At 33.1% G+C, this 72,089-nt stretch overlaps 2 protein-coding genes and 1 pseudogene across 2 annotated transcripts; all 3 read left to right on the top strand.

The window, feature by feature from the left end:
- Positions 1–17,988: 17,988 nt before the first annotated feature.
- Positions 17,989–21,886, top strand: LOC137805833 (uncharacterized; annotated as a pseudogene).
- Positions 21,887–36,721: 14,835 nt separating this feature from the next.
- On the top strand, positions 36,722–37,851 carry LOC137806894 (protein SRC2-like). Its single transcript, XM_068607260.1, has one exon. It carries the CDS (start codon positions 36,870–36,872, stop codon positions 37,668–37,670), a length of 801 nt encoding a protein of 266 aa, XP_068463361.1. The 5' UTR covers positions 36,722–36,869; the 3' UTR covers positions 37,671–37,851.
- A 13,564-nt stretch (positions 37,852–51,415) lies between these two features.
- LOC137806893 (uncharacterized) lies at positions 51,416–52,508 on the top strand. Its single transcript, XM_068607259.1, has one exon. It carries the CDS (start codon positions 51,512–51,514, stop codon positions 52,073–52,075), a length of 564 nt encoding a protein of 187 aa, XP_068463360.1. The 5' UTR covers positions 51,416–51,511; the 3' UTR covers positions 52,076–52,508.
- The last annotated feature ends 19,581 nt before the right edge of the window (positions 52,509–72,089 follow it).

Here is a 72,089-nt window from a genome sequence, read left to right as displayed (position 1 = left end):
CCATCTTTGCTCACCCATTTCCCATTTATTTTGGTGAATCCCATCTTGCTAAGAGAGCCATTGTTCATCTCTTGTGTTGTCTTGACCAACTCAAATGACTCATCTTCAAGATTCACTTCAAAATAGAGCAAAAATTTAGAGATTAAAACAGCATAGGGATAGTGATAATCACTTAACCTCATGGCTTTTTGCATGTGTTCTTTAATGATGTGGATCCAGTTGATTTTGATCTTCTTCATGATGCAGTAGATGTATACAAGGTCTTCTTTTGTTAGGACAGAATGGTTGCTCCCCCTTGGAGTAAGAATCCAAGTTACAATAAGAGCAAGCACCCTTTCATCTAGCTTTAAGCCTCCAACCAAACAAGTTCTCACTTGGGCATTTTGATTCTTCAAACAACTCTGGTAGTATTGGACTTTGTTAAAATCCTCCACTACTCCAAGATTTCCCTTGTTGATTCTTAGACCAGCATATTTCAGACCAGCAACAGCAGTCCACACATCATGAGTGATCTCCATGTCAACTCCCTTCACATGAGAAACAAGATTGTTTCCCTCAAACTTGAGATTGGTGTAGAATACCCGGATCAAATCAGGGTATATGTTTCCCTTCATCTCCAAGAACCTTCTTAGCGATTGGTCCTTGAGCAGCTTCCTCATATTGTCTAGCTTTTGGCTTTTCAGCCAATCAAAGGAAACAACTTTGGGGTTGTTGATCACCTTTGTGCTAGTTTCAAATCGATATCTTTCAATGAGCATTGTCTCCAGAAAACCAGCCCTCTAGTCTCCCTCCAGACCTCACAACTCTGGTTTTGACCCTATTTGATGTAGGAGGAGTTGATTCCATGACAGCAGAAAAAGAGGCAAAGAAGACTCACACAAGGAGAGCAAGAGATGGCTCAATTGATTGTTCTTGTGAGAGAGAACAACTGCAACAGAATTTAAAGAAACATAGAACCAAACTGCATTCAATGATGTGAGTGGGTTTCAGTCTTCAGAGAGAAAAGACTTGACCAAGACCTGCACAAAAAACGTCAGAAAAAGCAGAAAATCACATGGTCATCACATGTGATATTTGACTAGTCATAAAGGCTCTTAATTTTTCAAGATTTTGGAATATATTCCTTTATGACATGTTGTAACTTCCTCCAGAACATGATCAACTTTCAACACTGCTTTATTGACTAAGGATTCTTTCATAATTGAGATCTACAACAGACATAATTCAAAAAAGAATTAAATCCATTCTTTCACAGTGCTGTCAGAGAGGAAACAATCGGTTGTTTTTTTGCAGCAGCAAAACAAATTTTGAATTTTTAAGAATTAGCAGATAGGATTCAATGTAGATGAAATTGAGCATTTAACCAGAGATATTAAGCATGAATATGAATTTAAAAAGAATTAAAGATAGAGATAAGGAAGGTCTTATCCTTTATGATGTTCCTTCAATGAGTCATATGTCTTTGATCAAGAAGCCTCTTTTGACTATTGAGAACCTTGGACTGATACATAACATTGATTCAGCTTTAATGTTAAACTTTTCCTTCCAAGAACCTGATCAGATGACTCAGTTCCTCATGTTCTTCTAGATTCCCTGCATGAACATGAATTCAAGCAACAAGGTTTGGTGCCCTTACAAATGTGGGTCCATTTGGTTTATCTATAAATAATACAAATAGAAGGCACTTCCAGGGTAAGTTCTAAAAAAATTCAAAAAGAAAAAATTTGAAATTTTAACTAAAAATAGCAAGCTGAAACTCATTCTAGGAGTGACAAGTGGCACTTTGTATGACTTACACGTGTGCAAAACCTCATTTGTTTAAATACTCCCTTTCTTTATATACACTTTCAGCGTTTCTCTCTCCTATTACTCAACTTCCACCGATTTCTCTTTCTTTTCCGTTGCCTTTTGGTTTCTTCTTCTTTAGGTTTCCTGTATGGTTCTTCATTTCTGGCTTTTTCATTTCATTTCTGCCTTCTCCTTCTCGAGGTGATTATTGCTTCCGTTATGTGGATTTTGTTCATCTCATTTATGATTTCTTTGTTCCACAACATAAAAATGAAAACTTTTTTGGTTTTTCTCATCAAAGTTTCGTTCTTTTCATGTTTATACCATTTCTTTGCTTCTTTGTTGTTCACATGGTTGATTTTGTGTTTTTTTGTTACTTTTGACAGCATAAAAATGATATCCATCTACATTTCAGTTTCTGCAGCAACCGGTAGTGGAAGTGGAATGGATTTTCGTTCATATCCATCGTATGTTCAAGCACCAAGGTGAGATATTTTCCTTCTTTTGTTCGTCTGTCCTCATGTTTTTTTTTTCATTTTTCACTTTTTTGTTGATTTAATCTTTTCTGGAGTTTTTCCATCTACATTTCAGTTTCTGCAGCAACCGGTAGTCGAAGTGAAATGGATTTTCGTTCATATCCATCTTATGTTCAAGCACCAAGATGAGATCTTTTCCTTCTTCTGTTCGTCTGTCCTCATGTTTTTTTTTCATTTTTCACTTTTTTGCTGATTTAATCTTTTCTGGAGTTTTTCCATGTACATTTCAGTTTCTGCAGCAACCGGTAGTGGAAGTGGAATGGATTTTCGTTCATATCCATCTTATGTTCAAGCACCAAGGTGAGATCTTTTCCTTCTTCTGTTCGTCTGTCCTCATGGTTGTTTTCATTGTTCATTTTTTTGGTGATTAATCGTTAATGGATTTTTTTGGGCTACTTAGGGTTTGGACTTCTACTCAAAGAGATCTCTTTTTTGTTGTTAAACTTTCTTTGGCAAATTTTGAACACCTTTTTTCCATCTACATTTCAGTTTCTGCAGCAACCTGTAGTCCAAGTGGAATGGGATTTTCGTTCATATCCATCTTTTGTTTCAGCATCGAGGTGAAATCTTTTCCTTTCTTTGTTCTCATTGTTGTTTTCATTGTTCATTTTTTTTGTTGATAAAATCGTTAATGGAGTTTTTTTTTTGTGCTACTTAGGGTTTGGACTTCCTCTCAAGGAACCGGTAGTGGAATGGCTACTTATTATGTCCCTTATTTGATAACTCTTTTAAGTTTAGTTAGTTTATTTGATAACTCTCATACATGTGTTTATTTTCTTTTAGGATCTTCCTTTTGCTTTTGCAAATTATTTTCGTTAAATTATAGATAAAACAGGTTAAAGTATGTTGTCTTTCATCGACATAATAGTGAAGTAAATTGCAAAATTCTGATAAGGCCACCAAAGCTTTTGTTAAATTTGGTTGTGGATGTAGGGAATTTTGTCATATCCATGCACTCTGTGAAGACCACAAATTGATCTTTGATAGTGGAGTAACCCCAATTCATATGATGGTGTTGTTAGTGCTTTGAAAATTCAAGATTGTATTCTGAATTTAATTTTCCAAGGACAATGTTCTGATTATAGAGATTCAGTTACTATTATAAATAGATGTAATTTGCAAATTGTTGTAAAGTCTGTATAGAAAATTAATTGTTTACTTTATTTTAGTTATCAAATTTTGTTTAAATACATGGTCAAATTTTGTAATCTAATATTAAATATTCTTATGGAATGTTATTTTGTATAGTTTACTTTGAAAAGAGACATGAATGTGTGTTATTTTTTTTTTCCTCATTAATGTATTTAATTTTATTATTCGCATTAATGTATTCTTCAGACAAACTTTAACGTTAAGATTCGCATTATATTATTCTTCAAAATTCAAATTCAATTTCAAAATCTTCAAAATGCATATTAATTAATATTAATATTAATATTCAAAATTTAGAATTCCAAGATCATTAATTACCTTTCTGATTCATATCTTCTTTTTTTGACTTCTCTGTTGCTGCACACTTATTTCCAATTCCCACATTATTATTATTATTATTATTATTATTATTATTATTAATATTATTATTATTATTATTATTATTATTATTATTATTATTATTATTAATCTTCAAATATTTAATTTTTCATATTTTCAAATTTGACAATTCCAAGATCATTAATTACCTTTTTTATTCATATCTTCTTTTTCTGACTTCTTCTGCACACTTATAATTCCAAGATTATTATTATTATTATTACTAATAATCTTCAAATATTTATTTTTTCAGATTTTCAAATTTTAAAATTTTAAAATTTCAACAACATTAATAACATTAATTACCTTTTGTGATTCATATCTTTTTTTTCTGACTTCTTCTACTACACACTATTTCCAATTCCAAGATTATTATTATTATTATTACAAATGTTCAAATATTTAATCTTTCAGAATTTCAAATTTTAAAATTTTAACAACATTAATTACCTTTTTGATTCATATAAAATGTCCAAGATTACTATTATTTAGCATTTCATTCAAATTCTTAAATAAATACAAAAATTAAATGATTTGATGTTTTACACAAATAAAAGTTGTTTTAGTTTATAAAAGTTAATTGAAAATTTATAAATATCAAATACCATTAAATAAATGAAGTTTTCAGTCATTTAGATTTTTCAACTCATGATTGTGGTTTCCTTGTACTCCTTTGATTGTTTTTTTCAGCTCCATGTGAAGTTCATTAATTCTAATTTTTATTTCCTCAAAACAGTAAATCCTAAACCCTAAGAGTACATTGAATGGAAGTGATTCTTTTTGTTGGATAAAGAACCTATTTTGATGTTCATCCTCTACACCATAAGACCTTTATTTTTGTTTTGGTTTGTTTTCTTAATAGTCAAGGTAGGATCACTAGTGTGTGGTTAACAATGAGGCTGAAAGGGGATAAAGATTTCATCTTTTGTTTTTTTCCAGAGAAAGTGTTAAGAAAGTTTGTATTATAGATAGATTTAAGTCAAACATTCATTTGTTTCTTCATTTTCATGTTTGCACAAGATGTGTTGATAAAGTTTTCATTTTTACACACATATCCCATTTGGTTCAAAACACTTTTCTAAAATTTTAAGATCTGACATTCCCATTTTCTACTTTCAGTAAATTTACGCGTGCGTTGCATTAATGTTGTTTTGTGCTCTTTGTATCCAACTTTTTCTCTTCTTTGATTTCTTTTCCTTTTTCATGAATCTGTCAACCCCACAGCTACTTTCAGAGGTTTGTATCTTCATTTTCCTGTTTTGCAAAGTAAGTATTAAAAAGTTTTCATTTTTTCAAATATCATTTTGTAGAGATCTGATTTTATACTTCTGCCGACTTTCTTTCATTTGGTTCTTTTGTTTTTATTACCTGATTATGTTAAGTCATTATCTCACTTTTTCTCTTCTTTGATTTCTTTACAGTTTTAGTAATCTGTGAACGATACCATTACTTTTATAGCTTTGTTTCTTGATTTTCATGTTTTCAAACTGATTCCCCAGTATATCAAGCACCAAGGAAAGATTTTTTCCTTCTTTCGTCCGCATGCAAAAGCAAGAGTCTATGGTTATATGAAATTGGTAAGACTTCTCTGTTAGGGTTTCCACCTTTCTGTCTATGTTTTGCATCTGTGTATTCTGGCAATCTGTGTATTATTTCAGAAATTTCAAAGCAAGGGTTTTTTTGGTGCTAAACAAGAATCCTCTTTTTCAAATGTCCTAAGCAAACCTACCGAAAGTTCCATTTATTTGAATAGTAGGGTTTTCCGATCATGCTAGGAATTTCAAAAATGGTGTACTTTCTTTTCAAATGTTTTCTTTATTATGCAACCTGAATTTTAAAAGTCAAACCACAAGTTCATTAATCGCAATGTTGGAAGTAGAATTGTTTGCACATTTTACAGTTTCGATTTTTAATAGGCTTAATCTCTTATGTATGAAACCTGACATGCTTAACTTCGTTTTTGTCATTCATTGAACATTTTTAAACTTAAGTTTTTTGTCATTACCTGTATATTTATTTAATGTTATTTATGATTATTTTTGTCTTATGACATATTTGAACTAAATCCATCTTTATTCTTAGCTAAAAAACTATATCCCATTTGAAAATTGGAATGTTTGTTTTTGTCTCACAATACTATTATACTTTATTATGTTTTCTTACTATTTCCAGCTATTTCACTTTGAAATTTTAAATTTGTTTTTTGATATTTTTGAAAATAATTCTGTACCACCTCCTCAGTATATATATACGTATATGGGTATGTTTTGTGTTTCACATTGACCATTGCATTCTACATTTTCCTTTTACTCAAAGGTCACCCTTACAATGTCTGTGTTAAGACAAAATACAAATTGTGTGAAAGATGTTAATCCACAAAGTGAAAATTGGATCTTGATAGCAAGGGTTATACGTCTGTGGTTTGTTTCTGATTTCAAGAAAACAAAGTTTCCATTCTCCATTGAAATGGTGATACAAGACAAAGATGTAAAATACTTTATCATTTTCTTTCATATTTTTTTGTACTACAGTTTAATGTAATTTTTATTAATCATGCTTAATGTTTGTTGCTATCTTTCAGGGTGATAGAATTCATGTTTCCGTTAGAAGAACTCTAATTTATAAATTTCAAAATGATATTTTTTAGGATAAAGTTTATTTCTTCAATTTCTTTAGTGTGTCTACTAATTCAGGATCTTATCGAACTACCTGTCACCAATACAAAATAAATTTTCAGTTTGGAACCAAAGTAACCTCTGTTGGTAATGATCTGGTCTCATGTCCAAAACCTCATTACACACCAATTTATGTGTTAAAGGCGCCTGGTTTTGATACGGACTACTTAGTCTGTTAGTAATATTCTTTTACTTGAACAGATTTCTTTCGACATGTTTTTAAATGAATATGTTTTTATAGATGTTATTGGAATATTAACTGGTGTGGGAACTGAAAGAGAGTTGAATAGATCAGGGTCAACAACTAAGTTAAATGTGATTTCTATTGAAGCTGATGGGTAAGCTAATATTTTGTACCATAACGAATCCAAAATATTTTTTCTTACAATTGTAATTTTAACTTACAACAGCTACCGCATTGAGTGTACTTTATTTGGTAACTATGTTGATGAGCTCAATGCATTTCTGTCATCTGGAGAGGTGGAAAATATTGTCATCAGTGTGCACTTTGCTAAAGTAAAATTTTTCCATGGTATGTGAAGTGATGAATTTCTAATTTATTTAAATTTTTTTATTTGATTATTTTATTTACATGATATTTGTTATAAAACAAAGCATTATATTTTAATGTAGACAAGGTTTTTCTACAAAATTGTTTGGATTGTACGTTAATAATATGTAATGATAAGTCCAAAGATGCAACCGAACTCAAGAAAAGGTTAATTTAATATATTATTTTTCGATAATTAAAATGTATGAATCTTTCTAACCACAACTTTTACATGTGTAGGATGATTGAAAGTACAGATTCTCCTACACAGGGACTCAGTCAATTGTGTGATTCTGGAAAACAGAATGTTGAGGATGAATTCATCAGCTTCATTCATAGAAATACTATTCAAGGCCTGAAAGATTGCAAAGAGGTATTACTAATGTTTTTTAACAGTTTATTGAAATGGATTATTAATATTTTAAGATCAATTTTTTTCTTTTTACAGGAAAACACTTTTGTTATCTTAGCTACAATAAAACATATTGTAGCTGATGACAATTGGTGGTACACAGCTTGCTTATGCGGTAAAGTTGTTTACCCTGATTCCAAAATGTTTTTTTGTGAGAAATGTAACAAATATGTTATCAAAGTCCAACAGAGGTAGTGTTTGTACTTGCCTGAATTTATTTTTAATTACATATTACATATTTCTTAATACTTATTACTTATTATATTATTATATTAATTATTTTTTACTAATTTTAATTATTAATTTGTTAATAGTTAACTATTAATTGTATTCGTTAAATTATAGATAAAATTTGTAAACCTTTATGTATTTTATATTTCAGGTATAAGCTGAAGCTGCGAGTGATTGATGAAACGGATTCCACGACTTTCGTTCTATTTGACAGGGATGCCACTACACTGATCAATAAATCTTGCGTCGAATTATTTGAAAGTCATGATAAGGTAAATTATCGAACCATGCATATGTTTATTTATGCATATAAGAAAAGGTTATTATATTAATTGATATTTTTTTTTAATATTTAGAACGGTGATTCTGGTGTACTACCAAAAGACTTTGATATTTTGACTGACAAAGCTATGTTGTTTAAAGTTGGTTGTGTTAAAGATCAATCTTTTAGGTTTGATCAATCATTCCGTGTCAAAAAAAGTTTGTATTGATGATAGTACTATACAAAGGTTTTGTGAAGGTCGTGTTGAAAATGTGGTATGTTTCCTAATTTCAGTGTATTCTTACTTACATTTTACCCTTAAATTCGTTATTTATACTGTTTTTACTTAATTTAATTTAGTTATCATTTTGTGAAGGAACTTCATTCTCAGAAGAAAAGACTGTATACTATTAAAGATGTCCAACAGGATGAGTCTTCTGTACCACTTTCTCAGGTAATTATCATTTAGAGTATTAACTTAAAAAAGTGAATAATTTACTCTTACTAATATGTTTTGTTATCATCGCAGGATTTATTTAATAAATTTTCCACTGAAGCTGCTGATTTGCAATCTAAAACTATTGATTTAGGCAGTGATAGTGTCTTAGGTACTGCTACTGAATTAGTTGCTCCATGGGTTACAAGAGATTTTGCTTCACCTGCTCACACACCCGATGATGATATCCCACTAAGGATATTAAGGAAAAATATCAAGATCGAAAAGGGAGTAGTATAATTTCATACTGTTTCTCTAATGTTTTGTAACTTGAATGATCTATTTTCATGTATTGTAGACTTTCTTTAATTTATATGTAGAACATATTATGATGTATTAGTACAATTATATTTTTAAATTTCTTTATGTAATATTGCTGGTTTCATATGTTGACATTATGTTTGAGGTACGTACTGACTTTATAGTTCATTTTGAAGTTGTTATATTTTGTTTTTTTTTTCAATTTTATGTCTACATTTTAATTTATTTAATGAGTTTGTTTTTGTGTAATTCATATTATTGCATTCTTTTTGTAACTTTATTTTGTAACAATGGTTCTTTCATGAAATTTCAGAATCGTAATGGTAAGTGCCTCAACTTTTACTTTTTCTTTAATTCATAAATTTATATAGAATTATATAATATTTTATTAATTATAATTTGTGTTTTTTTTAAGGTTATTGAAATATTGTTTTCCTTTTCCAGGTATTGTTTTCCTTTAGTACAGGTATTGTTTTTTCGTCAATTCATTTTTTATAGATAATACCATAGTATGTGATAAAAAAAATATCTTTGTGTAATGATATGTTTGTCCTTACGAGAAATATTTTTTTTTTTAAAAAATTCCCCTTACACTCAATCTCTAAGGATTCAAACGGATATAGAGGATAAAATTAATTACATGTCAGAGCAATTAATGCATCAGTTCATTTTTTATTTTTTATTTTTGCATAAACTGTCTCTTTTGTATCCTTTACACTTTTTTCAAAGTATTCATTTCATCTTCCAAGCCTAATTAATTAAAAATTACGGATAAAAGTAATAATTATAGAAGTTAAATGTATTATATTTTAAATTCAATATGAAATTATATTTTGAATTTTAAATTTTAATTATAGGTAGGTTATTTAATGTTTGAGCTTAGGTTTAAGTATTTAATTTAAATATATGTATATATGTATATATAATATAATATTTAATATATTTAATGTTTAATATATTTTATATTATATATTTATTTTATACTTATGTATATATTTATTTATTTATTTATATATATATATATATTTATTGGACAAATTATAATACAGTTTTATGTATTAGATTAATTATACGTGTCATTAATATTCATTTTATTTATTTATGGAAATAGTTGTATTTTTTATTAATTATTATTTGTTAATTTGTTAATAACTTATTTAAACAGAAAAAACCATGTTGTATAAGGCAATGGAAAATGGAAACGTCAAAGAATAATTACAGGTAAAAACTCACCTACTATGCTTTTTATAGTTTTGTCTTTTTGTATTTATTTTTCTTTACTTTAATATTATTTATTTATTAATTATTATTATTTTTTCTTAATTTATTTTACTAACATTATTGGATTTTAATTATGTTTTTTATTATTTAATATAGGAACTGAAAAGACATGTTGCTTCAGAGAGAACTTAGCGTGGATTTGTGACTGAAAAGGTATGATTGCTATATATAACTAACGTAGGGCTTTTTATTACTCACAAACCTATTGCTATCTTCTCTGTAACTTCTTAAATTACTCTTCTCTACATCTTCCTTACTTCCATCATCTTCATCTTTCTTTTTCTCATTGTCATGGCTGTCATTCCTGAAGAGATCGTAAAACTTTCTGCTAGATGTTTGTTTACAACAGTTAACATTCATGGGGAGGTATTTTTTTTTTTTTTTTCTGAAATTCCTTACTTTTCATACTTTTTTCAGTTCTTTGAGTATTTTTATGGTTTTAAAATGGATAGAATGGACACGTGGATCGTGCATTCACCATCAAGTTTGAAAATGAACTGGATGAGGAATGGACCCTCAGCGACAGTCAAGGCAATATTCATATAGTATATTATAACAAAGATATACTTTGTCCCCAAATTTTGTATGGATGGTCCAACCTGAGTCATTTTTATAGGTTTAAAGGTCACCACAGTATATTGTTTCATTACGTGGGTAATAACTCCTTCAAAATAACTGTTTTTATGGGGGAGTTATGTGAAATGGTTATAAGAAATTTTCTGAAGGATGTTCAAGGGAGGGGGCCGCTCAACAATGGCCCCTTTATACATTTTGGCTTAAAGTTGAGTTCAAAACAGGTCTTTGGAGATATGTGGTCAGTTTAGCATCCTTTCTTTTTAAATGGTTATTCATATATTCTATTTCTTTTATTAACTAATAATTTTGTTATTGTTTAAGGATCTGCCTTCTCTTTTTGCTGAATATGTTCGTAGAGGGAAGTTCAAGAAGGTTACTCTACATGGATGGCTACAAGATGTGGAATGCAACGTTTTCAAGTCCAGGTTTCCTTCCAGAAGCGTTACACTCTGTAGCGGGTGGAAACAATTTTGTCGTCTTCATTCTATTCGTGAAGATGACAAAATTATATTTGAATGTTATAACAAGAAGCCCTCTTCTGATATCAGGGTTCTACTACTGATGACGAGTCACTACAAAAGACTTAGTGCTTAGGATAATCAATTATTATTTTGAACTATATTAGTTTGTTTAAGTTAATTTATTTTGCAAGTATTGCTTCGTTTTGTTGGGAAGCATCTAGTTTCCACTTTGAGGAAACAAGAACAATTTATTTTGTTTACTCTTTATTTTTATTTTATTGTGGTTATGTTTAATTAGCTCATTTTATTTCTTTGTATTTATTGTTTAGGGTTCCAATATTTTCAATATGTATACATACTGCTTTTAATTTTTCATTTCTTATCTGGCATATTAATAATGCGTTGGCATTTCTAAATATACTTAACGCTATAAGAATTGTCAGTATATTAAAATAATCATAAACTTGTTTTAGATTGTGGAATGCATGCATATTAATTTGATTTTCTATACATTGTTTATGTTTATGTTTATATTGGTTATTATTAATTAATTAGTTATTGATGTATTAACTATTTTATTTATCTCGAAACCTTTTGATGTACATGTGTTTGTTTTTCTGTATCATTTTTCTAATTTTTAGAAATTTTTATAAGTACTATTTCATTTTAAAAATATTTCTTATATATTTATGTAGGTGATTTCATAGTTCAATATGAATTTGCCTACAATCTGTTTCTACTGGAAGAAACACACATTTTTTTATTTACAAGGACTTGATTTGGTATAATGTAATGAATTATACTTTTACTTGCAGTAATTATTTTGGAGTATTTTTTGCAGGTTGAACTTAAAGAAGGAAGTTGGTCTTTAATACTTCATTTTTCATGTATATATCTTATGGGAACATAGTATAAGAAATCGTTTTATTTATTTTAAATTAGTTTAAATTATTGTAATGTATTGTAATTTACTAGTTATGAATAAAAATTATTCTTTCACTTTTACATATAATTTGTGCGTCGTTAACATTGTAAAATTGTGTAATTTTAATGTTACTTTTTTTTGTATTATATTTAATTTAATTTAATTAAATTTAAACTTCTGAATTTCACTATTTCTATATTCCTCACTTTCACAATTTTTATATTTAGCCAGACTTATTATAATGTTAAAGTGCAATAAAAAATAAGTTAAAATGTTGAATAGCATAAAAACATTGTTAAGAAAAGCTAAAATAGCCCAAGAAAGGAAATTTATACTATTTTCAAATAAAAAAAGTTGTATAAAATAATATTTAAGACTTCGAGAACTTTCAAGTAATCATTAGTTCCACACTGAGTACAAATTTCGAAGTTAAATTAAAAATTAAAAATAAAAACAAATTAAAAAAAACTAATATTAGTGCAGATTCAAAATAACTTAATAACACAATTTTCACTGTAAATCATTAACAAATGACCGAAGAAGTTTCTGGAAAAGCACATAAAGTTGGTTCTGCTAATATTAGTTCAAACTCATTTTCCCCTTATCATCTTCATCTTCTTCGACATTCATAAGCCAACTGATATCTATTTGTTACATTTTAGAAACAGCCTTTGTCTCAGCATCAGATAACAGACACCCGATCTGCTCTACATGGCCTACTATGTTTCTGCTTGATTCTGGGAGATACAACTGAAACGCTGTAGAACGGAAAAGGTAATTAAAACATGGATCTTTTTTCATTCCGACCATAAATATTAATTAAAGGCGCATGCATTTCTTAAAAAACAGGTTGTTATATATAATATTTCTCTATTCTTAAGCTTTAAGACATAAAAACTGTTTCTCTTCTACTTTGATTTCCCAATATAGAACTTGGTAACCATAGGCACTGTAGAGGTATCCATGGAATGGAAAAGGTAATTAAAGTTTAGATCTTTTTTCATCCTGAGCCTAAATATTGATTAAAGTTTCCATTTTTAAATGTTTTTAGTTCATAGATTTAAGGTATATACATTTCATAAAAAAAAATGGGCTTATAATAATAATTTTATTTACCATTTTTTTCATTTACATTTTTTTTCTTTGATTTCTGTTTTAGTGAAATTAGTAAATACAGAATGAGCATATTTGTTTTAGTCACTTTTTTTTTGCGGTATACATATATTACGTGTTCTTGCATGCTGTGTATTATTTCAGATATATCCAATGCAAGGATTCCTTTTTTTTGTTAAACAGAAAAGTTGTTCTACAATGGTGCAAAAGAAAGTTAGCCAAAGTTCCTTTTGTTTTGCTTATTAGGGTTGTCAGATCATGGTATATTTTTTTAAATTGACATACTTTATGTTTCTGTTTTTGGAGGTTGCTTCGTTCTTTTGTGGTTTAAGAGATGACTGTTCCTAGATAAATGTCGGTCTAAATATATTACTATATTTAATATTTACTATATATATTATTATATATACAATCTGATAAGTTTATTCCCTGCAGGTTTCCTCTTTTAAAAGTCAACCAACAATTCATTAATGAGAATGCTTAAAGTAGAATAGGAATTTGTTTTCATATCTTAAAAGTTAAGTTCCCCTTTTTCACAACAACTTCTAGACATGCATTGCATGAGCTTTCTTCATTGAACATTGATACTACCTAAATTTGTAAATGTTTTTATGGTTGTTAGTATTTGAATTTTTTAATTATGTTACATTTCTAAGTTTGATTGTTTATTATGCAACATAGAGAAAAATGGTGCAAGTGTTATCCCTTTTCAAAGGTAAATTTTTGGTTGAACATTTTTAAGTATTAAATATCATTATTATATAATTATATATAATTAGATATGATTATTATATAAAAATATTACACATTTTTATTTGTTCAATATTTTAATATTTAATTAATAATTGTATTATGTCAAAGTAATAGCATATAAGGAAGTCTCGTTCCTGACCATATACAGTCAAAATTGGCGCCAAAACAAACAGCCAAAACAAAGCTACCGGGAACAATATATTTTACACACTTACTCATGAAAACAGTACATACTTTTATGGCTGAAAATATTTGTTCTTACTACAATACTCCCTGAAGTTCAGTCATTCAGCTTTCAATAGTTATGGAGCAACTGAAGCAAAATATTAATAGAAGAAATAGGATTGTTAGCCTTTCTCAAACAAATTCTAATGTATCAGGTATAGCAACTACAATGTATATTTAGATTTTTAAGTGTCATATATACATACATATAGATATAGATATATATTTAAAAATTAGTTTCAGAAAACAATTTCATAGTCTATTATGATGTATATATAATGAACCCTCATGCCAATTTATGGTAAAAATATATTGAAAAAATAAATGGTATGTTATAGTTCTTAATAGATTTATTGTTTGTTTATGATTTGACCTATTTTTTTACATGGGTTTTATTTTCCAGAGAATCAAAATCCAAACACAACATGCATATCTGAATCCAGCAATGGTAAGCATAACTTTAAGTATATTGTTTACTTCAAAGTACTCTGTTATTTATTTATGATTTTCTTTGTGATTTCCTTTTTTTAGTTATCGCAGATGATAATGGAAAATATGGCAGAAGAAAAAGAAAAAATATATTGTATCAACTGCGAAGCGGAAAAGTCAAAACAACAGGTAGTGAACATAATTACCTTTTTTTATCATTAATAATACTACATGTCAAAATTTATCCATGTATTTTTATTTTGAAACAAGTTAATCCAAATGGAATACACTTAACTCATATAATTTTATGAACTTAATTTTAATGGTATGTAATTTTTTTATTATATATATTTAAAAATTAGGTTCATAAAAGAAGTTAATAATCAATTATGACGTAAGAGTGAATGAACTCTCAACACAATTTATGGTAAAAATATATAAAAAAATAGATGGTATGTTATAGTTTTTAACAACTTATTATTTGACATGGGTTTTATTTTCCAGAGAATCAAAATTCAAACACAACATGCATATCTAATTCCAGTAATGGTAAATATAACTTTAAGAATATTCTTTACTTCAAAAGTACTTTATCCTATTTATATATGATTTTCTTTGTAATTTTTTTTAGTTCTCGATGCTGATAATGGAAAATATGCCAGAACAAAAAGAAGAAATATATTATATGAACTGCGCAACAAAGAAGTTAAAACAACAGGTAGTGAAACCTAAATACCTTCTTTTTATATATATTTAGATTTAAATTTATATTTAAAATATAATTAACATTATTTTTCATTTCATATAGAATGTGTAAAACCAATTCAAATTAATTTTCAATTGATATCAAATGTGTAAAAGAAATACATAGTAATTTGTCATCCCTTTACCTTATTTATCACTCATTCTGACTTTTTGTTGTAGGTGGAAGTACTCCTAACTCATGTCAAGATCTTGGTTCTCCAGCATCACGAATTATGATAGCAAATATCCATGTTTATGAGAAGGTTACTCCCAACAATCAATTAATGCTTTCAACAACCAAAGTATTGTCATCAATTAGTACTGTTAGTAATGTAGAACTGCTTCAAGGTTAGTGAAAACGTATTATAAATTATATTCATTACAATTTAGACTAATACTACATTAAAAAACATTTTAATTTTTATATATACTGTTTTTGTGGAATCATTTTTTTTTATATTAATCAGATGTTGCCAAATCTGCAAGGGTAGAGGGGGAAAACTTCATTTATGATCAGCGAGAAAAGGTTGATCAAAGAAGAGGTAATAACAATGACATTTTATTTCATTTAACTCTCGCAATATGTCATTCAATGAAATTTGTAATTATAGTACTAAAGTCAACTCTTATGCCTCATTTATTTTTGTGTAGGTCAAACTATTGTGAACTCAAGTAAGCAATTTTTGTGTCAAACTTCTCAAAATACAAGCATAAATGATTCTGTCTGTGCAAACCTGACTCCTGACCATGAATTCAACACCATGCATTCAATTACAAAAGTATTGTCATTAATGAGTGCAGTTAGTAATGAAGAATTTGGGCTTACAGTGCAACTTCATGGTTAGTTCTTAATGGATCATTCGCCTGTTTTGATTACAATTATAGTATTATTACAAATATACAGATAGTTTAGATTTATTAAGTATAGTACTAATTTATGTTTTACTATATTTTTTCTAAATCAGCTTAAATCATTAAGTAGTAATAATTATCATATATATATATATGGTTCAAACACACTGAAATGTTAAAGTTCTTCAAATCATTGTTGAAAGATTAACTTTAATGTAAAAGAATTTATAAGTTCTTATATACTGATGTTAATGGATTTATCTTATTCTATCACTCATTGAAAGTTTTTGTTGTAGGTCAAAGTACTCTTAAATCAAGTCAGAATTTTGCTTCTCAGACATCTAGAATTACAGGCTCAAATTTCCTTTTTTTCTCACAACCTTACTCCTAAAAATGACTTAAACATGATGAATTCTACTACCAAAGCAATGTCATCAATGCAAACAATTACTCATGGAGACATTAGCCTCACTCAACATCCTCATGGTTAGTTTTCGATCCATTATTCGTTATATTTGATTACAATATATAGCAATAGCACATTAGAATTTTATTTCTTTATTTTTTTTAAACTATTTTTTTCTTTGTATTTGTGCACGTTTTGGTAAAGCTGCAAAAGGGTGATCAAGCTAGAGGTAGTAGAAATATAAACTAAATGAAAAATCATTTAATGAAAGACACACTTTTTTAACCTAAATCATTGTGTTTCTGAATCAGTGACCCCTAAGAATCATTTGAACGTGATGGATGCAACTTCTCAATCATTGTCATGTTTACAAACAATCTGTACTACCCCTAAATTTCAAGGTTAGTTCAGGAAACCAATGTAAATTATTTTTCGTTATTCTTTTTTGATAATTAAATTTCAAAATCATACTTATTTTTTAGTACTAATTAATTGTTGCTTTAGAACATATTTTGTCCAGGTAATTCAGTTGCAGGGAGTGTAAGGTATGTAGTTAGTAACACACTAAACTTACATAACAAGTCTGGTACACACAGTGTTCAAATCCTTGAATCAGTGACTCAGAGATTGAATTTTGACGAAAATGTCCAAAATGAAGAAAATAATGGTACTAAAAATTGTTAATTTATAATTTATTTATTTTTTAAATTTTGTAACAACCACTTTCTTTTATTATTTTTTGTTTCAGATGACACAAGACAAGTTTATAGTTCTGAATTATATTCAAAAGCTGAAAATGAAGGTGCATATCTTTAACTCTAACTTCTTCACTTCTTCATGCCAACTAAATCAATTTATCTCAGAAAAGTAATAGATCACCTTTCTTAATTTTCTGAAAATAGCTACTGTTGAATTTGGACAACCTACTATTCAATGTGAATACTGCTTGGGCGAGGTCTGGTATAAGAAAGATCTCAGAAATCAAAGACTTATGTTAACGTTGATTTTTCTATTTGTTGTCAAAAGGGAAAAGTACAACTCCCTTTCTTACAAGAACCTCCTAAATTGTTGTTAGAGTTATTAAATGGGCAAGATAGTCGAAGTCAACACTATTTACAAAATATTAGAAGTTACAATAGTATGTTTTCATTTACTTCAATTGGAGGGAATATTCAGTCTTCGATAAATGATGGATATGGACCTCCTCAATTTATTCTGCATGGACAAAACTATCATAGGATTGGAAGCTTGCTCCTCGATAGTGGATTATCTCCTAAGTTTGCACAACTTTACATATATGACACTCAAAATGAAATAGATTATCTCATTTTGGGTATGTGTTATATTCAGTTACTTTAATGATTTACTTTCTATTTACTGGATTAATTCAAAGATAATTTTTAATGATATATTTTTAAAAATTGCATGTCGAAAGTGAAAAAGGTGAAGTTTGACAAATCCTAGATTGAAGATCATACCAAGATGATTGATGACAACAATGTTTTGGCAAAAAGTTTTAGAAGAGTAAGAGATTTTGTGCATGATGATGTAAATTCAGATTTTGCATTGAGGTTATTTAGACACCGATGCAAAGATCCAAGAGTGTACAATACCCCTACAACAGATGAGATAGCTGCATTAATTGTGGGTGATATGAGCAACATGGATGTAGGGCGAGATATCATAGTGAAAAAAAAATCAGGACAAATGTTTAGACTCCATGAAACACATGCAACCTTTATTCCATTACAATATCCATTAATATTCCCCTTTGGAGAGGATGGGTATCAAGAACAGATTCCAATACGGAATTCTGGAAGTAATAGCAGAGAACGTAAGAGAAGTCGTATTTCATCAAGGGAATTTATTGCATTTAGAATTCAAGAAAGAAATGTGGAGTTTGGGAATATAGTCAATTCACGTCGATTGTTTCAACAATTTTTGGTTGATGCATATACAATGGTTGAAGCTCAAAGATTGTCGTTTATAAGGCTAAACCAAAAAACAATCCATTGTGATATTTTACAAGGTGTACAAGAAGCAATGAATCGAGGAGAAACAAATTCTTCTGCAATTGGAAAGCGTATAGTTTTACCTTCATCTTTTACAGGAGGAATGAGGTATATGTTCAACAATTGCCAAGATGCTATGGCCATTTGCAAAACATTTGGATATCCAGATTTATTTATCATTATTACCTGCAACGTAAATTGGTCAGAAATACGTGACTTTGTTACTTCAAAAGGATTAAATGATGTTGATAGGCCAGACATTGTTTGTAGAGTTTTCAAGATGAAATTAGATCAAATGATGATTGACTTCAAAAAACATGACTATTTTGGCAAAGTTAATGCAGGTAATCCACATTAACCCATATTTAACAATTTCTTTGCTATATTATTATGTATTACATTTTGAAGATTTTTTTTCATATTCTTATAGGTATGTACACTGTGGAATTTCAAAAAAGGGGTTTACCTCATGCCCACATATTACTGTGGTTGGATGGAGAGAAAAAGTTAAGAAATCCAACAGATATTGATGGAGTCATTTCTGCAGAATTACCCAATGCAATTTTATATCCTAAATTGTCAAAGGCAGTGGCAACCTACATGATACATGGCCCTTGCGGGGTAAGTCGAATAAGTTCACCTTGCATGATTAACGGTAGATGTTCGAAATTTTACCCCAAGAAATTTAAATTGTTGACTACTATTGATGAGGATGGTTATGCATGTTATAAACGTCAAGATAATGGAACATTCATTCTTAAAAATGGAATTAAGTTGGACAATAGAAATGTTGTGCCATATAGCCCTTTGCTACTACTGAGGTATCAAGCCTATGTTAACACATAATATTGCAACAAATCAAATTCAATCAAGTATTTGTTTAAATATGTGAACAAGGGTCCAGATAGAGCCAATTTGAAAATTACTACTGCTGATAAAGACTCTAAAGAGACCCCAATTATTGATGAAATTAAACAGTATTATTATTGTATATACATATCCCCATATGAAGCTGTGTGGAGAATATTTGCCTTTGATATTCATCATAGATGGCCTCTAGTTTAACGATTGACTTTTCATCTATTGTACGAGCAACCAATTATCTTTAAAGACAATTGAAGAAATATTGAACTTCAATGAACATAAAAGAACAATGTTTTTAGCTTGGTTTGAAGCTAATAAAATTTATCCACTGGGAAAAAATTTGACTTATTGTGAATACCCTAGATATTTTGTTTGGATGGCAGACAGAAGAGAGTGGAAGCCAAGGAAAATTGGTGTTAGTATTGGAAGGTTAACATATATTCCTGCAGGGTCAGGGGAATTATATTATCTGAGGTTATTGTTGAATTATCAAAAGGGTTGTTGTAAGTATGATAATATCAAAACTGTTAATGGTTTCATTCACAAAACATATAAAGAGGCATGCTATGCAATGGGGCTATTGGTAGATGATAAAGAGTTTATTGATGCCATTATAGAGTGCAATGACCTTGCTTCAGGAAATCAGTTGAGAAGACTCTTTGTTACCCTTTTACTGATGAATACTATCTCTAGACCAGATGAAGTGTGGAACAAAACATGGAAGTTGTTATCAGATGATATTTTATACCAAAAAAGAAAGGAGTTTGTCCTACCAAGTATAATTTTTTTTATTTGAAATTTATAATTTATAATTACTGTATGACATATAATTTCTTTCCTAGGTCTTAGAATTAAAGATGCTCAAATACAAAACCTTTGTCTTCTACAAGTAGAAGAGTTATTAATTTCAAATGGTAAGTGTTTGAAAGATTTTCCAAGTCTGCCAGAACCTATTCATTCAGATTCGTTTATTTATCAAAATAGATTCATTATTGATGAATTGAATTATGACAAAATAGAAATGTCTGAAATGCATTGTTCTCTTTTTCAAACTCTTACTCCAGAGCAAGTGGAAGTCTATGAGAATATAATGACAACAGTCCTGTTAGAACTTGGTGGTTTTTTTTTTCTTATATGGTTATGGGGGAACTAGAAAAACTTTCACGTGGAAAACTTTGTCCACTTCTATTAGATCAAAAGGGTTGATTTTGTTAAATGTAGCTTCTAGCGTTATAGATTCTTTGTTACTTCCAGGAGGAAAAACAACTCATTCTACCTTTTCCATTCCTTTGGTAATAAATGAAGAGTCAACCTCTAATATTCCTCAAGGAAGTCTTAGGGCCAAATTGTTGATCAAAACGAAATTAATTATATGGGATGAAGCCCCAATGATTAATAGGTTATGTTTTGAAGCCCTGGATAGAACTTTAAGGGATGTCATGAGAGCTGAAAGTGAAGAAAATGCTCTTAAACCTTTTGGTGGTAAAGTAATTGTATTGGGAGGAGACTTTCATCAGATATTACCTGTTGTAAAAAATGGATCAAAATATGACATTGTGAAGGCAACATTAAATTAATCGAACTTATGGAAACATTGCAAAATCTTAAAACTTACAGAGAATATGAGATTAAACAGTCATACATCAATGCAAAGTCAAACAGAAATAAAAGAGTTTGCTGATTGGATACTTCACATTGGAGATGTAGATATGGAGTTAAATGAGTTGGGACAAGGAATGATTGAAATACCAGAAGTGAATTTAATTTTAGATGTTGAACAACCTTTACTGCAGTTGATTGAGTTTGTTTATCCCTCCTACATAAACAATGTGACATCTGATGGTTCTTTTGATGATGGTGCAATATTATGTCCAACAACAGAATGTGTGGATCAAGTGAATGAATTCATTTTATCATTAATACTAGGATCTGAAGTTACTTATTTAAGTTCAGACAGTCCTTGCGAATGTGAAGAACAAGAAAATACTCAAGCTGAGTGGTTTACAACTGAATTTTTGAATGATATCAAATGCTATGGAATTCCTAATCATTGTGTTAAATTAAAAGTCGAAGTTCCAATAATGCTTCTAAGAAATATTGATCAAGCCAATGGACTTTGCAATGGAACAAGATTACAGGTAACTCACTTGGGGAAAAATGTTATTGGTGCCAAAGTTATTACTGGGAAAAATATAGGTGATCAGATATTTATTCCGAGAATGAACTTGACTCCTTCGGAAACAGGTTTGCCATTTAAGTTTCAAAGAACGCAATTTCCAATATCGCTGTGTTTTGCCATGACAATAAATAAAAGTCAAGGTCAAACTCTCAATAAAGTTGGTCTATATCTATCGCGTCCAGTCTTTACACACGGACAGTTATATATTGCTTTTTCCAGAGTAAAATCTAAGAAAGGGTTGAAGATATTGATTTTGGATGATAATGGTATTACCACTAATTTCACTACTAACGTGGTTTACAAAGAAATATTCGAAAATGTTTGAAGTATTAACTTACAGCCTTACATATGAGGTATGAAAATTCTTTAATTAATTGAAATATATTTTTATTTCTCATATCTTTTTTTGTAATATATGAACAACAATTTAAGAACTGATATACACTGTCTCTAATAGGTTTTGATCAATGCTTTTGTGTGACACAAATATTAATGGTCATCTTGAAAGTATGGTACGCATTCTTTATCAATTGTAGAATGTGTTAGATCCTATTCTAACATACCTTTGTCAAAGTTTGTTAATTTCATTAATGTTTTACAGGAATTACTTATAAGAAGAAACAATTTTGTAACATTAAAGTTCATAAATGATGAATCTCTAAAGCACTTCATGAGGATGCTTCTATGAAGCACTTCATAAGGATTATTCTCTTAAGCACTTGATGATGTATGCTTACTTAAATTATTAATTTACATAATTTATTATTTCTATTACAAATTTCGTGTATATATTTGTGTACTTAATCTATTATTCAGGCTCTTGAAAGGCAATGTGAAATTGTTGATTTATGGAGTCAAATGCTATTCAGGGCTACGAACTGGATGATCATATCTCATTCAACATTGATTGAAAAGGAAGTAATTTTAATGATGAAATTTTATGTATTATTAGCATTGCTTGGACAGTTTTAGAGTCTATTCGTTACTCTCTACATATTATTTAATTTCTATTCAAAATATAATTTGATGATTTGTAGAATTACTCTTTAAAATTTCTTTGTATAATGTTTTGGTTTCATCACAGGACACAATGTTTCAGGTATGCTTAATAATAGAGTTAAAACAATTTCTTAGACTTCAATACATTTATATATTATATATATAAATTTTTATTATTATCTTATTTTAATCAGGTTTTTTTTATTTATAACTGATATAATAATTTTTTTTCTTGAATATTTCAGGTGAGTTATTTGTTTCAAGAAACTTTACAGGTATGTACAATATCTTATACTTATTCTTCAAATCATATGTACTAATTTGTAGAACTATTTTTCAACAATTGTTACAGGAATGTAAAATTATTTTGTTTCCTAAAAATCTATTATTCATGATTTTTTCATAACTTTTATAAAATTATTTTCTCTTATTCTCATCATTTTTGTGTACATTTTAACAGTTTGTTTTATTATTAATAGCAATGTGTTTTATTAATTATTAGCGGTTTTACTATTTGGACAATTTTAGTTTCTATTTGTTACTCAGTACATATTATTTAATTTCTATTGAGAACATATTTTGATTTATTAATAGAATTATTCTTTAATATTTCTTTGTGTAATGTGTTGGTTTCATCATTGGACAAAATGTTTTAGGTATGCTTAATATTGGAGTTAAAACAATTTGTAACACTAATTACATTACTTTAATTAGTTTTTTTATTTATAACTAATATAATAATATAATAAATTATTTTTCTGAAAATTTTCTGTAACATTGTTTATCTTTAGAAACTTTACAGGTATGTCAATTACGTTATACTTATTCTTCAAATACATGTACTAAATTGAATAACGAATTATTATTTAAATGGTTGATAAATTGAATATAATATTTTTACGACAAATTGCATGCTATGTCTAACCATGATTTGTTATTTAATCATGCTCTGTTTTTATTACTTATAACTTATACCTTAAATGCATTATATAAGTTATTGTGGTCATTATATATCAACATTATGCTCAACAAGATACAAGGTAGATCATTTCTTATTTTCAAGGCTTTTGTTTATTGATACATGGTTGCATTAAATAGGTGTCAGAATAATTAACTCAATAATTTATTTTATTCTTTTTGAGATAGAGTGTGCCCTTTGTATTTTCCTGATACACTTTTTTGGAAATTTACTTGATTCTTCCTATGCAGAGTTAATGAAGCAGGTAATCATTCATCCCAATTTCCAAATTTTAGGATTTCCAAATTTATTTTTTTACACAATAATTTTTTTTTTAAACATTATTTTAATTTTAACCTTTAGATTTACATGCTTATTATTATTATTATTATTATTATTATTATTATTTATGTCAAATAATTATATGTTGTCTGTAATGATTTTTTTTTCTGGGGCGACTTCTTTTTATGTTATATTTCTCATCATCAAACTTCTTAAAAATGAACAAATTTATTATTCCAAAACATTTATTAAATAAAACAATTTTTTTAAATAAAAAAAATATTTAAAGGCTTTATTTATTGATACATGCGTGCTTTCCATATATCTTATAGCAATCAACTCACAAATTTACAGATATTGTCACCTACTTGATTTGTATTTTTTTAGATTGAGTCTGACTTACTTGATTTTGTATTTTTTCAGATACACGTGGCTAATGTAATCTCTCTTACAGAGTTTTCAAAATATTCATTCCTCTTTCCTATCAGATTTGGTAGATATAGATAATCATTTTAACATTAAACATTAATAGTTTAAATTTAAATTTCGCTTCCCTACAATCATTTTTTTATATAATTAAAATTTAATTCATTTTCAATATTATTTAAATTTAACTTTATTTTTATTATAATTAAATATTAAAAAATTTATATACATAATATATAATATTATATATTATATAATTATGTATTCTGTATTATTATATTGAAGTATGCCTGTTATAATTCAGTTTAATTGTTATTTTTTAATATTATTAAAAGATTATTAATTAATTAATATTAATTAATGTTGTACTTGAAATGAAAGAGACCCTGGACAAACAAAAGGTCATAACATTGTGGTGTTTTTTATTATTCACAACCGTACTCTTTTCTACTTAAATCTTCTATAAAATATCCTCATCTACTACTTTCTTTTTGGTGCTTTCTCTATTATTCATTTTCTCTCCTACTTACTTCTTGGCGTTTTCTCCATTACTCATTTAATGACGCCCGGTGCTGAAGAAATCATTAGACTTCAAACAAGAGGAGTCTTTTGGTGCATGAACAGCCGTGGTGAAGTATGTATATTTATATTTCTTTCAAAAATTTCTTCTTTTAAACATTTTCTTCATTTGCTGACATTTTTTTTCTTTATTTGAAAAACAATAGCTTGGTTATGTAGATCGGGCTTTCGCCATCGAGTTTCAAAAAGAACTTGGAAAGGAGTGGACCCTGGCTGATTCAGAAGGAAACGTCCATATAGTGGAATATAACGAAAATTTATTGTCGCCGGAAATATTGAGTGGATGGTTTAATTTGTTTGATTTTTATGGTTTCATATATGATAACTACATTTTATTCCGTTATGTGGGTCACAACGCTTTCCATATAACTGTTTATATGGATGACGTCCCTCAGAGTGGAGTAAATCGTTATTTGGACGAAATTGAAGGGAAGGAACCCTTAAGCATTGGCCCCTTCGACCATTTTTCCATAAAGATGTCTCGATTAAGTATCAAACTCAGTTATCTGGTTAGTATAAAATTGATTTATTTAAAAATGCTCTGTATTATATTCTACTTCATTTCTATTTACTTATTATTTCGATATTGTTGTAGGATCTTCCTGCTAAATTTTCACAATATATTCGACAAGGGAGATTCAATAAGGTTACTCTGCATGGTCTACTAATGGATGTGGAATGCAAGGTCTTGAAAGGGAAGTCTCCTTCTAGACGGATTAAACTTGGCAAAGGGTGGAAGAATTTTTGTAGTCTTCATTCTTTTCGTGAAGGAGACAAGATTATCTTTGAATGTGATGCGAGAAATCCTTCTTCTCATATCAGGGTTCTGTTACATACTTCTATTCACAGTTTAAGCTATCCTGCATAATTTCTTTTATTATTCTCATAGCATAATAGTTACCAGTGATTAAGAAAGCTCAGACATATTTATTTTTCTGCTTGGACTTTTTTGGAAACCTAAACAGTTAGGTACTCTTTATGTTTATATTATATTCACTATATGTTTCTGTTTAGTAGTATTCATATTCTATTTGTTCATGCATTTCTTGCAATGTGAATACATAAATTATTACAATTTTGTTTCATTATCTGATATATTTATAATAGGTTGGCATTATTACATATGTTTAACGCTATAACAATTGCCAGTATATTAAAGTCATAAAAATCTTTGGTCATATTTTTTATTTTATACATTTTGTGTTAATATTAGAGAATGCTTATATTCATTTTATTCTTTGTATATTGTTTATTATTAATTAGTCATTGAAGTATTAATTGTTGCTTTTTTTATCTAGAAACCTGATGATGTATATATGTTTATTATTGTTGTATGTTTTTTAAGATCTTTAGTTATTTATATAATAGTATTTCATTGTATTTATATTTCATTATGTTTTATTTGTATTATATTACATTACATTTTAATTTAATTTATATCATAAAAGGTGACTTCTTAATTTAATATGATTTTGTCTACAATATGTTTCTGAAAGAAACACACATTTACTGATGGTTTTTTTTAATAATTGTACTTGGTATAATCTAATGAATTCTATTTTTTAATTGCAAAAATTTTTTGGAGAGTTTTTTTTTTTTTTGCAGATTAAATTACAGCATGAAGATAGCATGAGGTTGGTGAAGAGGACTTCATTTTCACCATAAATACGTAATGGATACATAGTATTAGATAATTGTTTATATAATGTATTTGTTCAAATTATTGTATTGTTATTGTATTGTAATTTATTTATTATGGCAAAAATATATTCATGAATTTTTAATTATTTATGTTATGTTATATTAAATTCATTAATAGACTAAAAGTACGTAAACTTGCAATATATTTAATTTCATTTCATCAACTTAATAATTTATATATATCTAAATAAAATTATTATTTCTAATATTAATATTTACATATAAAATATTAGAAAAATTCCCGTGCGTTGCACGGGTCAACGTACTAGTTTTTATCATTTGAAACCTCACAACCTTTGGGAATCCATTTCATAAAGCCTCTGGGAACAGAAAATTTCCTTATTTTGCAAAATCTAACAGAATGACCTTTCTTCATGCAATAAAAGCATGTAACAACCGGTTGTTACGACTTAACAATCGGTTGTTTTACTGGCTGTTTTGAAAAATTCTTCGAAAACTTATCTTGCTTGTTTTGTGGATTAAACCCTAATCCAGCTCTTCCAAAAACACAGTTTTGAGATGCCAAGACATTCTCAAAGTTAGATTTTCCTTTTGAAAGCTTATCCACAGTACTAACAAGGTAGTGCACTTCCTTTTCAAGATTTTCACAATTTTCACAAATGAGAGTGTCACACTTGCAAGAAGAGTTTTTGCAATGAGTTTCTAGATTTTCAAAATCACTTTTTGATTTTTTCAGCTCTTCTTCAAGTGCCTTAACTCTCTTTTCAAGCCAGTTGTTAAGCTCTTTCAATCGATTGTTTGAAAGAACCAATCTATTAGCTTCATCATGTGTTTCTTGAAAAGCTTCAAGCAATTCACTATAATTTCAACATTTAGAGAAGCACATGAACTTACATCACTTTAGCTGCATGACTCAGGATCTCCTTCTGCAATCAAGCATATGTTTGCCTTTTCTTTTTCACTTGATGATGAGTTTGATGAGGAGACTTCATTCTCATCCCAAGCTATGTAGGCCCTTTTTTACTTTCCCTTCTTTTCTTTGTAGCTTGACTTCTTCTCCTTGCTTTCTTTATTTGGGCAATCTGCCTTTATGTGCTCTTGCTCACCACAACCAAAACAAGTATAGTTATTGGAATTAAAATCATTGGATTTTTTGTTTCCATACCTTTCTTTGTTGGTGTCTTTGTTGCGGTTCCTTTTCAAGAATTTTCTAAACTTTCTAGATAGCAAACTAAGGTTCTCTTCATCACTTTCATCACTGGATTCTTGCTTGCTTTTGTGCTTGACAGCTTTTAAGGCAATACTCCTTACATACTTGTCTTCACTTTCTTGAACATTGAGTCTATTCATCTCCAACTCATGTTCCCTAAGCTTGCCAAACAAAGAAGTCATACTCAATGATGTTAGATCTTTTGATTCAGATATAGCAGTTACCTTAGGTTTCCAAGATCTATCAAGACATTTGAGGATCTTGATGTTTAGCTCTTCTTTTTCAAAGGTTTTCTCAAGGCTCATGAGGTGATTGATGATGTGAGTGAACCTCTTCTGAACTTCAGCAATAGTCTCACCCTTGAGCATTTTGAACATTTCATACTCTTGGATTAGAGTATGCTTTCTGCCTCTTTTCACCTCATTAGTATCTTCATGAGTTACCTCCAAGGTGTCCCACATTTCCTTTGTTGATTTGCATTGAGAGACCTTGAAAAATTCATCTGAAAAATTCAAGGCAGAAGTTATTATGTTTTTAGCAATGCAATCAAATTTGGTCTTCTTGCTTTCAGGTGGAGAACAAAAACTCATACCTTTCACTTCCTCTCAGTGAAACAACTATTACTTTGGAATATGTGGAATTGGTATTGGGTTTACCTATTGACAGAGAGGTTGTCACCGAGATTACAAGTGGTGATTTAATATCTTTGTGTGAGCAGTTTGCTTAGATTTATACCACCCTCTACAACGGTAAAATGAAATTAATTTGACTTGGCTTAACAACACTTTTCAAGAACTGCCACATCATGCAACTGATGATGTTATTGCTCAACATGCTCGAGCCCACATATTAACACTTATTGGGAGCCAATTGATGTCAGATTCTTCAGGTAGTAAGGTACATTTAATGTATCTATTATTGTTGGCTGACTTGAACAACATCAGGAATTATAGTTGGGGGTCAGCTGTATTGGCTACTCTGTATCGTGCGCTCGATCACGGAATAGACTTTAATCAAGATAATATTAGAGGTTGCACGTTGCTTTTACAATGTTGGGCATGACAACGCCTAACATGCATTTCTCCACAACTTCAACCATTGACCGATGAAGAAGTTCAACAAGGGGTTGGTTTCCCACTCGGGAAAAGATATGTTATTTTTGTATTAATTTTTGAGACAAGAAAACAAAGTTTTTAATATTCCTTTACTTACGTTAGGTGGACTCGAAGGATGCATAGGACGCACACAGGAGGAACCACTGCTCCACAAATACGAGCAACGCTTGAAGGCATTAAAGCTAAAGAGGTTGTGACCAATATATAAACTAACATATCATTTTAACTGGAAATTTCATATTACTGATGTTTCAAACATTTATTTACATTTTCTTTGGACTCCATATTGAGTGGATTATGTTAGGCGTTTGATCACTATTGAGGTTTCCCTAATTGCACGAGTTCCTCTCATATGTTTCACAACAGTTGAATTTCATTAGGTTGATAGGGTTATGCGCAATTTGGATTTCGATAGAGTATTCCAAGTGACTTATTCAACCTTAATCAACTTCACAAAGAGGATATGAGAGGACAAACTAGTCGATAATAGCCACAATATCATGTCGCATGGATAGCTATGTTGAATGACCGTCATAATCATCTAATTCTCGAAAATCAGTTTAACAGAAATGGCCATTTGCATGACAAGTCAACATACATGCAATGGTACATCAACCATACTATCCACTACATCTCACCTATACAGTCATCGTCCGTTGACAATGTAAGTTCAATTACAAAATTATTTATTATTCTTCATTCACTCATCCAAAATTAACACATATTTTCAACATCATGTCGGGTCTTCTTCTCAAGTTGAATCGTTTCAACAACATTCTTTTCGTCCGTCGGGTGTTCAACCGACCCAATTGTTCGGATATAGAGATCAATCTAACATGTCATTCCAATCATCATTCCATCAACCACCTTTCAACTATTCAACATTTCCATCTCAACAACAATTTTTAGCTAGTCCATCAAATCCCTTTGCAACCTCTACCATGACCCCTCATCTGCCTACAATACAATGTCATTCATGCAGTATTATTGACCAACAATGTCTTCACAAGTATTTGAAATCAGAGTGATGACAATGAAGTCGAAGGCACTGACGATCATATTCCACCTTTGCCCCTCCTACCCTTCCATCCGAACAACAGCCACAAGAAAGACCACAAAAGCAACAAAGAAGACCACCATGTGGCACAGGTTATCATAGATGACAACATTTCCTACATTTATATTTTCTAATCATGTATAAATTGTACTTATTTATCATTTTATCAACTACAAATACTACTTCACGAACATAATTTCAATGTTTTAAAAACAACAAAAATATTTTTAGTTTTAACAATATTTAAAAAGGACTAAATATTTTACATTTATCACACAACCTATTTTAATCCAACTTAATTTTAGGTAACTTTGTTTTTTGTGAAAACAAAATTTAGTTTTAATTTTTTTAATATTATTTATCTATAAAATACAATTTTTCACAATATTCTTATTTTTATTCACTTCATGTAATTTTAAACAATTTTTAAAATATTATTATATACATTTTTTAATTTTAAAAAATATTAATTATTTTAAAAAAAATCAACTGAATTTTTCAACCGAATTAACAACTTTAATTGAGATAAAATATACTAAAGTTGTCAATCAAGTGTCCAATTTTATTTAAACTGAAGTTGTTAATCCGGTTGGTAACTTTAATTAAAAAAAATGGACAGATTAATGAATTTAATTGATGTTGCCTACACCATTGACAACTTTGACTAAAAAATGCCAATTCCTGTAATTTTTTTCTCATTGAACCATTTACGTAAATCTAAAACCATTTTGGTAAAATTTTCGCAAAGACAAAACCAGCTTCCAACATTTGGTGAGGTTTATGTGCGATGGTGCGGTGATGCTGTGCGGTGGTGCTGTGATGCGGTGGGTGAGATGGAAGTTAGGATTTAGGATTTTTGAAGAAGAGAAAGAGAAAAATGAGATATGAGATTTCTGCAACAGAAAGCGTGAAACTAAGAAAAAAATTTGTTAAAATTACATATTTTTAATTATTTATTTACAAAATATTTTTAAAATATTTATTTACTGGAATTGAAAAAATATTATTTTTTAGAGTGGAATAATAATTTAAAAAATAAAGTCAATTTATTCTTTTTCTAATTTATATTATTAAAGAATTTTAACATTTAAAGAAAATAGATATGAAAACATTACTTAAGGAAATGGTGTATGAAGGAAGGGAGAGATGAAAAGAGTGAAAAAATTATTATATTTTTTATGTCAGATAAATATTTTAACTGATATAATAAATTTTTAGTCTAATATATTATGACTGGTATATTATAACCATCATAGTAAATTGGTATAAATATTTTTTATGATAGTTTTCATTTCATTTTAACTGACATAGTAAATATCATATTATTTATAATTGTACCACTGCTTAATTTATTATGACGGGTGAATTACAACCGTCATAATAAGTTATCATAAAATCATATTTTTGCACTAGTAAAATCCTCCCATTTAATCCATGCAATTTTGTTTTCTTCCTTCCTCCATCCCCATAGAATTTTCCTCTATATTCTAATAATGTTGTTGCTTACAAATATTAGAATCTTAAATAAAGATAGATAAAACAAGGGTACAACAGATAATACTAATTTTATGAGACACACCCTATCAGTAAATGATAAGTTCTACCCTTCCACTTTGAAAGCTTGTTTTTAATTTTAGGTACAACCTCATCCCAAAACTTAGTATTTCTAGAGTTACCACCAACAATTATGCCTATATATTTAAAGGGAATTGGAATTTTCCTTACCGTTTAAAATAAAAGTGAAAGTAAAGAGCTCATCTCTCTTAATCCCAACATTTACTAGAACAAATATAGTTGTTGATTCCAAACATACTTTTATCAAACTTATCCACTTACTAATAAACCCAAGCCTTCCCATCATATAATACAAAAGATCACAACTTACAGAGAGAATGTTTGTTTGACCTAGCCTTGAATAGTCATTTGGGTTCGTGGATAACTTCTTGTGAAGTTGGGTCATATCAGGCCCTCTAGGTTGGAAAGAATTTGTCATCGAATTTAGAGCTCCTGTAGATAACATAGTTAGTTTGTTCACATAAAAGATAAGAAGGTTTTGAAAGGTGAGAAGTGAATCAAGCTTATGTGCATCTTTTGAAGTTTTTGTGTATTAGTCCTATATACATGTTTTGTTTGTAGAGAATATATCGGGAGAAAGTGAATTTTATGTGTAATGCCTCTTATAAGGTGAAAACCTTTGGGAGGATTTTGAAAATCATCCCTAAATTTCTCTAACAAATATTTCAAGTATTTAGAATTGTTAGTGGATGAAAAAGATAAGGAAAGAGAATACATAGGATAGGTAGTTTTTATTTTCTTCCTGACCCTTTTCATTTTCTCTTTTTATTTTCATTTTTATTTGATCCTCATTAACTTCTTTTGAAAATAAAGGTTTTAAGATAATCTTGTGTCCTTGGAAGTTGCAAGAAATTTTGTTGGTATTTTTTTCTATCATATTGCCAAGGCCTTCCCAAAAGCACATTTTGGCTTCCATTGGCACAACATCACACAAAACTTCATCTTTATATTTTCCAATGGAAAATGTTATGAGGACTTATTTATTAACCATTATTTCACCCTTTTCACTAAGAAATTGTAATTTATAAGGTTTTGTATGAGAGATCATGGGTAATCCAAGCTTCTCCACTACTTTTGTACTTGCCACATTAGCACAACTACTCCCCATCTATGATCATGGAACATAACTTGTTGTTGATAAGGCAGCGAGTGTGAAAAATATTTTCTCTTTGGATTTCATCAAAAGGCTTTTGAATTGTTCCCAACATTCACCTTGCCACCAATAATTCACCTACACAAGGAATTTCGTATTCATCTTCACTAGGGGTTTTAGAAAGGGTAGTGTTTAGATCTAGAAGATGGAGCACTATTATCACTTACTATTATCCCTACTTTTACCATCATGGTTCTTTTATTAGGGCAATTTGCAGCTATATGTCCAAAACCTAAACATTTAAAACATTTTTTATTTGAGGTTTTGGTTGGCGATTTAGGACTAGAAGGAGAAGGGTTGTCTTTAGAAAGTTGTTTTTGTGAGGTGGATTCTCTAGAGAAAGTGGAAGGGAAATCTCGATTTTGAAATTTATTTTTGTCCGTCCAAGATGATTTGTAAAAGTCATCATTATGAGTATTTTGAAAAGAGTTTTTCTTTAAAACTTGTGATTCGACCTTGATGACTAGGTGAACCAATTTTTCCAAAGAGGTATACTCATATCGTTCTACAACATTTTAAATTTCTCTTCTTAATCCACTCACAGATCTAGCTATCTTTGACTCTTCACTTTCATGCATATTAATTTTAGTCAAAATAACTTCTAAATCCTTAAAGTATTCATCTACCGTCCTAGATCCTTGATGAAGTCCCTGGAGCTTCAACTAGAGTTCCTTCCCAGAATGAGGAGGAATAAACCGCGCGTCCATGCAAACCTTTAAATCATTCCAAGAGATCATGACTAGCCTCTTGTTTAGCCTAATGTCCATTACAAGTTGATGTCATCATTGGATGGCATAATTCTCAAACTCTAGGGAAGCTAACTTAAGACTTTGGTCCTCATCTACATCGTATACATTAAAGATTTTTTCTTCCTTAGCTTCCCATCCTAGATACAAATTTGGATCACTATCCCCATTAAAACTAGGTAACTTTACAAAAGAAATTGTCTTCTTGTGTTGTTGATGATGGTGGTGCCTATCTTCATAATTGTGCCCTCTCCATTCTTCATCATCTTGCTCTTGACTTCCATAATGCCTTTGATACCTTGTGGCTCTCCTAGGCTTCCCATCTTCTTTGTTGGGTTTGCCTCTCTTGTGATTCTTCTAGCATTTGAAGTCTTTTCATCATTTGTCGTATATCCTTCTCTATTTGAACCAAACTCCTCTTGGTCTCTTTAAGCTCCACCATTTTCTTTTCCCTTTTGGGAAAAAGTGGCTTGGAAGATTCCCATTATGACAAAGGAGCCATAATTGTGTATAAACAAAATCAAACAATTAGTTTAAAGCAACAATTAATTCACTCACTCATGTGTATCACTCGACTTTTGAGAAAAGGATGAAAAAAGGTTTAAGTTCACTCAAGAAAAGGGTTCCCAAATTTCAAGAGTCCACACTTGTGAGAAAAACTTCAAGTGAAAGAGGTCAAAACTCTTATCACTCACTCAAAAAGGACTCCACAAGAGAATTTAAAAACAGGTAAGAAAAGTTTAAAGAAAGAAAGTTAAACCAAAGTTGAATCAAGATGAAGACAAAACTATAAACAAGATAAACAATAAAAACATGTTTGAAGACTCAAAGAAACTTACTTAGACTTTAATTATGAAGTTTATGTTTAGAAATTGTCAAAGCATGAAGGATAAAATTCCACAATTATGAAAGTAATTTGTCACACAAATAGAATCTTTTTTTTTAGCAATTTGAATTTTGAAAGGTGAATGCAGTTAACTTTTCTTTGTTTTTATGGATTCAAAATTTCCATATTCTTTTTTATGCATATTTTTAATTCACTTTTCAATTTTTGAAAATGATATTGGATTGAGATTCAATTCATATGAACACTTGCATTCTATGTTCGGAATTAAATCAACCACTACTCAAACAACTTATATTTTTTTTTTTAGTTCTTCACAATTAAAATCAAAATAAGCATAATGGAATTAAGATGCCTAGAACAATAAGAACAAAATGAGTCAAACAAAAAGCAATGACAAATTTAAATGATAAAGATAACTCTTAAATCCGTGAATCTATTCACTGTTCTCCATCTAAAAATATGTACCTCCATTTTGTCCATTTTGTCCTAAAAAACAGATCTCACCCACGACTATTTTAAAAGATGATGGTCTAAGTAAACCAAGCTTAGTAGGAATAGAGGACAGGGGCTGCAACAACCTGTCATCCCTCCATTGTTGGGAGAGGGAGGTTTTCGTTACTTTGTGAAAAAAGTACCCTCCACTTTAGGACTCAAGAAACTCGGGCCTTCACTCAGATACCTCAGATAAACTCTCAACTTGGAGTGAGCAAACCTGCATTTTGCAATCAAAGCCCAACCCAAGGAAGCTACAATTTTATCCCACCACCATAGTTTGTTCATCTGCACAATTGATTTCCTTCTTCATATAAATCAATTTAGTTGTTATTCGGTATGCTCATCTTCTTTATGTGTACCAAAAATTCCTTCCTTTCTTTGATACACACCATCTTTTCCTTCGTGTCTGCTTTACAAAGGACAATTTACATGCAACTTCATATTGTTGACTCTTATAGCATCTAGTTCCTTTTCAAGCTTCCCACATCCAAAACTCTCACAAAACCATATCGTCTTCCCCACCTATTAAGTTTCTGACAAGAAACACCTCCCTTATTCTTCTTCATTCTTCTCCAGTGTTGGAATATCTTTGCCATATCTTTCTCACCAAAATTATTTAGAAAATAGGAGAAAAAAGGTTGTGAGGTTCCACCCGTCGCTAAGAACCATTGAGGTTTTTCACAAAGAGAATGAAAATCATATAAGAAATAAGATGATTTTAGTTAAAAAGAAACGGCATAAAACTAATTTTTGTTTCTCTTTCGGGATAATCTAATGTTTTAATACTCATTTGTTATTTCATAAAATTAACTTAAAACATTTAAACAATCAGCACTTGAGCTAATCCTTGAAAAAAATAGTTAATTGTAAACATTGCTACATTTTATTATTGAGTGTAAGAGAGTGTTCCACTTATACTCTCCCCTTTTGCTCCTAACGAAAAGAACCATAACATGAAGAGACCCAAAAATGAAGAGATTAGCATTGAATAACACACACTTATGTCCTCTAACTTTAACTTATAGTTTTAGCGTTTATAAATGAAGACATATTCCTCAATCCCCACCTCACGTAAATGACGACCACTTCACCTCCACACAGTTCAATACCTACTGTGGTGAAAAGAAAAAGTGCAAATTCAGATTTCATATATTTGTTTCCCATTTGATTCTTAAATTTGACCAAGTCTCTACATTCTAATTCATTCAAAAATTCGAATAAGATTAGGTTTATTATATAAGATGAAATTGCGCTAAATCAAAGAGTCAAAGGAAAACAAAAAAATCATTTAGGTTTCAAAGTTAAAACTAAATATTTGTTTGTATTATACGTTTTTCCATCCTTGTCGTTAGTTGCATCCGGTTGTGGTCCTGGAATTTAATTCCATCTGCCAAATAAAATTATTAGATATTTTGGGCGTGCTCTATTTCAGATATTTTTAAATTCTTTTATAAGAAATAATAAAAAAAAACGAAGTAATTAATATTTTAAAATTTAATAAGAAGTCGAAATATAATAAAAAAAACGGAGTAGAAGTAACTGGGAAATAAAGTTCGTTGGAAGAAAAGAAGAAAAAGAGAAGAAGAATGAAAGAAGGGTCCCAACAACTTCTTGGAAACAGCCAATTGTGATATGTGTACTAAGAAGATAATAAAAATATATATAGTAAAATAATAATATTAAGGATTCTAACGTGGTTATATAAAAATTATGGATTATGAATATATAATGCTAAAAAGAAAAAAGGATATTCTAAGTTTTATCTTTCTTGAACTAGCAAAACACGCTGAAAATGACAATAGGGAAAAGTCGTTATGCAGACGCATAGAACTCACACATGACTTGGTCAATTGCAGTGTCAATTTGGAAGTTTCCAAAGAAATTGTTTCATTAAGCCATTTTTCCTTTTCTTTTTTACTTTAATTTTCTGTCATTTTAAAATTATAAAACAATACTAACTATAACAAACTGAAAAAAGAAAAATACATAAAATAATATAAGTGATTTATTTGATTGGGCAAATATGTGATAACAACCTCAAAGCCGCCTTTATTGAGAAAAAAAGTAACAATATTAAAACGCGTGAATACGAAAGAGTGTCACTTTAAGTTCAAGATGGTTGACCTTTAATTTGTGAACAAAGAAGTTAAAACCGACTCATATCTCTCATCTGCAAATTCACTGAAACTCTCGTCACCGTCACCATGGAACACCGAACGCTACTACTCAGCCTCGGATCGGCCAAGGATCTAAAAAAAGTAAATTTCTTCTCCAAGATGGACGTGTACGCCGTCGTTTCGCTCTCCGGCGTTCAAAAGATTAAGACTCCCGTCGACAGAAACGGCGGCGCCAACCCCACGTGGAACGTAACCGAGAACATAACTATCAACGAATCGCTCGCACGCCAGAACCGCTTGACCCTCGAAATCAAGCTCCGCTGCGAGCGCAACCTCTCCACCGACAAGGAAATCGGCCAGGTCCTCGTCCCCGTCAAGGAGCTTCTCGACCAACCCGGTGACGGAAAATCCTTCCAGCATGTTAGTTACCAGGTCAGAAAACCCTCCGGCAAGCCCAAAGGAGCGCTCAGTTTTTCATACAAATTTAGCGAAAAAATCACAGCGCCCGGGAAAGAGTCAGCGCCGTCAGCGCCGGTGCTCTCGGTTGCTCACATGACAGAGCCGGTCACGGCTTATCCTGCTCCTTCTGTGGGGTCCACTTCTGCCTATCCAAGCGTGTATCCTCCTCCACCGCCGCTACAACATGCGGCCGGATATGCGTACCCTCCGCCGCCACAAGCGGGATATGCGTACGGTCCACAAGCGGCTTACGGATACGCGCCACAACCCGGGCACGGTTACCCTTCTGCTCCTGCTCAAAAAGCTGGGAAGAACAAATTTGGAATGGGATTGGGAGCGGGTTTGCTTGGAGGAGCATTGGGTGGGCTTCTAATCGGAGACATGATATCTGATGTTGGTTCTTGCGATGCTGGTGGATTTGATTTTTAATTTTTTTTTTACTACCTTTCTTTGTTTGCAGTATATATATAGTTTTTTTAGTATGTGAACTTTGAATATGGTTTTTGCAACAGTATACACTATTTTGTTACTTCTAGTTTGGTGTACAGGTGGTGTTTTCCTTGGCTAATTTTCCAAGTTTGGTTATGAATGTATGAGAGATCTTGTATAAGTGTTGTTATTTTTGTTTTTCGTTTAGGTTTTTGTTATCCTTGTACTTTTGGTAGTTCTCTCACATGTTAGTATGAACATGGGTAGGTACTTAAGTTGTGTTTCCATATTAGCATTATTATCTGTAGGTACTTCAAATTGTGTTTCATATTAATATTAGTATATATACTTAATTTATGTTTGCAAATTAACATTATTTTGTTTGTCATCATCCATTTCACTTTTGGGTAAATTCTTTGCAAAAAGATAATGTGAATTCATAAATGATATTAGAAATGGCAAATATATTAAGGAAAATGTAATAATTTATAGAGTTATAAACTTTGATGTAAGAAAAAATGACACCCATATATTAAATTTGGTAGAAGAATAATTTGAATGAGATGAAAAAATAGCATAGGTGTAAAATCAAACATTGTATTGGTAGTTGTTAGAGCGAGGATAATAATGCGTAATAATTAATTTATAGATTTATATTGCGTAATAATTTATTTATAGATTTATATTCATAGATAGGTTATAATTTGTAAATAATACTGAACTTATGACGAATAGTAATTTGTAATGTTGAATTATATATATATATATATATATATATATATATATATAATAAGTTATGGATAAATTTGAAATTTTTTTATAGTGATAATAAATGTAAATAATAGTGACAATCAATTTCCTTAAATATATAATTTTGTTTTGAAGTAGCACGAGTATTGCTCATTTATGATGTTCTTAAGATCATCTTTGAAGGAGTTAAATCATGATACTAATATTTTGAAGAGATAACAAAGAAAATAAATGAAAATCAAGCATGTATCATAATTGAAACTTCAAAGTTTAATGTATTGGAGCTAGTGACTCCCCCAAGTGGGCAATGCAATGTCATGAAAGTGATATATATATTTTGGTCATATTTGTTCAAGATAACACTTAACATTGAATTTTTAAAATTTTCTATTGAAAATTGTAAAAAGAAAGCACGATAATTTTTTTTGAAAATTTTATATAGTATCGGTATTCTATATTTATATAGATGATAAAATATTCTGTTAGAAAATATTTGTGTAACAATTCAAATTTATACTCTAGGATTTACATATATTACAGTTGCTGTTATATAATTAAAATTAACAAAAAGTTTTTAAGAAAAAAACAATATTAAATAGTTATATATCAATTTTTAGTTTTTATCTCATAAAAAAAATCATTTTATATTTATATATTTAAGAATAATTCATAAATTCATAGTTAATGGTTCTGATTTATCTCAAGACTGTTTTTCATTATCTATATTGTTAAATTAAATATTGTACCGATTAGTCATCGGACGTCGTTGATCACTAGTAATGATGGGGCCACGTAAGATGGGTCCCACGAGCAGCGTGGGCCAGTGCCTTGTAAGGCACGTGGGCCAAAGTGTCGAGGAGTGGTCAGGCGTCGATCACCAGGATGTACTGATGTGTTCTCGACAGTATTGTGAGGACAATGAGAGATCGGACATTGGTGACTCAAACAGTAGAGCTGGGCCATAAAGGTGGACCACAAACCACACACCAGTTATCAGCTAGGGAGAAGCCTAGGTCACGAGGGTCCATGCGTGTGGTGTGGATGACGCGTTCAGGCGTAACACAAGTAAAGAGCCACTGGAAAAGATACGACCTGTGAGGGTCACGTTCCAGGGGTGAGCTGCATGCATGCATGGCACGTGAACAGCTAGGGTGCTCCCAAGACAGGTGACCCCAGAGATCAGGTGCACGAGGAGGCATCCAGGTGGTCACCCTGTCAGAGGTTGCACTCTAGTTAGGGAACCCCACGCGCTAGGTTGCCCTAAGAGTGGGTAACAGTAGCGTTGGGGCCCATCCCCTCAGAAAGTCTATTTTGGGTAGCGAAAACAGTGGAAACCCTAGGCTATATAAAGAGAAGTAACAAACTTAGTAAGGAACGATATTCATTTGCGCCGCTTAACACACATAGTGACACAGAGCTTTTACGCTTAACAGTTTGGTGTTTCCTAGTCCTAAGATTGACTTGAGCGTCAGAGTGCAAACGACCTTTAGGGTGCCCTTTGTCTTTGTGATTTCTGGTGCTTGATTGAGAGAGAGACACGAACGAAGGCACAGAGAATCAGGCGTAGGAGTATCGTGAGACGTGCAAAGACAACTGAGTCAACCGGTAGGAACAAATATCTAGTGCGATTTTAGAGAATTTTAAGCTTTCTATCTTGTTCTTTGTTCATCTTTGTAATGAATAAACAACAACATAATAACCAAACGTATAATAACCAAACATAACAAAGTCTCATAGTGAAACGAAAATAAATCTTTCTAACTTAGAAGAATTTACAAGAAAACAATAACAAATAAACAACAATAACACATTACCAAAATTACAAATAAAGACACCAAATAACATATCACCAAAATTTTGTGTAAAACTCCTCAAAACAAAAGTAAAAACCATAGATCATTAAGACCTGAGAAATAACTCCTATATGATCAATAAATAGTAAGTTAAATACAAAAATATTGTTAACATCTAGTCAAACAACAAAACAACTAATCTTACAAATAGATAACATGAAAGATGAAAATATACCAACAGAATATTAATTTTGTTTTATTAATTATTTTACTATTTTTATTTTTATTTTTCATTTTATTATAGTAATAAGATATATTTATAAATATTTAATTGTTATATCTTACATATCGATTTAAAATATAATTAATTATTTTTTGTAAAATTAATTATTAATTATTAAATTATTTTATTTTATAAAATATTAAATTATTTTATTTATTATTATAATATTATTTATTTAATTATTTATCGTATTATAATTTTAAATTAAATATTTTATTATATTTATTTAAATATAAAATCTATTAATCTACCAACACTACAAGAAAATCATGCAATAGAAACCAATTTTTAGAGACCAAAATAATTAGTTGCAATAGTAACTAAACTAGAGACCATTTTAGAAACTAAAAAAACAAATTGGTTTCTAAATTAGTTTCTATTATTGTTAAATAGTTTCTAAATTGGTATCTAATTAGCAACCAATGTTTTAACTACCAATTATTTAGTTTCTAAATTTGGTAGCAAAAACATTGGTTGCTAATTAGATACCAATTTAGAAACTATTTAATAATAATAGAAACTAATTTAGAAACCAATTTGTTTTTTTAGTTTCTAAACTGGTCTCTAATTTAGTTACTATTGCAACTAATTATTTTGGTCTCTAAAAATTGGTTTCTATTTCATGATTTTCTTATAGTGAAATGATCAATTATGTATTTAATGATAATTAATTATATAGTGATAAAAAATTTATTCACACAGTACGAGTGAAATTTGTACCGACCAATCCTCGGGCTTCATTGACCGCTAGTAATGATGGGGCCAAGTAAGCTGGGTACCACGAGCGGTGTGGGACCAGTGTCCTACAAGGCACGTGGGCCAGGGTGCCGAAGAGCGGTCGGGTGCCAATCACCAGCATGTACTGACGTGTCCTCGACAGTATAGTGAGGGCGATGAGAGATCGGACATCGGTGACAGACTACGCACCAATTATCAGTGAGGAAGAAGCCTAGATCACGAGGCGCCCATGCGTGTGGTGTGGATGACGCATTCAGGCGTGACACAAGTAAAGAGCCAATGGGAAAGATACGACCTGAGAAGGTCACGTTCCAGGGCGATCTACGCGCATGGCACGTGAGCAACTAGAGCACTCCTAGGACGGGTGACCCTAGAGATCAGTTGCACGAGGTGGCATCCAGGCGGTCATCCCGTCAGAGGTTGCACTCCAGTAAGGGAGCCTCACATGCTAGATTACCCCAAGAGTGGGCGATAGTGGCGCTAAGGCATACCCTCAGTAAACCTAATTATGGTTAGCGGAAACAGTGGAAACCCAAGAGTATATAAAGGGGAGTAATAGACATAACAAGGTACGCTATTCATTTGCGTTGCTTAACACACACAGTGACACAGAGTTTTAGAGTTATCATTTTTGGTGTTTCCTAACCCTAAGATTGACTTGAGTGTCGGAGTGCAAACGGCCTCTAGGGCGCCCTTTGTCTTTGTGTTTTCAGGTGTTCAATCGGAAGGAAATTACGAGTGAATGCAGGGATTCTTGGGCGTAAGATTGTCGTAGGCGCACGAGGACGTTTCCGGTCAACCGGCAGGAACATTTGGCGCCCACCTTGGGAAACGATCTAAAACACTATCCCACCAGCAAGAACCAAAAAGATTAAGAAGATGAAAAATACTAGACAAGGACCCGTTGCACCGAACGGGGGCGAAACCCTCACTTGCAACAGATTATGGATACGATGCAAACCCTCCAAGAATAGGTGGTTGCGTCGAGAGCGAATCAAGAGCGCATCCAGGCAGATTTGGAGGCGTTGCGAGCAACAAATGAAGAACTGCACTGATCCAATGAGGAGTTGCGCCAGGATCTACAGAACCAGGCAGGGGAACGTGAGGTGGAAGAACAGGAAGCCACAACGCCACCCACGGAGTTCCCAATGCCGTTTTCGCAGGCGATAATGGACGTTGTAATACCAGCTACGTTCGTGGGTCCTAAAGCCACCTTCACGGGTGTAGAGGACCCTGAGGCTCACCTCACGGCCTTCCATACCCAAATGATGTTGATTGGGGGCTTTGACGCGGTGTGATGCAAGTTGTTCATGAGCACCCTGGTAGGAACGACGATGGAGTGGTTCATCAGTCTCCCAAATGGCCACATAACATCATTCGCGCAGCTGACCAAGTTGTTCAGGGAACAATGCATCACGAATCGCGTTCCCCCACCGGTCTCTTATGATCTTTTTTACGTAAGACAGTATCAGGGAGAGTCCTTAAAAGAATTCCTCAATCGCTTTGGAGCCCAGGTGGTGAGGTTGAACATCAAGCACGAAACAATGATGGTGCACGCGTTCAGAAAGGGCATAGTACTGGGGCCTTTCAACGAATCGCTCATCAGAAACCACCCTAAAATGTTTGGAGAAATAAGGCGTCGGGCGGTGGCTCACATCGCTGCAGAGGGTGAAGTCAATGAGAAGCGAACGTGCGTGGTTCCCACATGCCCATGTGCACCAGGTCGACCTCAACCCCTAAGGGTACATGAGGCAACGACAGAGAAGAAGACCCACACAAAGCAGCAGCCCTACCAACCAAGGAAGCCCCAAACCAAGGGGTTGCAAGGGAGAATGTGCCGCCAAGGCACAACTTCGTGGTAGAGTTAAAAGACCTCATCGCTATCCCTAATATAGCGGAGAGGCTGAAGGTGCCCCCCAAGACTGACAAGAAGCTCGGGCTCAACAAGAACGTCTGGTGTGAATTCCACCAAGCGTTTGGCCACCCCATACGTAACTGTTTGGCACTGGGACACCAGCTAGACGAGTTGGTGAAGAACAGTTTCCTGAGAGATTACTTGCAGGAAACTCAGGGTGCCGAGGATGTGGCAGCAACGGGGGGTGACCAGGGGCATGAAATTCTCGTGCATGGTTAAATCCATACCATTGCAGGAGGTTTCTCAGGAGAAGGTTGTACCGCTTCTCAGCGGAAGAAGTACGCACGGGCGGTGATGTCGGTGAAAGCACCAAGGGCAGACGATGCCTTTGATGTCGACCTTACCTTCACTAAGGCCGACCTCCAAGATGTCGTTCCCCATGATAACGATTCGGTGGTGATTTCAATAGTGACTACTGGGAGGAAGGTGCACTGAGTACTGGTGGATCGGGGGAGTTCAGCAGACGTAATATTCTGGACGACTTTCAACAAGCTGCAGTTGTCCCCTGATACATTAAGGACTTACATGGGTTGTCTGTACGGTTTCGCGGGAGACCAGGTAAAGGTGCGTGGATACATAGAGTTGAGGACCACCTTCACAAGCGGTACCGCATCCCGCACGGAAAAACATTAGGTACCTTGTCATTAATGCCCCTTCCGCTTATAACGTGCTGCTAGGTAGACCATCGTTGAACAGGTTGGGAGCAGTACCGTCGACAAGGCACATGAAGATGAAGCAACCTGACTTGGCGGGAAAGGTGATCACCATCAAGTTAGATCAGGAGCCAAGAGGTGTTATGAGAATAACCTCAAGACAAAGAGAGAGGGGGGGGGGGGGTATTCATGGTCACTACGCCGCCCTCGCACTCAGAAGAGGTCGCCCAGACGGGGACCAATCGCGCTGAGATCGCCCGGGGGGGGGGGGGGGTGGCCGAGTGCAGAGATTAATACCCACTGTCACCACTCGGGAACAAAGTAAAGAATGGGCGACCAAAGCAGAGATCACCCGGGCGGAGATTGCCTGGGAAAAGCAACCTGAGCCAGCAGGGGAGGGTAGGGGAAAAAGAGATTGGAGGAAGAGTCTTCAAGCTCGACAAAGCTCTCGACCAAGCGACACATAATTAGATTGTCGAGGTAATAGCACGGCACTCGGATGCCTTTGCATGGTCCGCCTCGGACATGCCTGGCATAGACCCAGACTTCCTGTGCCACCGCCTCACCATGGACCCCAAGGTCAGGTCTGTCCGCCAGAGAAGAAAGAAGTTCAACGAAGAGAAGCGACCGATCATTAAGGAAGAGACGAAAAAGTTGTTGAGCGCCGACCACATAAGGGAGATCCAGTACCCTGAGTGGTTGGCCAACGCGGTCTTGGTGAAGAAGGCCAACGGGAAGTGGAGAATGTGTGTTGACTTTACCGACCTCAACAAAGCGTGCCCGAAGGACTCCTATCCTCTACCAAGCATCGACGCCTTGGTAGACAGTGCCTCGGGCTGCAAGATGCTCAGCTTCTTGGATGCTTTTTCTGGGTACAACCAGATCAAGATGCACCCCAGGGACGAGTGCAAGAGAACGTTCACGACAGATCTATCTTGTTACTGCTACACAGTGATGCCCTTTGGGCTAAAGAACGCGAGCGCCACCTACCAGAGGCTTATGGACAAAGTGTTAGCGCCCATGTTAGGGCGAAATATGCAATCCTACATGGACGACATGGTGGTAACCTCACATTCGAAAGAATAACACGTTGTTGACTTGGAAGAGCTATTTACGACAATAGCCAAGTACCGGCTTAAGTTGAACCCTGAGAAATACGTGTTTTGAGTCGAGGCAGGGAAGTTTTCTGGGTTTCTTGCTCACGGAACGCGGGATAGAAGCAAACCCAGAAAAGTGTGCTGCGATATTGGGGATGAGGAGCCCAACTTCCGTGAAGGAGGTGCAACAGCTGATAGGGCGCATGGCCGCCTTGTCCAAATTCGTATCAGCTGGAGGGGACAAGGGCCATCCCTACTTCCAGTGCCTAAGGAGGAACAGCAGGTTCATGTGGACCCAAGAGTGTGAAGAGGCGTTTTGCAAGTTGAAGGAGTACCTAGCCAGCCCTTCAGTCCTGTGCAAGCCACAACCAACCACACCTCTTCGTCTGTATTTTGCGGTAACTAACAGAGCGATCAGTTCAGTTCTTGTCCAGGAACAGGACCAGGTTCAGAAACCAATATACTTCGTGAGCAAGGTATTGCAAGGACCTGAGGTAAGGTACCAGGAACTAGAGAAGGCGGCCCTGGAGGTGGTATTCTCGGCGAGAAGGCTTCGTCACTACTTCCAGAGTTTTACTGTGGTGGTGATGACAAATCTACCCATTCACAAGGTCCTACAGAAGCCGGATGTGGCGAGAAGAATGGTGCGCTAGGCGGTGGAACTATCAGAGTTCGACATCCAGTATGAGCCCATAGGCCCTACCAAAGGCCAAGTTTACGCAGACTTTGTGGTAGAACTCTCCTCTCAGTATGAACACCAAGAGGAGTCCAATTTCCGGTGGGTTCTCTCTATAGATGGGTCCTCTAACCAACAAGGTAGTGGAGCCGGCGTCATTTTGGAGGGACTAAATGGGTTGTTGATTGAGCAAACCCTACGGTTTGCCTTCAAAGCAAGCAACAATCAAGCGGAGTACGAGGCCCTGATCGCAGGCATGTTGTTGGCCAAGGAGATGGGCGTGCGAAGTCTTTTGGCGAAAAGTGACTCATTGTTGGTCGCAGGTCAAGTGACTGGAGAATATCAAGCCAAGAACCCTCAAATGGCAGCGTACCTAAGGTACGCCCAAACTTTGAGGGGGTCCTTCGTGATGTTTGAGCTATTACACATTCCCAGGGACCAGAATGCCAAAGCTGACTTGCTAGCCAAGCTCTTCAGCTCAGGCAAGGGGAGCAGACAGAGGATCGTCATACAGGAGACCCTTAAGACACCGCGAACCTTCATAGCAGATAACATGGTAGGGGTTCATCAGGTCAGCACTTCGAGAGGAAGAGCAAGGAGTCATCAGTCACTGACTCAAGAGACACTAAGAGCGCCCCGAATAGGCGCATACCCGGTGTTGGGGGAGGAGATCGCAAGGCAAGTGTGCCAGGTTGAACGAGGAGAAACTTGGATGACGCCTTACAAACGCTACCTGGCTGATGGGATACTTCCTCTAGAACCCGCAGAAGCCAGAAAAATAAAGAAAAATGTTGCCAAGTACACTTTCGTTGACAAGGAGTTGTTCAGACACGGATTCACGCACCCGATCTTAGTATGTGTAAGCACAGACCAATGCACACGTATAATGGAAAAACTCCATGAAGGGATATGTGGGAGTCACATCGGTGGACGATCTCTAGCGTCAAAGGCTATTTGTGCGGGATACTATAGGCCCACGATAAGAGAAGACTGCACAAGGTACGCTCAGCAGTGCAAACAGTGTCAGCAACATGCTGATTGGCACAAGGCGCCACCAGAGGAGCTCAGGTCGATTTATAGCCCTTGGCCATTCCATACGTGGGGAATCCTGGGGCCTTTCCCTTTGGCGGTAAAGCAGATGAAATACCTCATGGTCGCCATAGAGTACTTCACGAAGTGGATCGAGGCTGAGCCCGCGGCCCAGATCACGGCTCACAAGGTTACTCACTTCGTATGGAAAAACATAGTGTGCCGTTTTGGGGTGCCGAAGCGCTTGTTGTCTGATAATGGCACGCATTTTGCGAGCCAACAACTGGGAAAGCTATGCTCGGAGGTTGGAATAAAGCAGGTTTTTGCGTCAGTCAAGCACCCCCAGACAAATGGGAAAGTCGAGTCTGCCAACAGATTCTTGGTCAGAGGCTTGAAGAGAAGGCTGAAGAAGGCCAAAGGAGCCTGGGCAGAGGAGGCTCCTAGGATTGTGTGGGCTTACCACACCAGTTCACCACCAGAGAGACACCTTTCAGCTTGGTGTACGAGTTGGACGCAATGATTCTGGTAAAGATCCAGGAGAGCTCGCGACGCTTCCAGAACTTCGTGGATGAAGAATCCAACGAAGAAAGAAGGGTGAACCTGGACCTCCTGGACGAGGCCAGGGAGGAAGCGAGAATTAAAGCCGAAGCCTTAAAGAGAAGGGTGGAGTATAAGTACAGTTCCAAGTTGAAGCCACGTCAATTCCAAGTCGCTGACTTGGTGATGCGGAAGGCCCACCCGTACCAGTTAGAGAACAAGTTATCCCCCAAGTGGATTGGTCCTTTCATAGTGACTGAGGCCCTTGGGAATGGAGCATACATGCTTGAGACATTGGAAGGGGCCCGATTCCTCGTACATGGAACGCGACCAACCTCAAGTTTTATTACAGTTAAATTTTTGAACATTGTACACGATTCTAAGGGGACACTCTTTTTCACTTCAAGGGGTTTTTTAATGAGGTCACCCAATAAAGTTCGATCGAAACATGTATGTTCTCGAATGTTTTTGTGAAATGCAGTTAGAAACCCTTCACCTTGGTGTTAGAGGTATCGAGAGGGAGTAGTAGTTTTATGCAATCAACTTGAGTTGGAAAGGGAATAGACACTTTTCTAGAATTGGATAAATGTTCTTGATTCAAGAACTCACCAAAACTAGAGCCACCACACCAAAACTCATATGGAAGTCCATTTCTTGTCAATTGAACCGATTAAAATGCATAAGAATTCAAATGAACCGATTAAAATGCCTAACAATTGAAATGCACCGAACAAAAGCAAGAAAGAAGGAAGATGAACCAATTATATTCAGCAAAGAATAAGATGAACCGACCAAAACATGAAATAAAGCTAAAGCACCGAATACAATTGCAAGAAAGAACCTAAGACATGTTTTAAGAGTTCATATGGACATAGAGATGAAAGAAATAGACGGAAAAGAGAGAAGACTTATGTGGTTGAAGAACTTGGTTGATGAACATGCCACTTGAAGTGTGAATGCTCCAAGATAAGTGTGAATTGCCGCCACTTGAGGAACCAAGGCACTCAAGATGAGACTAGGAAGAGGAGAAGGCAAATTCTCACTCACTCAACTCACCAATTTGGGAGAGTTTCATTACTTCAAAAATCAATTCTATTATTTGAAGGACCTAAGCCCTCCTTTTATAGGAGCAAGGACCGGTCATGAGGCTTACAAAGCTTGCACCACAAGGTAACCAAAAGTCCCTTTCATGCTACTCACTTCTAACGCCTATAGTGAGACATGAAAAGTCACCTTCTAGAAAATTCTAAAATAATGCCTAAAGATGCTTTACAAAATAGGTATCTAATGTTTCCCTCTAAGCACCTTCCTAAAAACTATATATTTAAACATTCTACTTTTTATACAAAAGACACTATAAAAAGAGAAAACATTCTACCACTACTTCCTAATTCTTTAAACTTGCTCCTTGTAAGCCTTTGAGGTAAGCTAATGTCTTCTTGAGCTTCTTCAACTTCGGCCTCTACCTCCTCTTGATCTTGATCTTCGGCCTCTACCTCTTCTTGATCTTGATCTCCATCAGAGGGGCACCGTGGAGATGGGGGCAGACGGAGCAGGAGGAAGGGCAACAGTGGCAGAGACGGGGGTGGAAGAAGCAGAGGCACTTGCGGCCCCAAGCACCCCTGGACGACGAGCAAGAGCATTGGCAAGCCTCGCCCGTTTTTCCTTGTTCAGCACCATACCTGCACCAAGATCAGAATCTAAAGGGTCAGTGAAACAATTCAGAGTAAGCATATGAACATGGAGGGGCAGGGTATGCAAGTAAAGCAGAGAAGTTCATAATGTGCAAGCTAACCAAAACACCCAAAGTGAGGTGAGAAAGGAGCATAGGCTAGTACTGATATAGCCCTCAAGATTAGAAGGGTTGAACTCGTGTTTGATCAATTGGGTGGTGTTGAACACCGCCCCTAGACTCGCGAAGACCTGGCAGAGCTCGCGGTCATGAGGAGTCAGTTCCTCGAGAGTCCTCGGCTTCTTGACCCAATAGAGTGGGAAGCCACCCAGAAGAGTGCGGTCGTAGTCATTGCAACATACCTTGAGGAATTTCCCCTTGAAGACCTTGTACAAATGTTGAAACAGGGTGAGGAGAACTCTCCCTGCCACCCTGTTGAAGCTCACCCAAAGGTTTTTTACCCGGACTCTTGGCCTCAAAGAAGTAGAGGAAGACGTCTACAAAGGGGGTATGCCCGAAATGGTTGCAAAGGATGCCAAAAACCCTTAAGAAGGCCCAATTGTTCGGATGCAGTTGTGCAGGGGCCACGTTTATCTCAGTCAGGAGAGCCCGCTCAAATCCCGTAAGCGGCAAACGAAGTTTGACCCATTTGAAGACGGTGGCATAAAGAAAAAAGAAGGGTTCCCCGTTGTTCGCGCGTTCGTCAGCGCACACGGGTTCGCCCACAACACTTGTACAGACACATAAGCATCGCACTCTCGCCCAAACACGCGGAGCATATGAGTGGCATCGTCCTCCCTATGTTTCATCACGTCCTAACTGGAAGTGAGAGCAGAAGTCTCTGCAAGGAGGTCCTCGGAGGCCCAGGGGTAGAGGGCCCTGTAATCTACTTGGGGAGGAGTGTTTGAAGTTGTTTTAGTTCTAGCCATCTGAAAGGGAGTCAAAGAGGGAGAAGAAAAGAAGGTTCAGTGGAAGATGGAGGAAAAACCCAGGAAACCCAGAAAAACCTAAAATAAGGACACAGCGCAAGTGTGGGCCAAGGTGTCAATCACCAGGATGTACTGATGTTTTCTCGACAGTATTGTGAGGACGATGAGAGATCAGACATCGGTGACTCAAACAGTAAAGTTGGACCATAAAGGTGGACCCCAAACCACACACTAATTATCAGCTAGGGAGAAGCTTAGGTCACGAGGGTCCATGCGTGTGGTGTGGATGCCGCGTTCAGGCGTAACACAAGTAAAAAGCCACTGAAAAAGATACAACCTGTGAGGGTCACATTCCAGGGGTGAGCTACATGCATGGCACATGAACAGCTAGGGCGCTCCCAAGACGGGTGACCCCAGAGATCAGGTGCACGAGGAGGCATCCAGATGGTCATCCCGTAAGAGGTTGCACTCCAGTTAGGGGACCCCACGCGCTAGGTTGCCCTAAGAGTGGGTAACAGCGGCGCTGGGGCCCACCCCTCAGAAAGTCTATTTTGGGTAGCGGAAACAGTGGAAACCCTAGGCTATATAAAGAGAAGTAACAAACTTAGTAAGATACGCTATTCATTTGCGCTGCTTAACACACACAGTGACACAGAGCTTTTACGCTTAACAGTTTGGTGTTTCCTAACCCTAAGATTGATTTGAGCGTTGGAGTGCAAACGGCCTCTAGGGCTTTCAGGTGTTCAATCGGAAGGAAAGCACGAGTAAACACAAGAATTCTTGGGCGTAAGATTGTCGTAGACGCACGAGAACGTTTCCGGTCAACTGACAGGAACAAAAGTTAAAAAAGAAAATCATCTAAATTTTCGTGTCTATTCTTTTTGTTTTTAAAGTTTTTTCTTTTTATCTTCTTACACAGTATATTCACACTTTTTGTCACTTGAATTGTTCTCTCCGTTCACCTTAGTTTTGGTCGTTTTATTCTGTAGAAAATTTGTACATATAATATAACTTCTATTAAAAAAATAATTAGAAATTTGCATGAAAATATATTTTTTGTAAAAAGATTTGAAAATTAGAAGGCGAATAATTTTTTTTAAAATTTAACCTATTTTCGTAAGAATGTACCAAAGTTATTGCAAAAATTTCAAGAGCAGCACCAGCAGTATTATTAAACACCAAATTCACTTTGAGGCTCATGCTTGAAGTGTACCTATTGGTAAGCTTTGAATAACGAAGTTGCTATCTCCGAGAGAGAAAGAAAGAAAAATTATTGTATATATAATTTTATTTCATGGAATTATGTTTTTTTATTTAGATCTATGAAATTAAAAGTGTTTTTAAAGTTTTTAAATTCATACTTTGTAATATAACTTATTTAAATTTATTTTTTAGAACTAAATCTATCTGTAATACTATTATATTTTCTAACTTTATTTAGATTTTATGCAAAATAACTTATGATTATTTATATGTGAATATTAGATATAAAATGTTAACATTTTAAATGAATACAATATTTAAATTTATAAAAATAATAAAAAACCAACCACATAGAGATAGCTATTAGTTGATTGAATGGGCCGAAGACAGCAACCCAGACCCAAAGAAATCCATGTTCTAGTTCGTAGGCCATTTTGGGCCTTGGTGTATTTTCTAGGCATTAGTCTTTTTCATATTCTGAACTCTTATCTGTTGCGAAAAGAAAACCAAAAACCCTAATCTCGCTGTAAAACCCTAGAAGGAGGGAGCGAGAGTGAAAGAGGAAGATGAGACCTTTAGATGAGAAGGAGACGAGCGTAGTGTTCGAGAAGCTCTTCAAATTCGTCGGAAACAACCTCAAGAATATCGTCGAAAACCCCTCTCACGAGGGCCCTGACGCCAACCCTGGCCGCTACTGCTTCCGCCTCCACAAGAACAGGATATTCTATGCCAGCGAATCGCTCGTCAAGCGCGCCACCAACGTCGCCCGTCCCAACCTTGTCTCTCTCGGCACCTGCATCGGCAAGTACACCCACGGCGGCAGCTTCCATCTCACCGTCCAGGCCCTCAACTTGCTCGCCGCCAACGCCAAGCACAAGGTATGGCTCAAACCGCAGTCTGAGATGTCTTTCTTGTACGGAAACCACGTTCTGAAGAGCGCGTTGGGCAGAATCACGGATAACATCGCCGCCGGTGACGGGGTTGTCGTATTTTCCATGGCGGATGTGCCGTTGGGTTTTGGTGTCGCCGCGAAGTCTACGCAGGATTGCAGAAAGTTGGATCCCAATGGCATCGTTGTTCTGCACCAGGCCGATGTAGGAGAGTACTTGAGGATGGAGGATGAGCTTTGATGCGTTTTCTAAACGGTTTTTTTTGTTGCATTTTGAATTTCATGAAATTATATCATATTTGATATTATATGTATTTAATCCCTGGCCTTTGAGATTGCTTATCAGATTCCTCTGTGGTGCCCGGATGTTATATTGTGATTGAGGATCAGTGTGATTTGCTGTTTCGAGGAGTAATTTTTAGGGGAAAGTAATTAATGGAGGGACTAGTTTTGTCTTTACTTTGTTATTTTGTAGTTTCTTTGAAGAGAAAAATATATATGAATTGAAAAAATATGAGTCTGTTCAGTGGACAAACAGCTTGTGGAACCAAAGCAGCTAAAGTTACTTGCTTATTGTTTGCTGTGTTTTAATTCCAGATTCGTCTGGGTCTCATAAGACCTTTCATGTATCACTGTACCCGTTGTAATCATATCATTTCTCACATTTATTGTTATAGTTGACTACCAGATGATAATGTAGTGACTGTAGGTTTTGATAAGAGCTTTGCCAAATTAATGACTGTAGGTTTTGTTTCAATTTCTTAGAACAAGTCAGTTCTGTAGAGTTTCTCCCATGAGTGACTTGTTCACAACCAGGTCCTGATATCAGAACAGCACAATGTCATATCCCTAATTTTTGTATTGTTTTATTATGCAATTGTACAAAAGAAAAATGTGTTTTTATTCTTTCCAGCAGCTGCTGTTTTGATTGGTTAGCAGCTGTTAACACAAGGAAGAAAAAAATCGGGAGGAGCTGTCTATAAACAAAAGGTGTGTTTTAATCTAGAACATGCTTAATCCGATTCTCACAGATATATGGATATGCTATAGCTATATTGGACCTTGCAATAGTTGATCCAAAGTTTTCAACTTATCTTCTGCTCCATTCATTTTGGCATTGCTTTTCATAATTAACTTTGTGGTCTAACACGACTCCTTAAAACTTTCAGTACTTTCATGCACCACCTTTTGGGATTTAACATCACTAGAAGGTTTGAATGTTTAATACTCTTCATCTATATTTGATATTCAGCACTTAAGAATTATCAGGTCATTACATAATAACAACAATATTTACTTCACACACCTGATCTGATATTAGTTTTCCTTCGCCTCCAAAGTTTCAATGGAGAATCTTTGATTTGATATGTAGGTGAACAATACATTGTCATTTTTTATTTTTTTTTGTAGTTATTTTGTAATTTCTTTAAATTTGTTATCTAAGGTAACAAATTCAAAATCATGAGACATCCTGATCGATCGATATCATTTTTATACTCAAGCTTTATACAAATGAAACCAATACCTTCCTTGAACTTTGAAATTTTCTTGAATACCAACGTCCAGTGTAATTGTGCTAAAATTCAATGCACGACACTGAGCTTTGTTTTTTACTTCATTTGTAGACCATCCTAATAAAACCTAATAAATAAGGTCTATCTTTATTGCATTTTTCAAGAAATCAAAGCAATTGTTGTGTTAATACAAAAACTGATTTAGTTGGAGTATTGCTCAATGTAGGAAGCTAAATTCAGTGGACATGATATCAACCAAACTAGATTAGCTGAATAACATTGAAGCAGAGTCAGGAAATCAAATGTCACGCCAGATGCAACAGTTGGCAGCCTGATGTTTGTTTGTGGTGCATTGCTTTTTTTTTTTTTGCGTTGTGAAGTCATTCGTTATATCAGGTTTAATGGTTATACTTGCACCTGCTAGTAGATATTTTGTAGGAACATTCTGTGCCGGGCAATGACTTCATTTTAATTTATTCAAATAGTAGTATTAAATTTATTAAGGATTAAAAACAAATTGTATTAAATTATTAGGAATAAAAAAGCAAAAAGATTACATATCAATCCTACTTAATTATTTAGGTTTCATTTGACACATCCATTACTCAATTAATGTTATTGAATGATAGAGTTAAAACAAAAATAAAATTTTATCAAAAAGTTAAAATAGGAAAATTATTATTGAAATTTATATGCAAAATTTGAAAGAAAATATTAGAAATCCTTACCACTATATGCCATGTAGAGGAAAGGTAATTATAAGGTGTACTACGGAATGTCCAGATGACGATGTTCCTTATTTATTGTCAAGTACTAAGACAATGAGGTTATATAGTGTACTATTGAGTTTTGATATACTCTAAAGTACTTACCAAAAACTATCTATAGTGTATTGTCGAGTACTAAGATGATAAGGTCCCATATTATATTTTTGAGTACCCGAGAACCTTGAACTATCTGACATCTCGAAAAATCAGAGACAACTTCTCAAATAGCATACATAATTAACGATGTCATTAACGAGTACTTGATGATCATATATTTATTCACACTCAATAGTTTTAATAATAGATTATTGGACTATAATAATAAATAAATCAATTGTTTTAATTGAGATTCATATAATTGGGTTTATTTGGATCTTAATTATTATTTCTATTAATTATTTATTTTTAATCCAAGTTGTTTCTTTTGGATCAAAACATGAAACAAAATCTGAAATAAAGAATTAGAGAGTTAAATCTGCAAATATCTCAAAAAAGGATTTGAATGCAAATTTATGTAGGGATAGTCTCTACAAATCTTACAACTAAAATTCCTTTGGAAAATCCTTCAAAAATAGAGCAAATATACTTTGAAGATATTACTTAAGAAAATATTTTCCAATATCTCTCACAATAGTGCATGAATCAATTACAATCAATGCACAAATCTGAAGAAAATTGGAAACAATATATCTAAAAGAGAAGCAAGAATAAAATCTGAGACTGTTTGAGAATGAAGATATATATTTAATAATTTGAAATAGGAAATGAAGCATATGATAATTGTAAAACAATATCATAAGGAAAACTTTTTATCTGATTTTGTCTAAGGAAAAAAATATTATAAAAGAGACGTCGGGGGAAGGAAGAAGGGGCTTTTGGGGATCGCGTTTCATAGAAGCAAATACATTCTAACCTAGTGTTATTTTCTTTTTTTGTATTATTCTTGTTTTTCCTATCATGGAAGGCTGATCAATTTTGGTTGATTCCTTTGTAATTTCCCATTGAGTTCCGAGGTTTTGATTAATAAAAGTTTTAGCAGTTATGTTAAAATTCTAATATACTGAAAAAAATGTTTTTTGTAAGAGGTTGTACTTGAACGCTTGATTGAGAGTCTTCCTTATCTTAAACTTTGATTTCTTAGTTAGTTCATATTGTTCTAATTAATTTCTTGAGTGCATGATTCAAGAGAGAGGAGATAAGCATTCCCATGGAGTATATACATGGAATAAAGTGGATACTAATTAAACTAGTAGATGCATGTTTTACTGGTGAGCTTCAAGTTGAATTAGATTGATACATGTTCAATCTGATTTAGCTTTGTGTGAGAATTGAAGGATGATAATCTTTACATGGCCTATGAAGAATTCATTGGTGGCAGAACTTGGGGATCAACTGTATTTTATTTATTGTTTTAATCTTTTTTATATTTTATGCTAAACAATCTCAACCCATTTTATCTTTATTGTTATTGCTAATTATCATTGCTTGCAGATAAGTTTTGAATTTTGTTCACTAGACTGACTATTGGATTTGTTGGGAGACAATTTGGGCTCATTTAACCATTTTTATACTATCATCTCGCTGGAGTTAGGTAGTCTATCATTGCGTTAGACGAACTATGCTGGAATCTATTTAATTTGACGTTAAACGACAACTATCAATATTTCATAGTAAACACCAACAAATCATGATTAAAGGACAATTGAGCTTGATCGGGCCCAACTTAGTCATTTGTATAGCCAAAGGCCCAATACAAATACTATAAATAGAAAGATAATCCTAATACTTAACTAACATACTTTACTTTGACCAAGAACTAACTTGAGAGTCAGAGTATAATTGTATGTACACCTACCGAGGACCCGAAGGTCGAGATGTCAAGAGAAATCGAAGATCAAGAGTCAAGGACTCAAAGACCAAGAAGCTGAGAAATCCAAGATCAAAGTCGAGAAGTCGAAGATCGAGAAGGACACATGTAAGGACAATTATGCCCCTACAAGAACATTTTGGTGTCCACCGCAGAATTGGAAGAAAACCTTATCAAGAAAGCCACATGGTAGCCATTAGAAACATGACGAGCAACGATAAACGCCCAACTGAGGAAGTTGCGAATTATCAGGAAGATCCCACCACAATGATAAGAGAAATAACGAAAAGTTAGAAACGCTCAAAAGGAAGAATGCTGAAGAAATGGACATCCTTAAGAAGTTGAGTGAGGAGGAAATAGGGGCCATCAAAGAAGAAAATGGCCACATGAAGAAAAAATTGAACAACAAAATGATCAAAATCACTTAGGATAGAAGTCGAGACATCACCAAACCTAATAAGCAAACCAATCCAAGACCAGAGGTCGACAACTTGTACCATTGGAGCACTAAGTTGCATGCCTTTGCTAGCTCTTTCAAGACATCTTTCCATCGTAACCCCTTCACTGAGGCCATAATGAGCCTCTCTCCCAACCAAGTGGAGAAGTCCCGTGTTGGACAAATATGACGACATCATCGACCCATACCAACAATTGACGCGTATGTCATGCATATCAACTTGTACACCAACGCCAACACCCTTTTCTGCCAAGTGTTCCCCACCTCCCTAAAGGGTTCTGGCTTGAGATGGTTCAAACAACTCCTTCCCCACTCCATCGAATATTTCGATACCTTAGTCATGAACTTTGGGGCACAATTCGTCGTGAGTCGACCCTGTTAGAGTTAAACAGTGTCTAAGTTCAAGAGGGGAGGGGTGAATTGAGCTTATCAAATTTTCGCAAAAGAAACTGATTTACAGTGTAGCAGAGTTGAAAAGAACAGATTGATTTTGAATGTAACAGATTGTTTTTACAAATGACTTTAGCACAAACAGAACTTGATCAACAAGGTTTAGATCAACCAGCAGGAATAGCATAAACAAATTGATTAACTTTTAAAGCTTATAAAGTTGCATATTGTATCACAAGATTAATCAATTTTACTTAACACAAAGCATCTAGAGGAATGAAAAAATTTCACAGTTCAGTCAAGGAAAACAATTCACACTTTAGCCATATTACAGATTCACACAGCAGCTTGATTTATGTTTAGAAAATTGATTAACAAGCTAGAATGGCAGATTTAATCAGGTCAAGAGTTAACAGATTTAGATTCAAAAGAACAGATTCCTTTCTTGACAGATTATGTGAGAACTCAGAAATAAGTGCAGGGATGAGAAGAGAAACACAAGAGAATTTTTATACTGGTTCACTCATCAAGAGCTACGTCAGTTCACCTTACTCCAAGGTCGAATCCACTAAAACAAATACAATCAATTACAACATACATAGCTGTTCTTGAACCCTTCAAGAACTTCAACAAACAAGGCTGAAAAACACTATTTCAGCATGCCTTGCACTCTAAGAAACCCTATCAAAGAGTGACTAACATTTATACCTATTACAAGAATGAATAAGGGAAAGATTACACCTGAAATTGTGTTGCAAGAACATAAACTAGTTGTTCTATTTGCTCCAAGACAGTACCAACACCTTCATCCAGCACAAGGTTCTTTAAGAACAAGCACACATCTATTTTCTATTGAAAAACCTTTGCAAAACCTTTCCAATCCTCTTTCTCACACAAGAAATGTTTTATCTCTTTTAAAACTGTGATTACTCAGTGTATGTTCATGTGAGAAAGGCATTTTAATTTATAGAGAACAGTTCTTAGCCACTTTTCAAAAAGCAGTTTCAGAGTAGTTATAAGAACAACAAATTGATTCTAAAAACAACAGGTTAAATGTTAACAAAACTACCAGCTCAACTTAACTGAAATAACAGACTGAGCTTTACCTTTGGTGCCCTAACAGAATTTCGAAAAGCCTTTTAACAGAGCAAAAATAAACCTATTGTTTCTCAAGTAAACAGATTTACTTTTGTACTAAATCAAGCCTTTTAAGAAAACTTTAAAAAAACTTTTCCAAAACCATTTAACCTCATTATGTGCTTGATCTTACTACCTTGATTTGACATCTAGGATGGGTCATGCAGCAAAAGGCAATCTTGAATACACATAAACCTAAAGTACAAGATCATCTAAGACACATTGCAACCTTCAAAGCAAACTAGCTAAAAACTACATCAAACACACTAAGGCAAGGTAGAGATGAGCTTCATCCATCTTCAACAATCTCCCCCTGTTTGATGGAGACAAAAAATCCCTTTGCTTTGCATACTTTGATGATCAAAACTTGCACTGTACTAGCTTCCAAAAAACTGCACAACAACATTTAGAAATAAAACCAGAATATAGCAGTATATGAGTTTTGTGCTACCTCCCTACAGCTTGAACCAAATCATCAACTTATGTGAGCAATCTTTCATCTGTCCTTCTCCCCATTTGGGTTCATCAAACAGAATAGAACATGGAATAAAAGAAGCACACCATAGACATGCATAACAGTTCAAACTAAAACCAGTTTATAGGTCCATTACAAAACAAAACAGAATGAAACCAGTGCAGAAAAGAAAAAAAAAACAGAAAGCCCAATTGTTCAACAAGACATAAAGGATAAAGACTTTGAAAAGATCACTTGTTATAGTGGTAGAGCTCAGCTAGCTGCTCCTAAACTCCTTCAATTTGGTCATCCAAGTGTTGAAACCTGGCTTGAGTCATTTCATAGTATTCCTTTTGGTCATATGTGAGTGTATCCAGCCTGCTTAGAACTTGCCTTTCGAACATGGATAGAGGTTCACCTCTATACACAGGTTCCTGATATGCAACCAATGCATTATGGCTTGTAGCAACAACATCCTCATTTACGAAAGAGTGAACTGGTGACTCATCCATGTGCTGCACACCATCAACATTTTCTTCTTCTTCATCTCCTGGATTAACTGCTTCATTCTCAGCTCTATTTGCAGCATTCCTTCTAAAAATCCAGTTGTCTTCCTCCTTTTGGAACCCCATTTTCATGAGAGTGGAGTTGTCTATTTCACTTGCTGCCTTAATAATGTCATTTCTTTCATTTGCAGTATCCACTTCAAAATAGTCAATTAGTTTGGATACAAAAATTGCATATGGAACGCGATAATAAGGAAGCCTTGTGGATTTGAGCATATGCTCTACCATTGTACTTACCCAATTTACCTTGAGTTGATTCATTATACAGTATAGCAAAATCAAATCTTCTTCATGAAGAACAACATGGTTACTTCCTCTAGGAGTAAGTTGCCAAGCAATCATGTTAGCTAGGAGTCTTGGAATTAAAGTCAGATTTCCTGCATGAAATCTAACTACTGGTTCAGTAGGATTTCTTACACAACTTCTGTAAAACTGCATCTTATTGAATCCTTGAATCCGAGCAGTGTTCCCTTTGCTCACTTTCAATCCTGAATATTTGATCCCACCCACAATGCTCCATATTTCCCTAGTAATTTTCAGCTTCACTCCTTTCACATGGGAAACAAGATTCATGCCATCTTGAATAAGGTTGTTGTAGAACACCTTCACTAGGTCTGAATAGACATTTCCAGTCATTTCCAAGAAGCTTTTCAGTTTTTGATGCTTGAGCAGAGTTTTTGCTTCAGTCATATTTTCTTCTTTTAACCATGAGAATTCCAACACCTTGGGCACATTGACTTGCTTTCTGCTTGTTTCATGTATGAACCTTGTCATAGCTTCAGAATCTCCAGCAAACCAATTTTCCAGAATTCCTTGGCTGCTGTTAGGTTGCTCTTTGGACTTCTTCTTTCTGTGTGATGAGGATGTCATGCTTTATCTGTTGTTACCTGCACCTGTTTATCAAAAGACAATCCCAACTAGAGAGAGAATCAGTAACAATTCACATGATCAAGGAAAACAAAAATTAATACTGTAAATGTTTTGAACCTGGACAGCTTGTAGTAGGAATGAGAGAGTGTGAAAAACAATTGATCAATACCAGATTTATATAGGGCTTAAATCAGATTTCAAGAATCACGAGTTTTAAAAAAATATCAATTCAACCAGATATACTACAGATTTTATTCTTGTGTGGTACAACAAGTGCAGGTGTTGATTGACGCAAGAATATATTGAAACCATATTTTAGTTTAGCAAATCAAATCTGTTGCACATCCAAGATATCAAATCAATTAGAATATCCACATATGACTGTCATAGACCTGCTGGTTAATAACCGTAAAAGCATTCAAAGATCAAGGAGAGAGAGAAAAGTAAATATTTCTCTTTCCTAGTCACAGCTGTGATTCTGAAACAGAGAGAGAACACGTTAAAATATAAAATAACATATTGAAATTTTTACTGCAGAGGACAATTTAAGCTAATGATGCCCAATTCATTTAGAAGAAAATAAAACTTATCTTTAGCAAGAGGTTTAGTAAAAAGATCAGCCAATTGAAATTCAATGTCAATGAATTTGATATCACAAGTTCCATTAGCTATATGCTCTCTTAGAAAGTGATGTCTAATTTCAATATGTTTAGTTCTTGAATGCATGACAAGATTCTTAGACAAATTTATAGCACTAGTGTTATCACAATTTATAAGAATCTTGTTTAAGAGAATCCCAAAGTCACTTAGTTGTTGCCTTAGCCATAAGGTTTGAGTACAACAACTTCCAGCAGCTATGTATTTTGCCTCTGCTGTAGAGAGAGCAACACAAGCTTGTTTCTTGCAATGCCAAGAGATTAAACTTGATCCAAGCATGTGACAAGTCTCACTTGTGCTTTTCCTATCAACCTTGCAACCTACAAAGTCAGAATCTAAAACACCAGTTAAGTTTAAAGATACATTGTTAGGATACCATAATCCAACATCCTTAGACCCTTGCAAGTATTTCAGAATTCTCTTTGCTGCATTGTAGTGTGATTCCTTTGGATCAGATTGGTATCTAACACATAAACATACAACAAACATAATGTCAGGCCTGCTAGCAATTAAGTATAATAAGGAACCAATTAAACCTCTGTATTTTGATTGATCCACTGATTTTCCTGCACAATCTTGATCCAGCTGACAGCTTGTTGAAATAGGAGTGTTGATTGCTTTGCATTGATCCATATCAAACTTCTTAAGCAACTCCTTGCAGTACTTTGCTTGATTTATGAAGATTCCATCCTTGAGTTGTTTTACTTGTAGTCCAAGGAAGAAATTCATCTCTCCTAACATTGACATCTCAAATTCACTCTTCATTGCAGCAACAAAAGCTTCACACATTTCTTTATTTGTGGATCCAAAGATGATATCATCCACATAAACTTGCACAAGTATAATGTCTTCTCTTTTCTTCTTTATGAACAGAGTTTTATCAGAATTGCCATGATTGTATCCTTGAGAGAGCATAAATTCACTTAGCCTCTCATACCATTGTCTAGGTGCCTGTTTTAATCCATATAATCCATACACATGTTCTGGATTTTTGTAGTCTTCAAACCCTGGAGGCTGAGATACAAACACTTCTTCATTAATGTAACCATTCAAGAATGCACTCTTAACATCCATTTGAAACAACTGAATCCTTGTATGCTGGAAAATGCTAAGAGTAATCTGACAGCTTCAAGACGTGCTACTGGTGCATAGGTTTCACCAAAATCTATTCCCTCTTCTTGGTTATAGCCTTTAGCAACCAGCCTTGCTTTATTTCTAGTGATAGCCCCATGTTCATCCATCTTGTTCCTGTACACCCATTTGGTTCCTATGATATTCATCTCATGTCTTCTTGGAACCAAGGTCCACACTTCATTGTATTCAAATTGGTTCAGTTCTTCCTGCATTGTTGTTATCCAATTGTTGTCTTGTAGTGCTTCTTCCAGACTTTTAGGCTCAATCTGTGAAACAAAGGCCACTGTTCTGCAGAAATTATTAAGTGAATTCCTTGTTGAGACTTCTTTCTCAATTTTACCAATTACATTGTCAAGTGTGAGATCCCTTGGAGTCTTCCATTCTTTAGGCAGTCCTGCATTCACAGTAGATTCTTTGACAGTATTTGGATTAGTTGCATCAAACTCACTAGATTTACTCTTTTGCAAAATGGTTCTGAAATCATCCACACCATGTTCATCCAGAACAGGTTTAGGCATAGTACAATCTGTTTCATCAAATACAACATGTATAGATTCTTCTACTGCAAGCAATCTTTTGTTATACACTTTATAAGCATGTCCATTTATAGCATAACCAATATGTATTCCTTCATCTGATTTAGGATCAAATTTCCCTAGATTGTATTTACCATTATTTAGAACAAAGCATTTGCAGCCAAAAACCCTAAGGTTACTAATGCTAGGCTTCCTACCTTTATACAATTCATAGGGAGTTTTCTTAAGAATGGGTCTAATCAAGGTTCTGTTAAGCACATAAGACGCAGTGTATACTGCATCTGCCCAAAAAATATTTAGGTAAACCAAATTCATTTAACATGGTCCTAGCTAACTCCTCTAATGACCTATTCTTCCTTTCAACTACACCATTTTGTTGGGGTGTCCTAGGAGCAAAATAGCTATGTGTGATCCCATGTTTTTCACAATACCTATCAAATTTTGCATTTTGAAACTCTCCCCCGTGATCACTACGAATATGTTTTATTCTATTTTCATTTTCATTATGCAGAACCTTAGCTAGTTTCTTAAAGGCCTTATATGCATCATTTTTAGAAGCAAGAAACAAAGTCCATGTATATCTTGAGAAGTCATCAACAATTACCAAAGCATAAAGGTTTCCAGCCAAACTAGTAGTCCTAGAAGGTCCAAACAAATCCATATGCAGAACATCCAAAACCTTATTTGTAGAAATCACATCCTTTGTTTTAAAAGAGGTTCTTATTTGTTTGCCCTTTACACATGCATTACACAATCTGTCATTTTGAAATTTTATGTTTGGTAAACCAGAAACAAATTCCTTAGATTTCAGCTTATTCAAATGATTTGTATGGATATGAGCTAGCCTCCTATGCCATAGCCAGGACTCATCACTTTTAGACAACAAACACTCATTTTCAGAACAGCTATTCATAATATCTAAAAGATAGATGTTGTTTACCCTTTTTCCTATGAAAAGTACCTTACCAGAAATTTCATTTGAGATTGTACAAGTGTTGGCTTCGAAATTAACCTTGTATCCCTTGTCACACAGCTGGCTAATGCTTAGAAGACTATGCTTTAGCCCTTCAACATACAGTACATTCTCAATAGTGGTTGAGTTTTTAGTACCAACATCTCCTCTTCCAAGAGTTCTTCCTCTATTGTTGTCTCCATATGTGACATGTCCTTCAGCTTTGAGTTTTAGGCTTATGAATTGAGTCAAATCACCTGTCATGTGCTTCGAGCACCCACTGTCCAGGTACCACTAATTTTTCCTGTTATTCTTCAGCAAAACAAATTTAGCACATATGGTACCCCTTTTAGTCTAGGGTCCAGCATGATTAATACCTTTCCTTAGGAAGCCATTTGGCCAATCCTTTAGGAACAAGGTACCTTCTAGCTTCACATGTTCTAGATATATGTCCAGACTTCATACAGTAAAAACAAGTTGCAGAATGCATTGTATTTGAACAGCTAAAAGAGGAAAAACCTGTTTTGGAAGGAACAAAAAAACTGGACAACTTTTTCACATTACTTTTCATTCCAGGATTATCTCCTATACCATTTTTATTAAAAACAACATTCTGTGAACCTAATAAAGTTTCAATATTTTATCTTCCTTTGGTGAAATTTGATAGTGTTTTTAACAAATAATCAACCTGTTTTTCCAGCTTCTTACAATTATCACAGGTTTTTATTGATGCCTGCAAACATGTTAATTCAAGGCTAACCAATTCAGTTTTAGCTTTGTGCAGTTCTTCCTCAAGAGCTTTCACCTTAGGTTCAAGTACCCTATTTACTCTATTCAATTTGTTGCAAATGACAGCTAATTTGTTTGCTTCATCATGTGTTTCCTTAAAGGCAATTAACAGCTGATCATAATTTTCAGAATCAGTGGAAAAATCACTTACTGAATCAGAGTTAGATTCTTCATCATTCACCATGAAGCACAGATTTGCTTCTTCACTTTCGGTTGAGGAATCACTAGATGAGGATACATCATTTTCTTCCCAAGAGATGTATGCTCTTTTGCCTTTGCTTCTTTCACTCTTCTTGCTTGCTGATTTTTCTTTGTTTTGATTGTTTAGACAATCAACCTTTATATGACCTGGTTTACCACATCCAAAGCAAGTGTAATTAGAAGAATTTGAATCATTGGATTTAGAATACCTCTTTCTTTGTTGAGTTCTGTCACGGTTTTTCTTTCTAAGAAATCTGCTGAATTTTCTGGTGAGCAGACTCAATGTCTCATCATGTTTAGGATTCTCTTCTTCCTCACTTGTATCATGTTCCATGGTAGTTTTCAAGGCAATTCCTTTGGCTCTCTTCTCCACGGTTTCTTGTTCTTTCAATCCTTTCAGCTCTAGTTCATGCTCCATCAGCTTTCAAAAGAGTGCAGCAGTGGACATCTTGGATAAATCTCTGGATTCTGAGATTGTTGTTACCTTAGGCTGCCAACTTCTATCAAGGCATTTCAGCACCTTTATGTTGAGTTCTTCCTTGTCAAAGACTTTACCAAGGCCAGTGAGGTGATTTACAATATGTGTAAATCGTTTTTGCACATCTGCAATACTCTCTTCTGATTGCATTCTGAACAATTTGTATTCCTGAATGAGTGAATGCTTCCTTGCTCGTTTCACATCATCTGTCCCTTCATGAGTTACCTCTAGTACCTCCCACATCTCCTTAGCTGAGTTACATTGAGAAACTCTAAAGAATTCATCCATATTCAGTGCAGATGTGATGATGTTCTTGGCTAGAGAGTCATATTGAGCCTTCTTCCTTTCACTTTCACTCCATTCAGACCAAGGCTTCTTTACTGTTTCTTCTTTGACAACCTGCATGGGTATAAAAAGGTCCACTGACCACTGCATCCCAAATACCCATATAAAAAAACTCCATAAAAATTTTCATCCTAATTTTCCAGAAAGCATAGCTAACACCACCAAACATAGGAGGTTTATTAATAAATGCACCTTCAGCAAAAGGCATTTTAAACTCAGACATCATGTATACACTTGAGCAAAATACAAGCTCTAGCTCTTGATACCAATTGTTAAAGTTAAACAGTGTCTAAGTTCAAGAGGGGAGGGGTGAATTGAGCTTATCAAATTTTCGCAAAAGAAACTGATTTACAGTGTAGCAGAAGTGAAAAGAACAGATTGATTTTGAATGTAACAGATTGTTTTTACAAATGACTTTAGCACAAACAAAACTTGATCAACAAGGTTTAGATCAACCAGCAGGAATAGCATAAACAAATTGATTAACTTTTAAAGCTTATAAAGTTGCATATTGTATCACAAGATTAATCAATTTTACTTAACACAAAGCATCTAGAGGAATGAAAAAATTTCACAGTTCAGTCAAGGAAAACAATTCACACTTTAGCCATATTACAGATTCACACAGCAGCTTGATTTATGTTTAGAAAATTGATTAACAAGCTAGAATGGCAGATTTAATCAGGTCAAGAGTTAACAGATTTAGATTCAAAAGAACAGATTCCTTTCTTGACAGATTATGTGAGAACTCAGAAATAAGTGCAGGGATGAGAAGAGAAACACAAGAGAATTTTTATACTGGTTCACTCATCAAGAGCTACGTCAGTTCACCTTACTCCAAGGTGGAATCCACTAAAACAGATACAATCAATTACAGCATACATAGCAGTTCTTGAACCCTTCAAGAACTTCAACAAACAAGGCTGAAAAACATTATTTCAGCATGCCTTGCACTCCAAGAAACCCTATCAAAGAGTGACTAACATTTATACCTATTACAAGAATGAATAAGGGAAAAACTACACCTGAATTTGTGTTGCAAGAACATAAACTAGTTGTTCGATTTGCTCCAAGACAGTACCAACACCTTCATCCAGCACAAGGTTCTTTAAGAACAAGCACACATCTATTTTCTATTGAAAAACCTTTGCAAAACCTTTCCAATCCTCTTTCTCACACAAGAAATGTTTTATCTCTTTTAAAACTGTGATTACTCAGTGTATTTTCATGTGAGAAAGGCATTTTATTTTATAGAGAACAGTTCTTAACCACTTTTCAAAAAACAGTTTCAGAGTAGTTATAAGAACAAATTGATTCTAAAAACAACAGGTTAAATGTTAACAAAACTGCCAGCTCAACTTAACTGAAATAACAGACTGAGCTTTACCTTTGGTGCCCTAACAGAATTTCGAAAAGCCTTTTAACAGAGCAAAAATAAACCTATTGTTTCTCAAGTAAACAGATTTATTTTTGTACTAAATCAAGCCTTTTAAGAAAACTTTAAAAAAACTTTTCCAAAACCATGTAACCTCATTATGTGCTTGATCTTACTACCTTGATTTGGCATCTAGGATGGGTCATGCAGCAAAAGGCAACCTTGAATACACATAAACCTAAAGTACAAGATCATCTAAGACACATTGCAACCTTCAAAGCAAACTAGCTAAAAACTACATCAAACACACTAAGGCAAGGTAGAGATGAGCTTCATCCATCTTCAACAGACCCCACCACCTCACGTCATTATCACTAGTTAATATAAGATAAGAGAAGACGAAGTCGCTTTGAGCATTCATGGAATGGTTCGGAAAAGTCTCCCAATACATTTACTATAAATAGGAGAACACCCTAAGACCGAGGTAAAGATAATCTTAATCTTGAACTAACATACTTTATTCAAACAGAGAATTGACTTTAGCATTAAAGTATAATCACATGTACTCTTACTGAGAACTCAAAGACCGAGAAATCAAGATAAATCAAAGACTGAGAAGTTGTAGACTCATACCGAGAAGCTGAGAAATCCAATATGAAAGCCAAGTAACCGAAGACCAAAAATGATACGTATATAGAGGGGAACCGAAGACGAGAAATGATACATATATGAAGGATTTCGTCCCATGCAAGAACATAAGGCTTTTTTTATTTCAACATATACACTACAAGAAAATCATTAAATGGAAACTAAATTTAGATACCAAAATAATTAGTTACTATTTGAGTAAATTAGATACCATTTTATAAACTAAAAAAGTTATTGGTATCTAAACTAGTTTCTACTAATAAAAATTTATAAAATAGTTTCTAAATTGTTATCTAACCCTTAACTACGAAGGTTTTAGTTACTTACTACTTTATATTCTAAATTAGTCTCTATTAATCTTTTAGAGACCAATTTAGAATCTAAAATATTAGTAATTAAAAATCTAGGTAACTAATTTAGATACCAATTTAGAAACTATCTTATAAATTTATATTAATAATAAAAACCACTTTAGATACTAATAAGTTTGTAGTCTCTAAATTAGTATCTAATTTAATTAATATAGTGACTAATTATTTTTGGTTTCTAAATTTGATTATTATTTATTGATTTTTTCTATATATTAATTATGAGGAATGGGTAGTAAGAGTGGATAGCCTTTGGATGATTTGAAGTGTGACAAAGGTGTGTTGAAATACATATTTAATCTTTGATTATACTTTATTTATGTTAAGAACATTAGTACAAAATGAACCAACTGAAAAGACCTTTGTACTATATGGAAAATATTGAACTCAGATGAAGGCATGTGACAAATTAATTAGATACAAAATTTTAAATTGATTGTAACTCAAAATATTGAACTCAGATGAAGCCATGTGACAAATTAATTAGATACAAAATTTTAAATTGATTGTAACTCAATTAAAGTCAATTGATTCCTTAAAAGTATGTTTTTATTTTTCATTTCTCACAAATTTTAATTATTTTTCACTACAAGAAAATCATGAAATAGAAACCAATTTCTAGAAACCAAAATAATTAGTTGCAATAATAACTAAATTAGAGACCATTTTAGAAACTAAAAAAAAATTTGGTTTCTAAATTAGTTTCTATTATTTTCTATTATTGTTAAATAGTTTCTAAATTGGTATCTAATTAGCAACCAAGGTTGTAGAGACCAAATTTAGAAACTAAATAATTGGTATCTAAAACTTTAGTTGCTAATTAGATACCAATTTAGAAACTATTTAACAATAATAGAAAATAATATAAACTAATTTAGAAACCAATTCTTTTTTAGTTTCTAAAATATCTCTATTTTAGTTCCTATTGTAACTAATTATTTTGGTATCTAAAAATTGGTTTCTATTTCATGATTTTCTTGTAGTGTTTTTTTAATGAATTATACATTGTAATTAAAAATTTATAGCAAAAAAATCTTAAATACATTCAAGTATTCTGTATTGAATTATATAGAAAACTAGAAAACAAACAGGAAAAGATTCTTTGAAAAAAATTGATTTTGGTTGGAAATATAATTTATCTCAATTTAAACGCTAAAAAATAAAAATATGTTTAAGTTCATAGGTTATGATTTATGATATTTAATATAATATAATTATATTTAATGCATAAAAATTATTATATTTATGTAAGTTTATATATGATTGTGATGATTTCATTAAAAAATAGTGAGTGACACTTAATCGGTTATAGTAATTTTCTTTTTCATTATTGCATGTTGTATGTTTATCATGTCAGCCATGTCAGCCATGAATGTTTAAGTATATTACTTTATTACATACGGTTAATAATATTAATATTATTAATAATATTAATATTAATAATATTAATATTATTAATAATATTAATATTATTAATATTAATAATATTAATATTAATATAATTTGTATTGCTCAGACACCATACGACCGAGTCAAATAACATTCCTGATATAATAAATGCGTGATGAAAGCAGGGGTAACTGACGTTGAATGAGTCAAAGACATACTTCGAAGTACATTCCCGTGATATTAGGAAGCCACTACGTACATGTCCTAAGGACCATTACACACGTCTTGGTGAACTGATTATCTGGCCCACACAAGTGGAGGCCCAAATCAACCTATAAATAAGACTTCTGAAGGGGGGAAGGTACATTTTTCATATCCTAAGAGAACAAACAAAACACTAGCACTGACTTGAGAGTTAGAATGCAATCGCAGGTACCCCGACCGGCGTAGCACACACAACGAAAGGCAGGACTTCGAAGCATTAGGAGATCATCGACACGACAACGAATTGTATACCAATGGATAAACATTATCTAAGACTTGTCATCCATACAAGTACATAATTTATATTACTAATGTTATTCATAATATAACTATTATTAATATCATTTATATTATTAATATTATTCATAATATAAATATTATTGATCATATTTTATATTATTAAATTATTAATTTTATAAATATTATTAATATAATTTATATTATTAATAATATTTATATTATTAATATTATTCATAATATAACTATTATTGATATTATTTATATTATAAATATTATTAATATTATTAAAATATTATTTATATTATTAAAATATTGTTAATATTATTATTATTTAATATAGTTAATAAATTTATTTATATTTAACACAATAATATTTTCTATTATATTTTTTAATTTTTTTATTGTTTAGACATGTTAATCATGGGTATTGTTAAAGTAATATTTCAGTAACTTAACACATTATTAAATAAATGTGATGAATTTATATATTAATGTTTTTCCATGTGTTTCATAACTATTTATTATTTAAATTTAATTTATACTCATTTATAATAAATTACAAGCAAGAATATGTTAGTAATTCATTATATAACACAGTTAATTTTAAATTTTTTACTCATATCAATTACATCTATTACAAAAATCTTTGCATATAGTAATTTTCGTGGATTTGAGGTAATGGAAAGAAAGAGAAAATAAAACATATACAAATTTTCCCTCCCATATTACTACTTGAATGAAAGCATTGTAAAAAATTGTATTGCTCACTGTATATTCTATCTTGATGTTTTTTTTTTATGAGTTATGAGATAAAAGAAACATAGTTTATATTTAGTTTGAATTTAAATAAAAATAATAAGATAAAAGTTTAATATAATAAAAATATGTGACACATACAAATATTTTATATAAATAAGTGCGCGCGCGCGCGCACACATATATATATATATATTAAAATAATGGTTTTCAATCTTATTTGAAACTGAAACAAACTAATTAATATAAAATAAATTTAAATTTATATAGAAGAATAAAATTCTATTAAATATTTAATTATTTTTTAAATTCATGTAATTTTATGAAGTATTATTAACAAAATAAGTTTAAATATTATTTTAAATTTTATAAATTAATTACTTTATAAAGAATATTTTACATTTTAATTCATGTTTATTGTTATTAAAATTAAATCAAAGATGTTATTGTAATTTATTGTTTTACTTAATTAGTTTTTTATCACATCAATCTAACTTACTATGTTTTTTTTCCAATTCAAATAACCTTATCTTTTATTCTATTTGTTTCCTTTCCTTCCTTTCCTACTTCAACTCAGAATAGCAAAACTATTCTTTTTAGTGATGTAGCTCCAAAAATAAAGCTATCAAAGTCATCAATTTAGGTTTTCAAAATTTATTTATTTATTTAGTAAATAATTTTGCACTGTTAAAATATACTAAGATAAACTTCCAGTAAAAATATAATCTCTTTGATACAATATTATTAATTCTAAAAATATCTCATTTTAATTTTGTTTCAGGCCTAAAACTAGGGTACTTTGTTAGAGAGTTTACATTTATTGATTTTTATGTCTTTAACTATTTCTATTTGTATTTATATCTGCGGAGAGATTCTCTCCGAGATTTGAACATTCCTAAATTTGGGAACTCTTTTTTTTATATAATTATTTATAATTTAAATAATTTTTTTAACCACATAAGAAGATGGTGTTTGACTAAGCAAATAAATGAGGCAACTACTTCATAATTTCTATCTTTAGTTTATGACAATTATTGTCTATTTTGTTTCCATATCATTAAGGAAAACTAAAAAGTATTTTATCCATATTAATAATAGTCCAGTTTTTCTTTTATTCCAAAAATGGTTTTCTTAAATTTTTAAGTTATTTTTCCAACGGTAACCTCTACAAATAATTAAAATCATAACCTCTACAAATAATTAAAAGTAAATAATTGAATAATCATTAGTGTATGAATGACATTTTACACCGGTTCTATGAGGGATTTTACACCAGTCTTGCCACCGATGTTAATGTGGACATTGTAAAATGTGAATTACATATAACACTGGTTGCTCAACCGGTGTTATATGTGGCCATTTATTACATCGGTTACTCGAGCCAACCAGTGTAATATAAGAGCTTAAATGTGTAACATAAGTTTTACTGACCCATTTATAAAATGAGCAAAATAAATCCAATTTTATGTTTGAATTCATCTTTGGATGTAAGGTTGACAATCAAGTTTTTTATTTCCCGACTTTTGGATGGATTGGGGCTCAAGGAAACTATAATTATCAAAAATTTTCCATGTTGATAATTATTTCATTTATATACCTACATGTTAATATAAATATGAGTGACATGATTCATGAAACATCATTCGAATAAATAGCATGTAATTATTAAGGGTATTTACTGTAAAAAATTATGTAAATTAATTTCTATAATGTGACTCACATGATATCGAGTTTGGGCTTTGGGCCTGAATGTGATTTAATAATAATAACAGAATTAAAGGTACATTGGTTAACGTAAGAAATATATATCTGATGATACCCAATGAAAAACCTACATGTGATGGAGATTGAGAACTAAAAGCAATAAGGTTCTGTCTTTGCAAATAAATGATGTTGTCTCACTATTAGCCATCAAGAAAGAGTGTGACAATAGCGTGATTGCAAAAAGATAGATTGAGATAAAGGAGGGAAAGAAACTGCTCACGTAGGATATCTCTTGGATCAAGGTAAGTGCCTATTCCTTCCTGATTGTATGAATGTGTATGAGAATCATGATATGAAAAGATCTGTATATGAACATGAATGTATGAGTTCATTATCA

This window comes from Phaseolus vulgaris, chromosome 3 (genome assembly GCF_000499845.2).
Source record: "Phaseolus vulgaris cultivar G19833 chromosome 3, P. vulgaris v2.0, whole genome shotgun sequence".
NCBI classification, from domain to species: Eukaryota; Viridiplantae; Streptophyta; class Magnoliopsida; order Fabales; family Fabaceae; genus Phaseolus; species Phaseolus vulgaris.
Note: the sequence above shows the minus strand (reverse complement) of the source record. Positions and strands in the feature narration are given on the sequence as shown.

Bases quoted from the DNA above. Each gene is read 5' to 3' on its own strand.
- LOC137806893 (XM_068607259.1), top strand. From the start codon at position 51,512: ATGAGACCTTTAGATGAGAAGGAGACGAGCGTAGTGTTCGAGAAGCTC.
- LOC137806894 (XM_068607260.1), top strand. From the start codon at position 36,870: ATGGAACACCGAACGCTACTACTCAGCCTCGGATCGGCCAAGGATCTA.